Here is a 72,089-nt window from a genome sequence, read left to right on the forward strand (position 1 = left end):
TATTTTAAATATTTTATATTTGTATAAGTGATTTACATAGTTATGTGCTCTAGAAAATCAATACCTATTTTTAATACAAAATTATTGTTTTATAATTTCAATACAAAATAAAAAAATTAAATTTGTGATATGGTTCACTAACTATGCATATATATATATATATATATATATATATATATATATATATATATATATATATATATATAATACCATAAACCTTTTCGTGTATTCATGAAATGTTTAATTCAAATTGTCATGTAAATGTTAATTGATTTCTTTTAAACTTTTCATTCTTATATTATACTATCTATTACATATGTTAACTTCTAGATATTTTGGTTATATCAGAATTTCTAATTCCATTCACTTTATTTATGTTATTATTTCAAATAACTAATATTCCAATAAATAAAACAAAATATTGTCAGGGAAGAGTTTTTTATTTGACCATCAATTTTAAAATTCAACATAACATCAATGAGTTATTCTTCTTCGTGTAGTATTTTGTCTAAATATGTGTTTGTTATAAAATTAAACTATAATTCACAAGTCATTAAATACCTTGTTATTATTTTATTACGGTGAAGAAAATTTATTTATTTGTTAAAAATAATAGTATACCACTAAAATTATAAACAATTCTTTATTATTTATTTATTAAAAAAGTTAATGTAAAAATAACATGCATTATAACATATTCATATTTTTATATTTTGATGGATGGTGATATATGTATTCTTTGTTTAGGATTCTCAAATTTTCATTTTCTAGCAAAATCTAAGAATAATTATTTTCAACAAGCCATGTTCTTAGTAAACTCGGTTCATGGCCTTCGTGTCCTCAAGATGCAAGTGGGGTGCAAACTTCACCTCATAAATCGATTTTGTAAAGAGTTGAATTAGGCTTAAAGCTCACTTCTAACCTGATATCAAAACCAAATTAGAGATTATTCTAGCAAACTTTCTTAGACATTTTGTTTTACCGGTATCAGGTCGCTAACATAAGAGGTCACCGTTAAATATCATGAAAATAAATAATTAATATGGTCGTTCAGATTACTAACTTTTAATTTTAATTGCAGTCATATCAACATAATAATAAAAATAATAAATTGAATAATAGCAGAAACCAAGGACTATACACCCTAATCAAGGAAACCTACTTATAATCTTTAAGAGAAATAATTAATTATAAATAAAGAGTTCTCAACCAAACATAAAATACTAATAACGGATATTCTAATACGAGAAGTATCCTAACACACAATCATAAGTTTGTATAACTAGCAACAAGTTGGTAACCAATATTCATCAATGGAGAAATAAAAAATGTAAATATGTTGATAAGAAAATAAGATAGTTAATTATTGAATTGTTAACGGTATTTGTTAATGATATAGTTTCCTACATAAAAGACGAAAAGTTTAAATTAATAAAAACAATTATAAAAAGCTATAAGAAAAATTGTGGACATAAACAATGTCAAAGGATTGAGTAGAGTCAGGTACAGAGAAATATGAAGTTATAAGTGAGGAAATTAATGAAACCAATTGCAATATTCTTATTCTGTGTGCTCATGGTTGGAAAAATCTCTTTAGTTCTTTTAATTTTTCGTAATGGTAAGAAAGTACCATGCATTCCCATTGTCCAAGATACACGATTCCACGTGATTTCTAATCACCTTGAATTTTCTTCAACTAAAAGATAGCCCCCAAAATTCCTCTTTTTTCTTTCCTTCTTCTAATTGATGTTATATGTATATTTTTAATTTTTTTATATATTAAAAAAATATATACACATACAATATAAAGTTAGTGCAGTCTATGAAAATTTAATTATTATATAAAGCAGTGAAAGCTATTAACCAAGAAATTATTCTGAAAGAAAAAGTTATTTCCACCTCAATTAATTCATAAACTTCTAAAAATTAAGGATCAAAGGAGTGTTATATTTTTTTTCAGTACTTTATAGAATCACAGAAATTGTTTGGTTGTAAATAGTTATTATATGGACCGAAAAGCACGGGTCAAATAAATGCCATAAGCATAACCCATTACCAAAATGGGTTACTATTCATTTCTTGCCCATTTAATTCTGGGCTTCTGCAAATTGGCCCACTAAACTTTCCACTTAAATCAGTTTGGTCCATCGGTGTGCAGACAAACAAATTTGTTTACTTATATACCTTAATGAAAATATTTCAAAAAATAACTTTAAAGAGGTAAATCTATGCAATAGTAATAATAATAATAATATTTAAAGAAATTAATAATAATAAATAAATAATGGTCCACAAAGCAACTCCTTCATAAATAAATTTACAAACATCTATATCTTTTTCCGACCAAACAACTTTAATTTTCATTTCTTTATTATACATTCATACTCTATCAAATTATTTTAATTCATTCTATTTTTTATTTATTATTTTTTTGAAATACATTGTATCGTTTGGTACAGGGCAAGGTCCTTTTCCAATTTCCCTTCTCAATAATTCATTTCACCAACGTCCTTTACTTCCTTCTTCAGGCAACACAGTGGGGGCACACATTCCAGTGTTGAGCGCCACGTGGACGACGGAGAGAGGACCCTAAATTTTTCCGACCAAGCGAAACCGTAACGCATATCGGTTCGCACGTGTCGGGATAACAACGTTTGGAGCATCAAAGTCATGAGAAAAAGAAAGACAAAGAAACGAAGGGTTCACCAAAATACACAAGTGTCGTTGCTCCTTGTTTTTGAGAAATTCTATGATAATGGAAACCTCTGAATGTGCAATGCAATGTATGGAGACAAATATGACACAACGATGTCTGTGTTTGTTACAGGACAAATGTGTGAATTGGCCATGGATTGATGACATCACCAACTGTTACCAGTTTGCAGGTTCTGCTATATTATTTATTACAAGAATCCAAGATAAAGTTCCTTCTTTTTTATTTCACTTTTTATCTTTTATGAACCATTTTAGGGCAACCAGAAGGTGGTGGAAAGAAAGTTACTTTTCTCTATTTAAACATTTTCATTGCCATTCTGGTTCATCCTGCCATTTCTATAAAATCTAATCATTATTCCTTCGGGGGCAAGTGCAAATTATGTAAGAAAATTTACGTGATCATCAAGTCTTATGCCTTTAAATTTAGTCATTAAAAATAGTTTAGGTCAGAGATATCGTATTGATTAAAGACAAGATTATTTTTATCTTACATAAATAAATGTAATTTTTTTATAAATTAATTTTATAGTATTAAATTAGACTTAAATTAATTTTTTTAACATATATCAAAGTCATGTATTTGTTAAAAAATATATATTAAAAAAATATTGTATATTATTCAATATTGTTTGTTAAATTTATTTTTCTATCCATCGAACCACTATCAAAATCTCTTATTAATATTTAGTTTCACTTAAAATTTATATTTTAACAGCTTTATAGAAAAATAAATTATATTTTGCTGGTTTCTTTCTGGCACTATCAAAACAAACAAATTATCTATGATATAAAATAATAAAAATGATATTTTGACAGTATAATTCTTTTAAAATATGTTTTAAAGGATAACTATAAAAACATAAAAGGATAAAACTAAAATAATAGATATATTGTATACATTAGGAGATCACTATATCATTGTCCATCAAATAACTTGAAAAATTGAAAACTTTTTTGAAACTGAATCTTCTCACAAATTTTCTAGGTTTAAACCTACATTAGTTAAGCAACAATTTTTATGGTTTTTTCAACTCTCTTGAGCAAAAGAGTTGCATGAGTTGATATTACACTTAGATCTAGGAAGTTAATTTGGAAACCACGAAGTAAGAACCTTAATTATATAAAATTTAGTTTTTAACATTACAATAACATTTAGGTATAATTAGTTGCAACGTACCCAGTTTCGTCCCAACGTGTCTAAATGGTACTTGTTTTTAATTTTGCATCTATTTAGTACCTAAATTAGTTAATTTGCATCAATGTGGTTCCTTTTCGTTAACTCCCTTAAATGAGAAAAAATGTAATGACGTGGCACGAGAGTAGTGTGTGATGTGGAACAGTGCAGCGTAAGAGGAAATTGAAAAGAAAAAAAAGGCACGAATTGGGAACAGAATAAAATAGGGGTTTTCTGGAGTTAGGGTTTACGAAATTTGGGCCATTTCATGCATTGTGGACAAAATGAAGGTGTAATTGACATCAAATTGACAGCTATTTGGGATTGCAGGTGCACAAACCATTTGTTTTTGTCGTTGATTGCATTATTTGTTGTTGGGATGGTGGGGTTTAGGGTTAGTGGTTGAATGTTGTACGTGGTTTAATTTAATGGTGTTTTAGGTATTCTGAAGGAGATGAGTTATGCCAATGTGAAGGAGATGTGGTATTCCACCCACGACCCAGATACAGAACCAGAAGAAGAAACGTTGTGGTTATGTGACCCACACGAACAAGACGACCACGAATGACTAAAACCATGCGACATTTCTCACTTCACTCGCCACCTTACCCCTGCAACAAATCAGCTTCCCGGCGAAAAAATGAAGAAGAAGATGAAGATAGGAATAGGAAATTAGGATTTTTTGAATGGGGACAATCAATTCAATTAGGGCATGACATGTTATCCACAAATTGCCATTGTACAATGATTTTCATTGACACATATCTGTTCTGCAATGCCACATCACTGATTTGTTAACGACCTTTCTGAAAACTTAACGGGATGGACCACGTTAATGCAATTTAACTAATTTGGGTACTAAGTAAATGCAAAGTTAAAAGTAAGTATCATTTAAACACATTGGGACAAAACTGGGTACGTTATGACTAATTATACCTAACATTTATTAACAGTAAGTATAAAGTTCCAAATGAATATAATAATTTTGTAGTCAGTGCTGCTTCAATTTTTCCACTGAAATCCAAATTTAAACTATGCTTGAGATGTAAATAATAGTGAATGCCCCTGGATTTCTTTAATTCAATTATATATGCATAATTACTTTCATTTAAAAATTTAAGTATATATTATTTATCCTAAAACATATTATAGTTTTTATGTTATACAAAATAAATATATTTTTTTAATTTTCTAGATTAAAATTATCATGATGTTTTTTTTTTATAATGATACTATTATTTTTTAAAATTATAATAACTTTAATTTATACTCAACTGACTTTATCAATTAGTAAAAAAAAAAAGACTCGTTACCATTTTTCTATTAAATTGAAAATTAAAGATTGTTGATTAAGTATATGTTAATGGATTAAAATTACAAATACGAAATATATAAATGATAATTTAAATTTTGTTAATAATTATTTTATCTTTCCAAAATATTTTTGATATTATTTTTTGTTTTTTCAATCATATTTGTTCTCATACCTGTACGTTTATCATATTTCTTAACAGAATTTGATGTCGGATTTATGATATTTGTTAATATTTCAAAACAAATTATTCTTTCTTCGTTACTATTGTCTTAAAGAATGTAATAAGAATATATATATATATATATATATATATATATATATATATATATATATATATATATATATATATATATATATAATGAACTATAATTTAATTATTTTTAGAGTATATATGGTTAATAAAAAATTATATCTTATATAATAAATTAATGAGAGACATGTAAAATCTCTTACCTTTATTTAAAATTTTGGATAAAAATATTCATATCTTTTATAAAAGTATTATGTGATTATTTTATATTATAGAAATACTTTATACGAATTTCGATACTACATGCTTATTGAATTTCGGTGTATTTGGTTTTGTCCATCATTTAATGTGAAATGATAGATTCACTAAAGATGAGTTTAGAGCGAAAGAGATTTACGATGAAATATGTTCTTAAAACTTTGTTTACATCTTTTGAAGAAGGAAAGTTCTCAGAATTCCCTTGAAGAAGATCCAAACTTAGAAATTCCATGAAACTAAAGAAAAAATTAAATAAATATGATATTAATTTTAAAATTTTCACATAAAATTAAAATTTGATCTTATCTTAATTTTTGATAATATCTTTAAACTCTAAAAATCAATTAATATAGTTTTCTTAACCTAATTATATTATATCTTTTAAGTATATTAAATGATATTTTAAATTAACGTCTGCGTTATTTATACTCATATTTGACATCTTTCAGTTAAATATATCTAAAATATTGATGAACACGTAAAAAAATGTTATTAAATTTTAAAAAAAGTATATTTATTAATTTTTAAAATTTAAAATAAAAAATGTACCAAAATTTAAAAAATACCAACATATTTAACACAACATTATTCATTATTCCTATCTATCTCTTAGGTTCCATAGAGTCTCACATCACATGGGTTTTACTGTTGAAGAGTCTATACATAGTTTGTTTTCACTTTCACAACCTCATAACTCCTAACATTGTGAAATAAAAGAATGTCATTTAACATATAAGGAAGATAAATGCTCCTCTTTCTGTTTCTGTAAAATGCTTGCATAACATTTTCATACAAATATGAACAAAATGCATCATTTCACATCATCTTATCACAGATTCAACTTGTCTACATTTTATACAGTAAGTTGGGCCACACAGAATATTGGCACCATTGAACCAATAATATATGATATCAAATTTTAAATAATTATATATATTTGCATTTATATTATATTAAACAAAACCTAAGTAGTAAGGAACTCTTCCAATGACTCCATACAATTTCATTTTGGTACGTCTTTGTGTTTCATGTTTGCACTATTTTTAAATTGTTTATCGGATGAAATAACTTGGCAACTCATCAATATCCTATTTCATCTAATAATATCTATAAAATGGGTGACAAACACTATATGTAAACATCTGTTAATAGCCTTTCAGTAATTGTCGTGGAAAAAACATATTTTCAAAGCAAAATTTTAAAATGAGAGAGAAAAAGAGATTAACCCATTGAAGATATATAATGGATATAGTTATATATCTTTTAATTTTAATTATTTTTTTAAAATTAATTATTTTATATTTATACTTAATTGTACGGGTCTTTATTTTTCAATGTCTCTCTAACAATAATTTTTTAATATGTTTTTTCTTGACACAAAAAAGACCTTTTACATAAGTTATTTTAGATTTCTTCATGTAGAGAGATAGGTAGGTGTGATGTTATTATGGGGAACGTCACATGTAAAAAATACAATATAAATAAACGGTTCGATATAAATACATCAATTTTTGTTAAAGTAAAAAAAATTTGTCACCAATAAAAAAGGCTATAACAAAATAAGTATTTTTAAATTTGTTTCAATTTAGAGTATTAAACGAAATACTTTTATAAAATTGAAGATGAGTTAGTGAATATGAAAGTCAAAGTTAAGAAAGAACTTATAATTGTACTAGTTCAAGAATATTTAGTATACTTAAAATTTGGATACCCTTAAATATTTACCAAATAATAATAACCACAATATTAATAAAACGGTAAAATAACAAAAATAACAGGAAGAAAAATAGGAGCAAGAAAAATTATAATAATAACACTTCTAATAATTGTACTTTATTCACTTTTTATTATAGTAATTCTACATATTACAAAATGCCCTCAATTCAACGAGACGTTAATTGACAAGACTTCAGACCTAAAGTGCAACCTATTACTCCTCATTTGTTAACATGATTGATACCTATATTATTTTTTGTATACATAATTATGGATATGCTTTAAATATTACGATAAAGAATAACGTGTGTGTTGGGTTGGTGTAATTATAGGAATTGTTCTGATGTATAACCAAAAATCCATTTATAATCAAACAAATTTATTTGTTCATCGTTACTAGGAGCTAATTACAAAAATAGATATGGAAACAGATTACATTATTCCAATTGAAATAACTTAGTCTAAAAAATAATCAAATTAAAGTAAAAATAAAATAAACCAAATTTTGATGGACAATTATGAGGAAAATTCCAAAATCAGACAATATATAAGAATATTTAAGGAGTATCCACATCTTATTACTAGAAAAGTTGGTAAAAGGAATATTGCGTTTTGGGAAAACATCTTTTTCTCCTCTAAATATATACTATTTTATGAATAAGAAAACTCACTCTTTTCCCTCGTTTTTTTTTTTTTTTACATATGAACAAAATGAATGATCTCAAATTATTTTTTATCAAATTTATCCAAACAAAAACTGGATTTTAATGTAATTAATTTCAACAAGAACCAATATCGAAAAATGACATAACGCTAAACTATATATATATAGATAATCCAACTCAGATTCACACACCAAACATCATAAGCTAACATTATAAAGACCACATCACATGCATTCCTTGAGAAAACATGTGTGCACGGGTAACCTAACCCACGCATGGTTCTTTCAATTACATTATTATATGCACATAACCTAATTTATCAAGTGGTGTTCGACATAGTTTCATAGTATTTTCATCTTTATACGGGGAAAATATATAATCTATTTGTTTACGATAGATAAAAGTGAACTTTTAAGTTTAATTTAATTTTATAAAACTTAATCTTATAATAAATTATTTGAAAATTTGGATATGTTGAAAAGAACTTGCAAGAGAGAAAAAAAATGATATTTGATTGAGAGTGAAGGTAATAATAATAAGTGATGAAGTTTGGATTATTATAAGAAGTTATGAACCTAAAATGGCGAAATGAAAAGCGGAGATTGAGGAACAACCTATTCCAAAGATGGGAGGGAGTGTAAATAAAGATGTGAGACGTGTCGAGAAACGATTGAAGCAATGATTTGAACCAGCGATTAAAATTCAGAGCACCGAAGGATTGTTCACACTCTTTAACCTCATTCGCTCTCTCACATTTTCTCTTCCCAACCAATAATCAATCAAAGTCTTCGTTCAAATTTTAGTTTCCTCTTTCCTTCTCTCTCTTCTCCCCTCTCCATTTCCCTGTAGCAGTTCAAGTCGCGCCTTTTATCTGCTCCACGGTGAATGAAAAACAATACACACGTTACAGAAGGAGAGAGGATTGCCAATTATTAACTTAATTAATTAATCAATTAATTCATTAGTTGATTAATTCATATATATATACATATATATTTAGGGTTGGTTATGTTTGGTGAAAGCTTTCCCCGAACACAGTACATGCATTCGGAGCCCAGAATGTCGAATTCGGAGGCTTTAACCGACGACGAGTACACAATGCGGAGTAGCAGTTCGGCGTCGCCGATGAGTCCTTATTTCTACGACCAGGGTAGGCTTAGCGGCGAGGGTTCCCCGATGATGATGTCGCCGTGGAACAATAACGCCGGTTCGCCGTTTCAGAAGGTGGAGTGGGTTCCGGGCGAGGACGGGAGCTTGCCGCAGAACGCGCTCGTGGGTTCTCTTGTCCGAGAGGAGGGACACATATACTCGCTGGCGGCTTCCGGTGACCTCTTGTACACGGGGTCCGACAGCAAGAACATTCGTGTGTGGAAGAACCTGCAGGAGTATTCTGGGTTCAAATCCAACAGCGGATTGGTCAAAACCATAATCCTGTCGGGACAGAAAATCTTCACGGGGCACCAGGACGGCAAAATCCGCGTCTGGAAGGTCTCGCCCAAGAACCCGAGCGTGCACAAACGCGCCGGCACGTTGCCCACGCTTAAAGACATCTTCAAGAGCTCCATTAAACCCAGCAACTACGTTGAGGTTCTTTTCGCTTCCACATTCTTTTCACTCTTGTTGCTCATGCAACATTTCGTCACACCATTACACTAAAATAAAAAAAAGATACATTTTTTAATGAATACTTTTTGTTTTGAATTGGTTCTAAGTTTGATTCGAATAAAACAAAATTTTGAATTTTTAATGGAGACATTGGAATCGAGTTATATTAACAGTTTTTTATGATAGAAACCATGCACAAAATGAAACAAAGAGATGATGTTTTGGGTTTTCAGGTTCGGCGACACAAAACGGCGTTATGGATAAAACATTCGGACGCCGTTTCGTGCTTGAGTCTCTCCGATAACAAGTTGTATCTATACTCTGCGTCTTGGGACAGAACGATCAAGGTGTGGAGGATCGCCGACTCCAAATGCCTGGAGTCAATCCACGCGCACGACGACGCCGTCAACGCGGTGGTGTGCGGCGAAGAAGGGATGGTGTTTTCGGGGTCGGCGGACGGCACGGTGAAGGTGTGGCGGCGGGAGCCGCGAGGGAAGGGGCTGAAACACACGGCGGTGAAAACGCTGCTGAAGCAGGAGTGCGCGGTGACGGCGCTGGCGGTGGACGCGGATGCTTCCATGGTGTACTGCGGCGCCTCTGATGGGCTGGTGAACTTCTGGGAGCGCGAGAAGGGTTACGCGCACGGCGGCGTCCTGAAGGGCCACAAGCTCGCCGTGCTGTGCCTCACTTCGGCGGGGACGTTAGTGTTCAGCGGGTCCGCAGATAAGACGATATGCGTGTGGAGAAGAGAAGGTGTGATCCACACGTGCGTGTCGGTTCTCACGGGTCACGACGGTCCCGTGAAGTGCCTGGCCGTGGAGGAGGACCGCGAAAACGCCGGCGGCAGAGACAAGCGTTGGGTTTTGTATAGTGGGAGTTTGGACAAATCGGTTAAGGTTTGGAGCGTGTCGGAATCGATGAACAATTATCAGTCGCAGCATCAGCGCATGGTTTCCGATGCGGAGTCGCTGCCGTCCGTCTCCGAGAGTAGCCTCTCATCTTCGGGCTGGGCCAGTGGGAGAAACTGATGGGCCTGGCCCGGACCTGCTGGGCTTCGGTTTTATTATGGCCACGTGTTTTGATGGGATGATTGTGCCTTTTGTTTTTCTTCCTCTTTGTCTCGTATTTTTTGCTCGTTGACTTTGATTGATTGATTGATTCTACGAGATTGGGAGTGTCGCTTGGTCAAAGATCTGTATTATTAATTAACATGTATTAATGTAATGTAATTTATGTAAGAATGAATTGTTGAGGTAGTTTAAACAAGTTTCTGTTACTGCTGCCTGCTCGATTGCTGCGGTTTTCTTTATTTGAAAATCATGTTTTGTGAATAATGCCAACGATTATCACTCATTAAGATTACCTCCCTTTCAATGTATTTCTTGTTGGTATAACGAAAAAAAAAATTAATATATTTTCCTACTATTATTTATTCAACTGAAAACTTATTATTTTGTGTTGTGAATTTTATTATTAATTTTTAACTGCTATAATTTATAGGAGAGTGAGTCCCATTTCTATAGGAGAGTCTCCTTTTAGAAGTTTATTGACTAATCCTAAATACTAGAAAACAGATTTGAGAAATAAGAAATTCGGGATACTAGAAAACAAACATTTGTCGATGAAAAGTTTAATATTATTTTATAAGTTCTCAGCTCTTATTAACATAATGTTATTTGAACATTATTTTGTTCCCTTTCTTTAAAACTTGTATGAGTGCCTTTTATATATGGATCAAGAAAAGACATGACACATCTAAGAGTGTTGGAAATAGAAGGTTAGTTTGGTAGTAAAGTTGAAAGGGAGGATGAAAGAGATTTTGAGTTCAACTTCTCTATTAAAAAATACTAATAAATAACTTATCGATAAAAAAAATTGTAAGGATGTTAAATCTAAAAGTTTGATACATAGTTAAATACTATGATCAATTTAAAATATTTACAGGTACACATCGTGAGTGGGTTATTTTGGCTCATCATGAACCACCCCACCAGGGTCGAAAAGATCCTCACTGAACTTGCAACGATGCTCACTTCCACGTGAGGCAAGTCTTCCTTGGTTGTTCATGATGAGCTAGAAGAATTAGTTCCGCTAACAATGTTCCTGTGGTCATTTTTTGTTGGTATTTAATTTTACACACTTAACACACTCACACATGTAATGTCTTCACTTTATCCACGTAGGACGACACTTTAACCAACTTTAAACAAATAACATTGAAGTAATACTCATGTTATTTTCCATACTTTTGTTAAATTCGTTGGTGAGATTGTCCCAAACCTGTCAACTTAATCGCTTAAGGGCGATCCCTTTCAACCCGCATGATAAACTCTTAGTTATTCAATACATACTCCCTTTCTTCTTGCACATTAATCGGTTGTTGGGCCACATTCTAACTCATCCTAAATCTTCTTGAAACATGTTATGATGTTTATTATTATGATTATTGAAGTTTGTCATATTATTGTTGACATGATTATTGAGTATCATCAGGATTAGTATCTAAACAATTATTGAAGATCACCATAATTATTATTGACAAACTTATTGAAAATCACCTGAGTCTTATCGACAAAATTACTAAATATTGTCACAACTATAATTATTACAAATATTAGAACTCATCACAATTATATTTGTGACGAGTTGTACAGATCGTCATAAATGTCAAAATTCGACCAAAGAATATATTATGAAAAATTGCTATAAGCAAAGTAAAAACAAAATCCCAAAAATAAGTAGTTTAGTATATTGTGCAAAGACTTGAGATTAAAACAGAAAAAGATATGCTTGAGGGCTAATCAGACCCCTCTAATGTTTCTGATATTTATATAAATGATAAAGGAGATACAAGGGAAGTTAAAACATTAAAGGCTAGAACTAGGTGCTAGGTGTAGAGGTTATCTAACACTCAACCTCCTAACTTACACATAATGATTGCTTAGATATGCTAAGTATTTCTACACAAAGCATGAAGTTTCTGAACAACCGAATAAGAAGAGATTTAAGATCACTTTTTTTTAGTTAAAAGGCTTAAGTTTACAAAGATAACGCTTGTAGTGTTGGAAATCAAATGTCTCCTTCAAGTCGTCATGCAAGCTTAGACTTATAGAACATTTAAGTTCATATAATAAGTTATCCTAGTAATATCAAGTCATCTTAATAATATCGCTAAAAAATTTAAATCATTTTAATTAAATAACATACAAATCATAATATTAAAAGAGTATATATGTGAATAAATACAATTAATAAGTATAATAAAGAGAAATTATACATATAAAAAAAGAACTATATATTAAATTAAATAGAAATGACAATGGAATAATAATATTTTAATAATATGCGATTCACACACAAAAACTGTATTTTTTATAAATTTTAAACAATAGAAAGTTACGTTAATTTGAGTAGGTTTAAAAAGAGTGCACTTTTAGCATTTATTTTTAATAAACAAGTTATAACATGCGGCAAAATTTAACGAATTCGAGTGTATAATATAATTGGTAACATTCTAACATGTCTCTATTTTTTAGCCTTATAAGTATGATACCATATGATTTCATTCTTCTCCAAGGAGTTGTTAGATGATTAATTAATGGTGCGTTGGTAACGTGGGTGTATAATATATATGTTAGACTGTATTAAGATATGGAGATATATGGTTCGAATTTTTATTTGGTTGCATGGAGATGATGAAAAATATTTTTAAGGGTAGAAAAGAAGGTCTTTAATTTAATCAGAAATTGTTGGAATAAAGTGGGAAGTACATATTTTAATCGTCGTAATTAATTTCTTCATATGAAACGCTAGTTAAAAAAGCGTTTAATGCTTTAACCACCTATTAACTTCAAAACTTTGAATTTTCTCACATTCTGATCAGATATTGGTCGTGGGCTTTTACCAAAGGCCTTCATTTCCCCCATTTGATCCTAAAAGTCAATATCCAACTAAAAAAAATGCAACTTTCAAACTGTTTGGGCTGATTTGCATAATATTCGGCTATCGTATCCACACTCTCCAAACAAAAATGAAAATGGTGAAAGGCATACAAGATTTTTTTTTTTCCCACGAAATGCAGGTCAGTGAAGATTTTTTAGAATTTGCGTTTCTAGAATATGATGATATTAACTAATTACAACTTAACATATCAATGAATGATTATGTTCTAGTAAAGAGAGATGATAATGCTGTTTGTTAGAGTATTTAGTATGTTGTCCTTTTTTTCATGATCTTATCAATCTTATTTATAGTCAAATATTGGAATTATAACTCTTACGTTAAAATTAATGTTTATATATTATCATTTATTTTCTTATTTCATGATTATTTTAATCATACTTATTCCTAACACACACGCACACACACATGAAAGGCTGAAAACCCAATTAGGTTGAGGTTCAACCAGTTTTGATATGAAAGATACACCTTGAGTGTTGGTTAAAGTTTCTTATTCTTCTGGATCCTTATGAAGTACTTCTTAAGTCATCAAAGGTCATTCATGGCACTTACATACATAAATTGTAATGTAACTCGTCAAAAATAGTTGAGTTCTAGAATTAGGCTTCAGGTGTACTTAGGAGAAGAAATCCTAATTTTATTCTTAGTTTCACTGTGATGATAACTGGAGATATACATTGAATGTTTTTAGCTAGAGGAGTAAACTGTCAAGGTATTACAAGAAAATAGATGATGTAACGGAAAAAATATAGAAATAAACTAATTTTAAAGGAATGGAATATTTGGTTCAAATTTAATATATTTTCTCCTGAAAAAGAAATGGGAAAAAATATGGTGAATAACACACATATGCACACTGCTGGTCCTGCATATTGAAACTGACACTTGTTATTAAGAGCCTCAGGTTGTACAAACAATTTGGAGAAAATAGAAGAACGAGAAACATCCCCTTTCAAATGAATTTTTTGCTATTAAACACATGGCGAATTAGAACTACAGGGCTCCAGAAACACCCACCAAATTACAAATGGCGAATTAGAACTTGAAGGAAGATAATGATTTCTTTCCTAGTTCTTACCTAAAAGTGCTTTGCATATCTGAAAGTTTCAATAAGCGTACGAAAGGTCCACGCTTCAAACGGATAATTGATCCTATGCAGCTCACAAATAGAACTATATTGCCAACAATAGATCTTGTAGCTAGCCCAAGAGCGGAGGGAATGATCAATGAGATAGTGTACGAGAATGAGTTATTGTACCTTCTGGTGGAGTGAGTGACTTCAAACCGCTTAAATGCCCACTTGTGTTACCAATTGAATTGATGTCTAAACCCATAGGATGAACTGGATCGCCCCCTTCCAGCACTCTCAGGATCTACATTCACGTTACAAAGAAGGGCCTTTTTAATAAAAAAAAAAGAAAAAAAGTAAAAGGAGTTTCTAAGTAACAAGTTGAACCCATGCAAATCATACCTTTGACATTGGGGGTCTGGCATCGGGATCCACACGGAGACACAACGAAGCAGCTCGAGCCATAGCTTGCAATTGAAGATTAAATTCCAACGACTCCTCAGAGTTGAAGCATGGTTTGAGAGAACGAACGTTTTGTAAGATTTGACTGGGCTCTAACAAGCGTAGAGGGTGAATCCATTCAGGAAGATACGAGAATCCATTGAAGTGTTCCAACTCGCTAATTCTTCTACCTGTTATTAACTCTAATAATACAATTCCAAATGCATATACATCTACTTTATATGTAAGATTTCCAGCGTCAAGATACTCCGGTGCAAGATACCTAGTTTATGTAAGGTAGCCTCGATTAGAATCAAAACCGTGATCCCTTATCTTGGTGATAAGAACATATACATGCTTAAAGAATATTTATTACCCTGAAGTTCCTAGAACCCGATCTTCTGTATCTATATTCCATTCTGAGTGCCACCTAGCAAGCCCAAAATCCGCCACCTATATCAAAGTTACATTATTAGATTTAAAATGCAGTTATTTTATTTATTTATTTGATGTGTGAAGCATTGTCGTTTATAATTACCAGAGGCAAAAACATTTGAACGTCAACTACTTTTGGCCAAAAAAAAAAGCGGAAGGTGAGTATATTACCAGAGGTTCAAAGTCATGGGTTAAGAGGATATTTTTGGGTCGAAGGTCTCTGTGCACTATACAACCAACTCTACAGTCTTCGTGAAGGTAGCGCAAGCCTCGTGCAGTTCCAATTGCTATCTTTAAGCGTGAGTTCCAATCGAGAGGCATACTCTCATCTCCTGTTAATCAAGTGCTATACTGTTTGATCTCTCTTTGGGTGGATGTCAAGAACATTCAAAAACAAATTACAGAGACAGAAGGAAACGACAACAAAGAAGTGTTTGAAATAATGTTAGTAAATACCATATAAGTAGAGGTCTAAGGATCCGTTGCATATGTACTCATAAACTAATATCCTCAAATTGCTCTGTGTACAAAATCCTATCAACAGCACAACATTTCTGTGTTGTGCACAGCTCAAAACCCGAACTTCCCTGCAGAAGTCAAGATCTGCTTGAGAACCCCCAAATTTTAACTGTTTCACCGCAACAACCTGGCCATCTTTGAGTATTCCCTTGTGGACCACACCGAATCCACCTTCAGCCAAAAAATTCACATCTGAGAACATATCAGTAGCTTCTTCTAGCTCTTTGTAAGAAAACCGTTTTGGAGGCTTTCCAAATACTGGTGCTTTATTCTGACACTGTGAGCACAAGGGAGGAGGTATTGAGGTAGTTCTGCCCAAAGGTATGGAACTATCTCTGTTGCCCGAGTCGTAACTTCTACTTTGAGCTTGTTCAAACCCGTATTCATTTCTTCTCATCTCTTGATCACAACGTATAAAATTCTCAAGTAAAGTTTTCGACGATGGAGATTTAGTTCTTTGGATGATACTGTTGTTTTTAGTTTTCCGAAACTTCTCGTCCACAATGTGGTTTTGAGGAATCCAAAATACAGTCTTGTTTTGACTAGACAAGGATGGTGTTGGACGCGGCCATAGCGGGGGAGGGCGATCTCTTTCAATGTCAAAATATAATGGTGGCTGGACATTGAAATCTATTGGTTCGTTGATTTCTTTGTGTATGTTTTTTCTTGGGCCCTGACCCTCGTACAGAGGGTTTTGTTCATAGACAAGGAAAGGAGAAGTCAACGACTCCGAACTTGACCCTGAATTTACTCCGATATCTCTTATAACAGAAGTACCTGCTTCTTCAGGGCTACCCACTGGGGTAGAATGCATCAATCTTCCGCCTTTTAGCTTTGCAATTTCTATGCCTGGTGAAGAAGTAGCCGAGAAAAAAGGAGTTTGGAGTTCATCGGAACACCCTAAGTTAAGTCTGAGGATTTTTGCCTGTGACCCATTCATCACCACAATGCTACAGTTGAGTTCATCCATGCAATGATTTACCTCTTGCTTTAATTTCCTGTTTCAACAACGTAGGCATTCATCAACAAATTTCTCGTATATTTATCATTCGGCAATGCAGGTCCGAAAAATTCTACCTATCAGCAGTTGTTCAATCAAATCCTGGAAAGGCAATGCCTCTTTTGAATCTCAAATAACGTCTCAACATTTAAAAATATTACCTACTTTATTAATTAAAATGTTCACTGGACCTAGCAAAGAATTAGGTGGGAAAAAATGTAATAGGTTGCTTTCTCTGTTTACCGGCAGGTAATAATCGGATAGACAATAGTTTAGGCTATTCAATGCATAGATCAATTGAACCATTAACCTGATGCAGTTGGTTAAAATAAGGTCCTCTAGTATGGCTTATCAGCTGCTCCTAATAAAAAAACAGCCAATGTGGTACATATGAATTGCAGAAGAGGGTCTCATCCATGATGAATTATTTGGTGGTCCGGAAAATATCAATTATCCCCATATAATATATGGTTAAGTGTTAATTAATTTTTCATAAACTGGAAATTTTAAAAAACATGTTTAGATTTTTCTGAACCATGAATAAAAAATGTGGTTCTCTTCCACCCAACAATTTCTCATCACCAATCCATCAACGTTTCAAATATGCAAAGCCAAATGTCCTCATTGCGGCGTGCATGGAACAAGTGAGAAACATATTTGCAATCAACAAAATAAACTAATAGCTCAGAAAAAAAGAAATACTTTTTCATGTTTAATTACTTGTCCAGTATGACCCAATGGGAACCGCTCCATCTAGCCTCAGCCGCCACAGCACCACTGGGAGTACCCGTGACCACCTTAATCTTTACCCTCACCTGCATAATGAGAAATAGAATGTCATTTCAGCAAATACAAACTGTCATACCTTGATATACAGTAACCATTTTATGGAAAATGCATTCTTAAACAAATTAGGAATGAGAGAACGCGTATTCATATATCATTTTAGAAAAAGAATTTGGACTACAAGTATCCATATAGTGTGTTGTATTTATTATTGTACCCTCATGGATGTATCATATCAGTATATGGCAGAATTGTGTATCTTAAGACTGTATTCTCGAGAGTTCAGTCTAGTTATTGTGAATACGTCGTAAGATGCTATTTGATTAGCTTGGTATAATAAGGGGCTGATTTCCATGGCCTAGGGCCCCTCCGGATTCGGGAGTTGGACACTCTCCCCTCGTCTTTGACCATCTTCCCACAAAATAAGTAACCATTTTTCATAATTGATTAAGGTAAATTGGAGACCTCGAATATCCAGGACAGAGACTTGGCCTGAATACAATCCTGCATGTACTTGATAATGGACTAGATATAATTAGGAGGAAAAGGGGGGAAATAATTCTATAATTACAGAGAGGAGGAGGACGATTAGGGGATTTGTAAGAGAGGGGGAGAGAAAAAAAAAGTAAATGCGCTCTAGCTTGGAGTAAATAATTTCAGTTTACAATAATTATATACGGTACAATTTGATTTAATAATATTGAAATGTGTTTTCTTCGTGACCTAGAAAATGGAATTTTGTGTCGTGAATGTTTATGGAGATAGATGACCTAGAAAATTGAAGTCTAGAAGTCATGGTGAGCTTTATAGCGTAATACCAGTAGATATAATGCATGAGGAAACGTAAAAATAAAAAAAAGGAAATTTGAAAGCAAATATTTTATCCCAAAAAACAATCTTCGTCTATTTGTGCTCGCAAAAATGTATAGGGACTATACTCATGAGGGTAGTCTGACTCAGTAAAACTATCTGGGATTAACTCTTCACTGTCAAATAACGGTCAAATATTTTCCATTAACGCGTATGTAAGAATATATAAACAGAAAAAATAAATTTCTTTTCCATTTTTCTCTACCATGCATGGACAGTTGTTTATAATATTTTTGTATAGTTTGTCCTACGAAGCTTTCTGCATGTGCAATTATTGATAAATCATAAAGTCCATTATAAGACAAGATTTTAAAAGCATATACGAATCCAAAGAATTAAGTCAAGCTGGTACAACTTTGAAGAGATCAGAAACTTCCTCAACTCTGACATGTTACTGAAAAGCAAAGTTGAGGGCGTAGTGGTTTATACATTGTCTTTTATGGTGAAAAAAAAAAAGACAACATATACAGACACACATTTTAAATGATTGATATAAAAAAGACAAATTATTAGCAAAAATTATTGATACAGATTTGACAGAAAATATATAATATATAAAATCTCAGGCATAATAATTTGCCATGCTTCTCTTCTAAATTTGTTTTTTGAGTTTAAACAGATAAGAGGACATAAAGATAATAATGATTAAATCAAAATATACAATTTTTAACTCATTGATTGAGGGAAGAAGTAAAATGGAAGAAAATTTAAAATAATATAATTTTTTATAACAAAAATAATAAATATTTTCGTATTAACAAAATAATAAAAAATAGTAAAATGTTAAATTGTTTTAGTTAAATTTAATTTTCGTAATTAGTATAAAAATAATACAATTTATTTATTTTCATTCTTTATTCTACTTTTTTTTTCGGATCAGCATTCTTTATTCTACTTATCTAAATCAACAGAAAATTCACCTTCTTCTATTCTATTTTCTTTTAATATACGCAACACATATTTTTATTTATATAAATTTTAATTATATTTATCTTATGTGTTTCAATAATTTCTTATAAAGTCGTAATGCAAACATCGCATTAATGATTGAAAAATACATCTCCCTCCCCGTAAGAAAGGGAATGAGACAAAAACGACAGCGAGAATATGGTCATAAAGTCACAACGTTTTTAAAAACCGGAAAAAAAAATTTGATAAACAGTGAGTCGCATCATGTTAAAAAAACCAGGTGGAAAACTAAGTCCTTTTCGTCGCACTAAACGTTAAGGGCCGAGGCAACAACTTGAGAGAGAAAGGTGGTGGAAGCGATACCGGTGACAGCAGGTACAGGTTTTCCGTATACTCGAGTGCATAATAATTCCTCAATTTTAATATTCAAATCACAGTTTCCTTTAAAATCGTGAATCGTTCAGGTAAATTAAATTTCAAGGTTACCTCAACTTGATTGTGCAACTGAAGCACCATCTGCGCACAAGACTCGGAGATATCTGAAATTCGCTCCGGCAATTTCGCCGCCGGTCCGGTAGTACAGTCTCCAGCAATTCTCGAAAAATGCCAGAATCTTCTGCCTGCAACAGTCCACATCAGGACAAAGTTAGTTCAAACTCTAAGCCAGTTGAACCGGCATATAGAACAACTTAAACACAATTTCATACATATATGATTTCAGTGTTCTTCTCAAATCAGCGTGTGAAATTCCAGTATTCATACAAAATCACTACAGAAATTCTATTCAAAGTACAACACCATAAGCATGTGAAAAAAAAAAAAAAACATCGAAGTTTTGTTGCGAGTATTAACTCTTCAATTTTGCGATTGCAGTTCAATACGATTCAAATTGAGATTTATCGAAAGGTTTAGAGAAAAATAGGTACCGGTTTTTTGAGCAGAGTAAACGGCGAGGAGCGTGATGGAGTCGCTGGAGTGAACGACATGAGTGAGCGCCCAGGCTAATGCGGTGTTTGAGATCACCTTCTCCGCCTTGACGGCGACGAGAACCTTGTTGGAGACGGTGGCGGAGGCGGCGGTGTGCCTGGCGCTTCTGGAACCCACCGTTTCGTCTCTTAGCATTGGTGCGTGGAAGATGGATGAGCAAAGGTTTGGGTTTGGATCGGGTGCGTGCGTTGCCTCGTCTGGTCCTCACGTATGCATTGCGTTGCGTGTGTGTGTGATTGAGTGACCTTGATCGTTGCATTATTTTGCGGACTTAACTTGAAGCCCATGTCTCCAACTGGCATGTCCCAACCCTGGTTCGGTTAACCTAACCAGAGTTACGAGAACAGGGTAGTTGTTTGTTAGTTGTTACTTGGGCGGGGCCCGGTGCTGAGGCTGGTTGTGTTCTGTTCTGTCTGTGTCTCTGAAACGGCACAAAGGAAATTTTAGGCATTAGCATAAATAAATGTCAAAAATTATGGGTTAAATATATTTTTTCTTTAATTTTAAGTAAATTTTGAAATTAATTTATTTTAAAATTTTAAAACAATTTAGTCTTTTATTTTTAGAGATATGTAGATTTAGTCATTTTAATAGAATTTTGTTAAGTTTATTGAATTTTTCAAGCGTGTTTCACAATAATATTTGACTTAACATTAAAGCAAAAATATGTCAAACAGTATAAACGTATAAACAACTCAAATACAATCCTAAAATACGTACAAAATATCAAATAAATCTAACAAAATTTGATTCAAAGGACTAAATCTACATATTTCAAAAGATGAAAGACTGAATTGATTCAAAGTTTCGAAATGAACTAATTGCAAAATTCACTTAAAATTAAAATATTAAAAACATATTTAAACCAAAAATTATTTACCACAAACATCATCATATTTCAAAGTAGTACGATTTAATTCAACATTTTCACCCCAATTGAGTACTTTTAGCATTTTTGTTTACAATACATATAACAAAATTTAAGATAATTCAATTCAATCAAGTTGTATTTTTGAACTAGTTTTATTCTGTTTTCATACATCTTGATTACTGTGTAGTTACATGCATGAAGTTTGTGTCTATACATAATATATGAATTAAAAAGATTATTTTTTGTTAATATATGTTTGTAGCAATATATTTTGCTAATATGTAATATTCCTGGTAATAAGTTCAAATTTTTTTAGTTTTGCATAATTTGGACAATTTTTTATATAAGTATAAAACGTGAGGTTATGCGAGATGATTAATTATTGTATGTAATAATTTAAATTGATTAGATATATTAAATTGATTTGATATAGATGATTTGGAATAGACTTGATCGAGTGAAAATTTGACAAAATTATGAGATTTCTCGATTTATATGTTAAATTAAACAAATTATGTATAAAATGATGTGAGATATATTGTTTGTTACAAATCATTAAGTGTGATTCACAAAATGTTGTGATTAATGAAGTGTGACCGATGAATTTACAAGTGAGAATTGTGTGAAATGTAATTGTATGAAATGTAACTGTCCATAAATTAGATTCTTAAACTCAATTGATAAAATCGATCCATAAACTGAATCCGTAAACTCAACTAAAAAAAAATGACCAGCAAACTTGGCCCATATACTTGATCTATAAACTCAATTCAAAAACTAAACTTGACCACCTATACAATAAACTCAATCCATAAAAACAACACGTACAATCGACTCGCAAATTCAAATATAAACACGAACCAAGAACACGACCCGTAAACTTGACTCGTGCAACCGATTATGATGTTTATGTATGTGCCAACAACTAATAGGTATCATTGACATGTTGAGATGTGTGTAAGTATTTAATTAAGGGTTACAAAAGAGATATTTAGGATATGCAACTATATTCAAGCATCTAGTTATATTTTATACCTGGACTACTTGTGAAACTTGGAGATGCAAACAAAAATTTAAATGGGCGAAAATATGAGATAAAGGAGGTGAATTCACACTTTTTTATTTTAGTCAACAAAGCTAAGATTGTGGAGAATTTGAATGATGGAAATAAAGTAATCAAATAATGTCATTTTAAATGTGGTCAGTTACATTATGCTTATGGATTTTACCTTACATTATTCGTATCAAAACATCTTACAAAAAATCATCCCACAAATAATTATTATAAGGTCTTTTATTGTGTAGGTTTAAAATAAAATAAAATAAAATAAAAATTTTGTTATGACATAATGACATAGGAATAAATCGGTTTTAATGTTGCTCTTGTTTCCTTTTTTAGTTTAAACAAACTCATCCATTAACAATTTTAACATTCAATCTAATTTTTAATATAACTAATATATTTTTCTATTTGTGTTTTTGAAATTTATTTAGAGATAAAAATAAATAAATGATCAGGAAGATTAATTATAAGAAAAGCTGGTAATTAAAATGATCGAAACATGTTTTTTAGTTAGTTGTGAGAATTATATTTAAAATAAAATAAATAAAAATTTTAATTAACATAATTTTTTAAAATATTTTACTTTCATTTACATTTAAATATATTTTTGGTCGTATAAATTTTACCTCCATTTTAGTTTTAAATTACAAAATGTAGTCTTTAAATTAAAAAAAGTGAGAATATGAATTAAAGAATAGGTATAGAAAAGAAGCACTGGGCTAGTATTGTTGGGCTTTAAGAATAAAAAAAAAATATAGGCGATGTTATCATAAGCATGGGGTGCGACCAGCAAGTTTTAATAACTTATAAATTGCTCAACAATGAACCTCTTCCTTCATCTTTCTAATTCATTTTTTCTCTCCTCCTCGAACACTTCCTTCCATGATTACACTCTCATCACTTGTTATAAAAGCCATCATATTTTATTTGAAAAATAAAAACTTAAATAAAAATTTCATGCATGACAATGTGTCAAATAACATAAAAGATAAAAATAAAAACTGTAACGAAAATCTATGCTTAATGAGAGGATACTATAAAGAGACAACTAAACAAGGAATTTCAACCATAATCAAAATTATTTTTCTCAAATAAAATACGGGTTAGTTGTGTAACAAATTTTTAACATCAAATTTAAAAGTCAAAATTGAGAATTTACTTTTAAATTTAGGAAGTAAGATATAATTTTTAATTTCTTAGACTAAAAAAAGATTTTTAAATTCAAAGAGATGTAAAATATCAATGTTACATGTGAATGACTAAATATAATGCAATTGAATTGAAAGACTAAAATAAAATAAAGTGTAACTGTAAGAGTATATTTTTTAATAATATATATAGGGATGGTAATGTGGGTTTGGCCCGACAGGCAAGCCCATAGGCTCACAAAAAAAAATGTGGAACATGTTATGATATTAAGTTCGTTGACCTGCAAAAACTCGAGTTGCATAACCCATAGCCTACGCGGACCAAAGGCGGGATGGGACAGACTGGTTCGTAGTCCACATAAGAAAGATTGCAATTGTGTATATCGGTTTTTTTCCTTTTGCACGTCTGTCTGAATATTCCAAATTCTTTTATGAGTGAAAAGACAAGTATTATATATTTCTGAATGTACTAAATTTATCAATTATCATGTGAACAAGAAAGATAGTAATATAGTTATGATGAAAATGTTGAATTATCCGGTTGTCATTCAATTTCTCACCGTCTATATTTAATTTTTGTGAATTTATTAAAGTTTTTAATTTGGTTAACAATAAAATCTTTATTATGATTTATTTTTTATTTTTAAATGAGTTATCATATATGCTGGACAAACTAGACTTTTAAATTTGAATTTTCAAAACGGAACAAACCATTTGGTAAATATAGCTTTCCTATTTATTGATTTCTAAATATATATATATATATATATATATATATATATATATATATATATATATATATATATATATATATAAATAAGATTAAATGAATCCGTGTAACACATGTTTATTTAAATAGTATTAAGACTTTATATTACTATTTGGATAAGATTTAATGCATTTTTTTTATCACAGTATTACTCATACAATATTGATTTGTGTATTATTAATTTTTTGCCAATATTTATCTATAATTTATATTTAAAATGTGATAACCCATTGAAATAAAGAAATATTATTTTAATAAATGAAATACTCACGTTTAAATAATTAAAAATAACATTAAAAATATTCAAATATAAGAAAAACACATTTAAACATATCAGAAACAAACCGTGACAACAAACATGTATTCAGATGCAGCAGAGAAAATGGACGAGGCATTGTGACAATCCTTTTCGGGCGTCATCGCTGTTACCATGTGGTCGCACTTATTATGACAATGAATCATTATCATCGATCAAGGACCACCTTTGTCTTGTCACCACTTCCTGTTCCTTCTATGGACCATGTCACACAAAACCATATTATTCTAATTTGTAATTTATCTATTAAACTTTATGGTAATTTTTAATATAACTCTTAATTTTTTATTTATTTATGAAATATAATTATAAAAATAAATATAGATTTCACATCTATAAAGGTATAGCTTGGACCTAACAAGCTATATCCCTCGGCCCATTTAGATTTGGTAGATCCCTCGGCCCACACACATTTCATCATTTAAATAAGTAAAATATAAATAACAACACTAAAAAAATCACACAAAAATAAAATGAAAGAAGAGAACATTACAGTAGAAGAACACTTTAGGCACAACACACGATCTGAAACTGGGGGGATTTGTTTAAGTTAGTGATTAATAGTTAAGGGTAATTAGTGATTTTGATTTTATAAAATATATTTTAATTAAAATTAATTTTCATGTTATAAATTAGATTTATAAAATATTTTTTTAATTCCTAGGAATCCTAAAAAAAAATCATAAATCACAGATTCATGTCAGAACTAGGACAATATGGTGGGCCTTTTACTTTTTCATTTTTCGTACTTAACACAAGATGATTGAAAAAATGGATCACAGCAAAAGGGATTTCGGCCCACAACAATAGTGTTCAATTGGGCTGGGGAATACAGAGGGACACTGCAACACTTTTTATATACCTACAGAAAGTGACTTTCTAACAAATGAAAAAGGAAAAGTTGAACACCTTTATCATCTATCAATGTTTTTGTAATCTTTAAAAAATATTTTTATGCCATTTAAATTTACAACTTACCATATATTTCATCACATCTAATGTAATTTCTCTTTAAATAATTTTTGAATATTATTTTTTATATTTAGTATTATCTTTTTATCATTTTTTCCTTCCAGTTATATATATAATTCAGTGAAAATTCATATAGATCAAAAGTCATAACAGAGGTAGTAGGACCAAATGGGTGGGCCTTCTACTTTTTCATTTTTTTTCCTACAAACGTATGGGATTGTTCTTACAATATGAAATCATTTAAAGTTTATGGAAATCAGAAATCTGAATTTCGGCCCACAAGAAAAGTGTTCTAATGGGCCATAATAAACAGAGCTACACCTTTCCGCAAAGCGCACTGCGGACAAGGAAAAGGCAACACGCAGTGCCAGTTTGTTTATTGACCTTTTGTTTTCTAATAAAAAAAATATGCCTTTTGTTAAGATTTTTCGTATTTCAGAAAAAAAAAAAAACTTTGAACATGCACTCAGGTATATAGCAACATAAACTTTGTGGATAAACACAAAAGATAACCTTTTCTGGTTCTCTTTTCGGGTAGTCGTAAGAGTCTTTATTAGAAATCTCGTATTGATTATATATAAAATTAATTTACGATATATAATATATATACATAAATATAAACTTTTTTTTAAGTTAATTTTATAAAGTTGAGTTGAAGTTAAAGATTAGTCTTTAACATAGTATTAGAGTAGAGTCCATTTGATTGAAGTTTATTAGATCCATTATTTCACTTGTTATTTGTACATTTCTGAATGATTAACTTCTCATACGAGATATACATACCTTAATATGATGAGATGTGTTAAAAGCTATAAGATTAATTTAATATATATATATATATATAAATAAATAAATAAATAAATAAATGTAAATTTTACTTTACAAATTAATTTTGTAAAATTAAATTAGACTTAAAGTTAATTTATTAATAGTTTAAATTCTCTATTGAGGTTTTGATATTTGCCCTCCATTAAACTTTCAAAGTACTTTGTTTTTTTTATCTTAACAAAATTTATAACATATTTTAAAACATCAAAATCAATGTCTAATAAAAATTTGGATTTTGTCCTAAACTTTTCTTATACCATCCTCTAACGTGTCTTAGATTAAATGTACACTCATTTTAGTATTTTATAATATATTAAAAATCTTTTTGATATTATCAAAAAATAGTGTATTTCGAAGCCATGTCAGAGGACGACACAGAAAAATAAGTACAGGAAATTGGACTTGTCTTTTAGCATATTTTGAAGACTTAATAAATAAGAACAACATAAAAAAGTTTAGCTTTAAAAATATTTATGACAGTTAAAGAAATATTTCTCTATTAGTTGATAGGGTAAAGTTTGTGATTGTCTATATGAATATTAAACTCTTAAAAATCCTTCTTAAAAGAATTAATCAGTGAGATATTCGATAGTGTCAAGAGTGAAGAAGCATCGTAGTGGTCTGCTCAAATTTTATATTTTATGAAGTATATATGAATCCTATATTGATGGTTGGAAATAGCAAATCCAAGAAACAAAACTTCTATTCATTCATATACACTCATTTTAATCAGAAAATTAAGTTTAGACGAAAAAAAATTATCAGTAACTTTTATATTTATGTTTTAATTTATCAGTTAATATATATATTATGAGTTTGAATGATACTGAATTGGGATGAGTCCAAATTTTTGGGTGAAAATTTTACGAGTCCTCATAATATATGAATAAAAGATTAATATGAGAAACTGAGAAACCCAACAAAGATATATAAAGATATATAGATATAAGAAAAGAAAAAAGTTTGCAATATTAATTTGTAAAAGTGAATTAATGTAGGTGATAGATAACATGTATGTGTATGTGGTACACATGTGATGATGGTGTGGCAGAAAAGTTGACCCACCTGTCTCATATCAGCATTCCCAAATGGGTCCTATGTTGCCTAACTATAACCCATGCATGGTCCAAACCATTCCATTTTTATTTTTCATCATGTTCTATTCTATAGCTTCCACAGAAAATGACATCAAAGACAATGCCTGAAAATTTTCTTTGGACTCAAGCATATGTTCTCTAGCAAAATCCCTTTATCCCATTCCTCATCTCTCTCCCAAACACACACAATCAAAATCATTCATTCACATACATCATCATCATCATCATCATCATGATCAATCTCCTCCACACATGTCAAAGGTTGGTTATTTAAATTTAACCTAATTTTTTATAACCTTAACTTTCTTTACTTCTTTTAACGTTGTTTTAGCAGTTTAAAAGAGTTAACTCTCTCGACGATTCTGCGTGGTCTTTTTGCCAAATGGGTCTTCCAAGGCTGAATTCTAGGTCAAGCATTCCCTCGGAACGTGACAAACTGGTACAATCCAAGCCATTCATCACCTGTTTATTTATATATACACACATACATACATAAATTATTATTATTACCCTTGTGAGTGACATAAGCCATTTCGAGAATATTCATAAATGCATGCAACAAAACTACAAGCCAGAAGCTACATCCATTTGTGTCACAACTTACCATGCTTTCACTACTTCCCTTCTTCACCTCGCAATACGTCAAACCCATCTCTGCTTCTTGTCTACTGTTCTTTGTTTTTGTCTCTATTGATGATTGTTGCCACGTTGTCCTGAAAAGTGGAACAACAAAATTAATGTTGAAAGTGAACATCTTCCACTTCCTTAATTAATCCAATGGTGTCTTTTATTACAGTGTGTGTAACAAAACTCCAAACTCCATTGCTATATATACGACTTCATGTGTTTGCTTTTTCAATGAGGTGAAGTGCCATGTGATGCACTAACGGTCAACATCCAAAAGTTTCAAAGGAATTAATTGAGATGTTGAAACTTTATGTATGTGATCTTTTTTCGGAAATGGAAACAAGTGAGATTTTAACATACGAGATAAAGAGAGGAACAGTTTTTGTTTGCAATCTCAATTTTGGTAGTGAAACATCATATATATGACCAAATAATGAAACTGAATTCATGTGTGTGATAAAAAAACATCCATTCTACTTAAAAATAAATGATTAGGTTAGTTGTTTCCACGATCAATTAAGGAACTCATAAGGTTATTACTATACCATTTGAAGTTTATTGTTTCTTTAAAAAATATGGCTTATGTAATACATTGAGATTTGAACCACAGGCTAGAACTTTTGCCATGCATTGGGATCAAGAATGTGAAAGCATTATTAAGAATCCACGTAGAAAATTAATTATATCACCCTCATACCTACCTATAGAAACCCTAGGTTTTACTCGTCAAAATCTATGTACAGGTTATAAAGCTGTCGTTATAGAAGGTTGTAATAAAAATAAGATAAGCAAAAAGCCAATGACACACGTGAATTAAAAAAAAAGGATTTGGTAAACAAAGTCTTACCGACGCCAAACGTTAAACTTTTAATTATAGGAGATGTATAGAAGTTAGAAAAATATTAACTTTACACTCAGTTTATCTCTTTTGTGGCAAACATTAACTTAATTATTTTTTCCATTTCTTATTTATATATCAGTTTTTTTTTCCTCTATTTTTTACTTTCATGAATACACCTTAAAATGAGGTATATGAGTATCGTTATTGTAAAAAGTTTGGAAGAAAAAGAAAATAAACAGAAGGGTCAAACAAAGGGATTTTTGAAAAACCGTGCATATACATTGTACTCCGACATTGGCATAGGTTGCTTTTAATGGTCCAGCAGTTGAATCAGCATTATTCAATAAGTCAACATTAAGTTCACATTAATTTGCACAGAGAAAAAACCTGATGGTGTGTGAATGAAATCTGAAAAAGCACAGAAAATTAAAAGACGGAATCTTAGGGAAACTAATGCAAAAGATGAATGAATAATAACCTTTGAATAATGGGGTCTGGTAAATTGGGCGAAGGTGCATGCAGATGAACCATGTTAATCCCTGGCCTTGGATTCAATACTGAAATATCTGTCTGCCCATGACCTGCAAAATTCATCAACAATGGAGCCATTGCTCTTCCTTTATCAGACACCAGAGGCTAATAATTCACTTGGGGACTTTGAAACAAGTCCTATAAGCCAAAGAGACTTTTGTTTTTAACGGGGAACAGTACTAGGCAAATCATGGGGTTTTCTGCCACACTCGAATCATCAAAGATATCTCTCAAACAAAGAGAATAATAATGATGATGATAATGGAAGAAGAAACGAAAAAAAGGGTCCTTGAGAAGGAACACAACACTCCGATATTCAATTACCTGTGGTGCCTTTGTCAGTGCTCTTCACTGTTCTATACATCTGCATGAACACCCCAAATAAAAGATGAAATGAGAAGAAAAAAAAATGTTCACAAGGTTAAGATTGCATTACATAATCTAGATACCCCTTTTGTCCCTAGTCCTTGGTTCTACCTTCCCCACTACTAGAGGCAACCTATTCTAACGACTAACAATAGTCCTTTTTTCTTCCCTTTCTTTTCTTCTGTCTCGTCAGAAACTCATTCAAAGAGGAAGAATAGGAACTTCACTCATTAAGCTCAAAGACTATGGAGAAATATAATGGGGGAGAGAATAGAAACTACCCCACCTGCAAGTGACTCTTGACGTGTGCTAGGGTTAGATCCTTAACGTTCATTAACTCTAACACAGACTTCGGAGTTGCTCCTGCAAGTGTGACAAGACAAACTCAAGATTAGACATAACCTAGAATATGTTTCTCTATATATATATACATATATTTATACATCTGTTTTATCTCACGACCTTCACCTTTTGCATTCCAACAATAACAAGCCCTCAAACAATACTCACACGTATAATGTAATTATCCCATGGCTCATAGAACATCATAGTTCAATGGTTTTTGAAGTAATTAAAGAAAAAATGGTTTTTTTTCCATTGATTTTGGAATCTGCTAAATTTTAGAGATGGGTTTTGAAAGACTTACTCTCATGGCCGCCAAGGAGTTGAACCGCGTGAACAAAATGGGCATGGAGGGTGGTGGTCCATCTCATTCGAGGAGCCCGGACGCTTCTTTTGACGCCATTGACGACTCTTGCAGTTCGTTTGAAATCGCGGCCATAGATGTGAGGCTGAAGGTGGTGGTGGTGGTGGTGGTTGAAGCTTCTGGTGTCACCTTGAGCCTGATGACGGCGAGGATTGAAATCCGTTGTTCCGAAGCCTAACTTCAAGGTGGGTTCACGAGGGTGAGCAAGGTTGTGGAACTCATGGCTCAAATCGCTTCCTCCACTGCTTCCCGAATCAGAAGTCGAACACATGTCGCTGTAAATGAGTTTGCCGAAAGGCGCCACTTCCTTGACCTCGGAAATAGAGGGAGGGCTTATGTTGAGGGAGAGGTCTGGCTCCGGCAAAGGTGGCAACAGGGTTTGCATTAGCGTGTGTGAATTAGTGAACATGGAGATTGGTAGAAAGAGAGATAAAAAGTAAAGAATGGAGAAGATCTGTGTTTATATATAAGGGAATGGAATGATGAAGAGTTTAATTGAAGGTGTGAAGTGGAAAAGCAAATTAATATAGTAAGAGATGATGGAATTGAAGAGGTTGAAGATAGAATGAATTGAAAGGGTTTAAGGGTGTGATTATATCATGAGTGACTTATGATTTGTGATGATGGTGTGGTGATAGGCTTTTAGTATAGGATCCCACTAGGGTTGAAGGAAGACCACCATAGGGAAAATTTTTAAAGCTGAAAGAGAGATAAAGAGAGAAAGAGAGAGAGAGTAATTAATTTCCAGGGACTACTTGTCACAACTAGTCAGATAAAAAAATAAATAAAAAAAAAGAAAAAAGAGAAAGGATCAGAGTTTTTTGGGGATGGTGGTTTGAACCAAAAGTTAGTGAAAAGGGGTAGCAGTTATTTATGGAAGCTGAGAGATATATCAGTCATCAAAGTACTAAACACTGTAGATAGATAGATATAGATAGATACAGATAGATATAGAGAGAGAGAGAGGAAGTAAGTGAAGGGAAGAGTGTGGTCTCTGGTTTGGTTTCCCTTATCTGCAGGTAATTAAATTAAATAAAAAAAAGAGAGAAGTTTGAAGAAAGAAAGAAGTGTTAATGGTGGTTCTTGACAGGAATATGGTTGGATTTGGAGAAAAACAAAAGGGGTACTATTGAATGGAATATTGGAATGGAAAATGAGTGTGTAGTTTAAGATGATGGATGGTGACCCGTTAAAATTCTCTGCTCTTTTTGTTTGTAGCAGGGTTTAGTTTATCTCTTTTAAATATTGCATTTTTTCTTGAATTGGAATATTCCTCTTTTATTATGAACGAGGATTCACTGCCACCCCAAAATATCCCCTTCAAACTCACCCTCATTTCTCTTTCTCTCACTCTCTGTTACTGTTACGTGCAGACGAACACATATGTGCCATTAAAAACCTCATCGTTTTCTACCTATCACCATAGCTTTGGGACACCCTCACAGGAAAATGACTATTTCTGTATCTGTGTTTTCCGAACCCATCAAACAAACCATGACAATTAATTAACACTTACGAACAACCCTAACCCACCTCTTGGATTCTCGTACATGTTTTTTAACTCCTTTATCAACAAGATCTCATTTTCATGTATACATTTCTTAAGGTCGTGCTGTACACGTGCGAAGGTGCACGATATGGAAGAGAAGAAATTTTGAAAGGTTGAAAGATTTAAGAAAGAGGAACTATATATATATATATTATGAGTGTGTGTGAGTATGAGTAGAGAGTGTGTAGGTGAGAGCAGGTTGCAGACCCACAACCACATGCAGAAGCAAAAAACATGCTGATGAGGCCCTCAACTATGTTCTTGTCATATCTCTCACCGTGTTACTCTAACGCGCTTTTTCACAATTTTCAATGAATTTTAACAATGGCAAAATTATATGTTTTTTTATTCAAAATACATTTTCTAAATTATCCCTTTATGTGTATTAATTGGGATGATACATAAAATAAGGATATTTTAGTTAAACTAAATTTATACTTAAAAAGGATTGTTAGATTAATCGATATGTTTTCGAGGTATTGTCTGTTTTATAGTATTTGAATTCTGTTACGGTTTTATCTTTAAAAATGTTTCAGAGGGTAAAAAAAAAATAAAAGTATTTAAACTTTGCTTAACCTTTACTCTTAAACGATGTAAAACTTATTGAATGTAAGCTGGAACAGTATGAACTATATATTAATAGGAACATTTAGTCCTATTATTACATATTCTTACCGTAATTTTTCATATATGCTTTTACTTGTGGTTATTAGTCTGTGTCCTGATAGATAGAAAAAAATAAATTTTTAAAAGGAGAAAATTGAAAATAATTTTTCTTTTCTTGATTTTTCCCTTGTTTTCTGTTGTTCTATCAAATTAACAGTAGATTTTTTTTTTCAAATTTTAAATGTTTTCTTTCGTTCTTACTTCTTTCGCTCTCTGTACAAATAATTATTAGGTTACATTTATTATCATCTATATAGTAACATCCCTTGCATAAGAATGACTAGGTTGAATGAAACTAAAGTTAAGACATCCACTTCTATTCATTTTAAAAATCTATTTTAAGGCCGAGAAGACACCCTTCATTTTATTCGAGTAGACTGTCAATAAACATTACATTTAAATTAATAAAGATTTTCTCATAAAAATTATGACATAAATCGTATGCATTTTTACCTAATCATGACTAATAATTTAATTCATAGATATCAAGGGGTTTCTTTATTTGCCTCGTGATATCTTATTGATTTTAAAAAACCCATAATCCTCGTGATATTTTATTGATTCTAGTTAAAAAAAAATAAATGTTAAATATGTTCTTTTAGTTTCTAAACTTTAATGCAAAATTATAATTTGTCTATGTCTTAAACTTTGATAGAATTCATAAGGATTAAATACCTTTTTCGTCTTCATTTTCGTAGTGTTTGTTGCGGATAATCCTCATTTTGACATAATGTTTAAAATGGTCATCATTTAAACATAATGTTTAAAATGGTCCTCATTTTAACCGAATATTTAAAATGATCGTCATTTTTGCAATTCGTATTTTATTTGGTCATTTTCTGTGACGCCGTTTAAATCAGTAACGGAACCATATGTACAGTACACATAACACACCACAATGCAACGTAATACAAATAGTGTCACTTGTACAGTATTTCTTTACTGACTTAAACGACGTCACAAAAAATGACCAAATAAAATACGAATCGAAAATGATGATCATTTTAAACATTCGGTAAAAAAATGAGGACCATTTTAAACATTCTGTCAAAATGAGGATCATCCGCAATAAACACTATGAAAATGAGGATGAAAAAAATATTTAAGCCAATTCATAAACTTTAAAAATGAACGATATAATCATTATAACTTATTGCATTATATTTGTTTGGCATGTCAAGTGGTGTTTCAGTCAATGTTTGAATTATTTATATTATATTCATTTATTTTTAAAATTCCGAATAAAAATGAATTGCAATTTCGCGTTTAAATCGAAGATATATATGATTTGTGATTATAAATAAAGGGGGAAGTGAGTGTGTGAATGGAGCGTGGGAGGAAGTGCAAGTAGGAATAGTATAAAGAAGTGCATCCGTTCCAACGTTAACGTTAAGAATTTCAACGCTAGCATTTGTCTAATTATGTAGCATATAATCCTCCTCTCCAATATTCCCTCTCCGTGTTCAAATATTCCATGTCTTATGTCCAACACTACCTTTACCTTAAGCAACTCAACTCACCTGTCTTCTTTCTATTTCCAAGACAACTAAAAAAAATATACCACATCATCAACATCATGTTTTTTTTTTCTTTTTTTATCACAAATACAATTTTTTTCACAAATCAAATATAATTTCTCGTCGACAATACAAATAAGAATATATAATAAACGAAGAAAGAGTAAACCTGAGTTGAATTTTTTATTAAAATATTTTAATAGAAATAGTCGGTTCAGCATGACCAGTTATTGAATATTTTATTTTTAACATAAAGAAATAACTTTTTTTTTTAAATTTTATTAACTTTATTTAAAGAGTTAAATATGTTTTTTATCCCTTAATTTTCAGTTAATTTTGAAATTTTTGATCAATTTAGTCTTTCATATTTCGGAATACGTGAATTTAGTCATTTTAATCAAATTTTGTTAAGTTTATTTGACATTTCAAACGTGTTTTATAATAGTATTTGACTTAACATTAAAGCAAATATGTGTCGTATACTATTATGAAACACGCTTGAAATGTGAAATAAACTTAACAAAATTTGATTAAAAATACTAAATTCACATATTTTGAAAGATGAAGAACTAAATTGGTCCAAAATTTCGAAATAGATTAATTCTAAAATTTACTTAAAAGATTAAAAACATATTTAACCTTTATTTAAACTTTGATCAAGGGAAAATAGCAATAGTAATAGCATATTGATCGGCGTCAAGAAGGGTAGGGTCACGTGAGTTATGGGCGTGAGTTTGTGTAGGCAATAGGGTGTTGTTGGTTTGTTGTGTTGTTTTGGTGTTATGTTATGTTATTCCCCTGTTCTTATATGACTCCAAAACTTTAACATTTATGGCGTATTGTAAGCAACAATTATGCTCGGAACCCCATGCTTTTTGTTTATTCCTTTCTTCTCTTCCTAATCAAACCATTTTCTTAATCCATTTCTTAATAGATTCCGAAGCCACGGTCAGCGCCTGATGCGCTCTAGATTCTCCGGGAAATTAAAACTTTCCCTTTTCTTTATCATTTTCTATGCCTTCTCTTTTCATTCCAATTATTCAACTATAAGCTTGTGATCTGGGAATATCCGGTCAAAATGTCCTTCTATCACCCCGTTGCCTCTGTCCAATTAATATTCCATGTGTTTGTCTATTATAACAAATTCATCAACTTTGTCCACCCTACTCCATTAAACTATTCCTATTTACACTTAACTCAATTTCTCAATTTCACTATATCAGTCCAGTAAGGTGAGATTTGGTTTGAACTTTAAATTTAACTCAATTCTATAAAATCAGCTTGTAAGATTATATTTGCACCTACTTATTACAGAGTAAATGGCATTAAATCTAACTTAATCCTACAAAATTGATGTGTAAAGTGATGTTTGCATTTATCTCTAATGTATAAAGTGATGTATAGTCAATGTAGAACTTAAACTCACACTTAGATTTCTAACGATCTCTTCCTCAAGTGTGAGTCCCATCAACCACATTGGTATACTTCCCCTCCAACGGAAGCATTTCCAACCACGAGTACTTTTTTTTTCTGTCTTTTTTGTACTGTCGTTCTTCTTAATGAGACATACTTACCTGAAACCCTTGGCAGGAAGACTTTCGATACAAGGACTATACTGCACTAGTTTGAATCGGTTTTAACTATCGGCTCTTATACTACTTGTTAGGTTTATAGAGGTAATTCATTAAAACAAGATGTATTGTTTAGAAAAATAATAAATAAAGAGTTAAACGAACTAATTATCTATATATAATATTAAAATATCTAAAAATTAAATAAATGATTATAATATTTGCGATGATATTTCTCTCTGAGTTTTCTACTTGGACAAATATTTTATGACGAGTGGTGTGCATATGTTAAATTCTGAAGATTGTGTGTTGGGGTCATTGTTTTTTCTTTAATTGTGATTTGTAGAAGTGGAGGTGTATGATTGGGAAGTAAATTTAGTGCATCCGAAGCAAGAACAGACATGATGTTACACATTGTGTAGGTTGTGAGTAGTAAATGAAAATTAAATGCTATATATGTTTCTCGTGATTTACTTCTAATAAGATGCTTGCGTTTTACTATTTTTTGCCAACCTAACTCATGTGGAATGCTATATCACTATTTCATTCATTCATTCATTCATGCAAAGACATGTGCACTGCTACACCACTTGATTAGATGTGTCATAAAAACTATAAAAAAGAACAAGGTTGTCAAAGGGAACAAAAAAGAATGAGAAGAACTTTGTGCACTTATATATTCAATTCTAGGGTTTAAGGTAACCCAGCCTTAAAATTCAAATTTATTGACAACTTGAGGTCATGTTAAGATTTGTGCTCATATTAGATTATTTTTTTTCTGAAATTGATACAATTAGGTTGAAGTAAACTATTTAATGAATTACGAATATTTCCATAAAAGTAGTCAATTGACATAATTAATTTGAACATGATCAACGCGTTCATAGTTAATGAAATATATATATATATATATATATATATATATATATATATATATATATATATATATATATATATATACCCTTTTGCAATGAATCAAAGAAATTGTATAAAATATGTTTAAATAACATGAAATGTAGCACTAAATTAAACATGTAAACCATTTAAATTTTACGTATTAACGTTACATTAAGAAAAAATAGTATGATTTATAGTGTTATTGTTGGAGATTTCATATTCCGCATAGATATTTAATTTTACATTTGAGAGATATATGTCTCGACGTAAAGAGAGTGCATTAGAAATTGTAAGTCGTTTGAAAATAAAGTCAAATTATAATATGTAAAGATGAAAACAATACTTTATTAATTGATTTTTTTTAGAATTAAATTAACTTAAAATTTATATCTTAACCAATATTAGAAAGTAGACTTTAAATTTGATTCAATTTTACCAAACCAATTTATAAAATAAGGTTTACACATCACTTATATATTTTGAATTTGTCTTGTCTCTCGTCAATGTAGATTTTCATCAACGAATACATCCATATTTTATAAATAGAATTTAACTATTATGATTTGGACATTATTAATTACCACTTTGTCTTGAGAAAAGAATAATAGAATATTATTAAAGAAAAGACGAGTAAAACTCGAGATTTGAGCATTGATTTGATGGTAATTAATCCTAATAGGAATTGTGAATTAGTGGATGAGAAGAATATTAGGTTCGTGGTGGTTATTCGTGAGATCGGAATACAGCCATACAAGCATGTGTTGCTTCGAAAATAGAGTTTCATCTTCCCCTAGTTCATCTACTTTGAGTATCAAAGAAACGACAAAAAAGAAAGCAAGGAATCACCGAAATCAACGCCGTTTAGGCTCATGTGCTCCACGACATTACATGGTCCATCACTCCATATACTCACATAACATTTATTATTCACACTTCACTTCTTACATAATCATAATTAATCAACATTAAACTACTACTAATTATATAAATATATAGGAGTTTGGTTTGCTAGTTCAACCAAAACCTTCAACAAATTCTTTGTGCTTTTTTGTAAAGTGTATGACAGCTTTTAGGGCACACTAGGGCTGCCAAATGCCAAATCCTCCATCAAGATTAATCAATCAATCATGGGATAATAATTCACTAATTATAGTGAACACTTAGGTCAAAAAGTCCCTTCCTTTTCAAAACTACAACAAACCCTATTTGGCTTTATGTGTCATTTTCATATTTTTTTAAATTCATTATTATATATTCACTTTTTTTTTTCTTTTCAATGTAATAATTATAATATATTTAATATTATCCCAAATAAGCCACACTAATATAAATCTTTTCGTTTTTAATGGTAAATTGATTATGTCGGATACAGTATTGATCGATAATTATACATTATATGATTCGATTAGAAATAAAACAATTTCATAATATATAAGTGAGGTGCAAATCTCAATTTACAAATTGATTTTATAGAATTGAATTAAGCTTAAAAACTTATTTTTAATATCAGAAGTATGTAAATTAGTTGGGTGGAAAGTAATCTTAGACATTCATTAAAATATGTAGGGTTAGGTGTATTTGTAGAAAAATATAATTATTCAAACATGTACTGAATATAAACAATGAAATAAAGAGAAGTGTAAGGACATTTCAGTGAGAAAAAAATATTCATTATTTTTAAAAATGAGTATGCGAAAATCTTAATTGAGATATAAAATTAAATGAAAAATGCAAATAACTCACAGTCTTAAAAAATAAACTTCGTTTCTATTTAGAAGTATACGCTCTTATCTATATTATAAAAATGCATTGATGGAATCAGAATTTTGTCAAACTTTGTGCAATAAAAATTCCTTTATCTAAGTGGTGCATCTATTTAAACGTCTCGATTTTCTCAGTGTGTGTCACAGTGTTGAACTCTATTTTTTTTTTTTTTGGTTTTGAAAGACATTTGAAACTTAATTAATAAATTGGTTTACTTATAATATAATAAAGCATAAGAGAATTATAAGACGTTAAATTGAATACTATGGATGATGCAACGGGTGATATCAATTATCATGTTTGTTTGAATTTCTTGTAAGAAGATAGTATTTTTTTTTAAATATTATGTTGATGATTAAATAATTATGAAATTTATTTGCTTTTCTCAAAAATGATTTTAAAACAGCCTATTTTATTTAGATATGGTCTTAAAGAAGTAAAAAGAAAACATGAAGTTGGAATTGAGTTAGCATTTAAAAAATAATTATTTTAGATGAAATGGGAAAGCAAATTAGTTTATTAGTTTGAAATTAATTTGGTAACTTTTAATTTTTATTAAATTCCTCCTTATGTTGAATAAGATTTTCATAATAAAAATAGTTCCATTACTTTATCGAAAATTATTATTTAAATAATTGCCTTCCAAATATTTAAAAACAAACACCAAATAATGATATAGCAAACCTAATCAACCCTTTATTCGTTTGGCACGAGCGAGGATTTACTCTTAAACGAGTTGTAAAATTAAACACTAAGTTAAATGCCGAGACACATCTTACTTTAATATAATCTATCATTTTCCTTTTACTTTTCTTATTATTAGATGCAAAACTGTTTATCAAAATTTGTAATTAAATATTTTTGTCATTTTACTCTTAATATATAAAATAAAAAATTCCATTTAATATAAATAAATATAACATGTAATTTGAATATATTTCAATTTGAATTTTCCAAACAATATATCATAAGAAAAAAAAATGTTTTGGTCATTAAATTAAAGTTTAGTAATTTTAAATACTCAAACACAAATTTCAATATATAAAGAGTGCTGACATGATGAATAAAATCATTCACTAAGAAAGTCCTAACATCATGAATAAAATTCAAACTCTCACAAAATTTTTCACATCAATAGAAAATCATCAAGAAAACCAGAAAGGGAAAAATAGAATAAGTGAAAATCATCTTAGAACTGAAAAAGAGGAAAAAAAAAATGAATACAATTTCTTCCACTAATAATACCAAGCAGCTTTACACATCAGATCCTTAGAAATTTGAAGAGGAGTACTTCATCATCATGCTCTGCAACATATCACCTGCTGCTGACTGACATAGATCATTGTGTATCTTCACGCTAAAATTCACCACCCTTTTGTTTTCTTTTTCTAGCCAAATGTTATTTATTTTCAGTTACCTATTATGATGTGGTGTGGTGGAAGCATGAAAAGTTGAAAACTTTGGGATAAAAACAAAAGAAAACAAGTGTTTGTAATATACTTGGTACTCAAAAACTGCAAATGGGGCAGCGTATGTAAAGGAAAAAAGGGTGAAGAGAGGAAACTGAAAACCAGTTTAGGTAGCAGAGTGGAGAAAAAGGTGTATGCACTTGATGCCAATATAGCAGAGAAGCTTATAATATATATGCAATGTTGTGTTGTGTTGTGCTTGTAATATGTTTGTAATAAGTTGTGGCTGAAGCACTGAATAATGTACTGGTGTAATGGGACCACTGAGAAGCAGAAAATCATGTGCCTGAGATCAGATTGTGTGGGCATTGCAGAGTGGCCACTGAAAACTGGTCTCGGCCAGAGAAAGAGAAAGATAACTCTTCTCTTGGTTGCTATATGCTTGTAGTGTATCTCAATGTGTGTGTTTATGTGTAAGTGTTTGTGTGCTTTTCTACCCCACTAAAACTATATTTCCCTGTTTCCTTCAGGCCCCTCCACCACTCAAAATCAAAGACCACACAAAAATGATTCAACTTCACTCACTGTAAGGGTCCTCAAATTCATCACAATATTCTTCTCTCTGTCATTTCAAGTTTACACAAATTCGGTCTCCAATTTTGCATAGAAATACAACAAATTTCAAGTTTCATGATTGTGAACGTACACAGAGAGAGACACTGCACATTTGCAGATTATCAATCACAAACAACCATTTCTTTCATTCCTAACTCCTCACAAAATACAAAACTTAATTGAGAGCTCACGTAATATATTCAGTAAATCTCAAACAAATTATGAGTCCTCTGTTGTTATGAACAGTTGTAGTAGCTTTGAATGTAACTAATGATATACCAAACATGCAAAAAACTAATGATGAATGTTAATTGTTAAAATCGAGCGTTTACTAGGTGAAAAGCTATAGTCGTTGATCAGAACACGATTTTTTTTAACTTCTTGTTATAATGGAACGTTTGTCACTAGACTAAAAACTACGGTTATTAGTTAGGGTGTAACTCTTTTTACTTAAGAGTGTAACAATCTAAGTGTCAAGATTCGAGTGTGATTCGGTCCACTTGACTTCTACCACATGACAATTGATGTCATCTGCAACAATCTCTCATTCAATAACTATCCTACTGGAAATCCCATTTTAGGATTACGACTTAGCCCACCTCACTTCTACCGCAGAATAATTATACATTTCTCAACATTAATAATATGGTTGAGTATAAGCTTATGCTTACTACAGTAGCAGAAAATAGTGAACCCATATTAAGAACAGAACGTAGAGACTATTCTTTCCACCTGCCATTTTTCTGTCTGGTTTTGATTCTTGAATTTTCTGTGTATCTTCTTGTATTATTCAAGTTCAATAAGAAGATTGAGATTTTAGAACGTTGGATCTCAGCATTTGACAGAAATTTCACTGTCAAAAGCAAAAACTAAAGTTCTTTTTATATTAGTAGTAAGTCTTTAGGTTTGTGAAAGTGAATGTGTAACTCAATTTTTCTCTCTGGTTAAAAAGTTTCGATCGCTATCTGTGATTTTTACTGACATCAATTAACGTTGTTTCCATTTCCATCTCTGCATGCATCAATGGTCTTGCTGTATATTATCCCGTCACATTTTTTCTTAATTTGTATATATTTTTTTAATTATAAATACTTATAATATTTCGTATCTGTTTTATAAACTTTTTTTAACTAATTCGCACCCTTTGGAAAAAAATTATTAATTTATAAGTAATTAAGGGTATTTTAGAAAAGCAAAATATAATTAGAGATGGCAAATAAACCCGTCCCCGTGGGTATTGTCCGAACCCGTCCCCGTTTTGACGGGGAATCCCTCATTGACTGGGTATGGGTATGGGTATGGGGAATCCCCGACTTTTTCAGTTGGGTATGGGGATGGGTATGGGGATGTACATATACCCGCCATAATACCCGTCCCCGCCATATCTCCATTCTCGTTTAAATTATTAAAATATTCACAATTAATCAAGTAACACATATATATATATATATATATATATATATATATATATATATATATATATATATATATATTTCTATTTTTTTTTCTTTTAATTATTTCATTTGTCATAAACTCATTCTCATCTCCAATATATTTTTTATCTTATCATAACCTTTATGTAATTATGTTAAAATGATGTATGTTAATAAAAAAAAATCATGTCTCACATTTGAATATTTATATTATTTTTTAATATTTTTATTTATTATAAATTTTCCTTTCACATGAGAATGTTTATACTCTCAATTTAAGGTAATATAAAAAAAATTCTTTACTTATTATTATTATTATTAATTTTTGTTTAATTTGAAGAACTCTTTTGTTTCATTAAAATAACTTTCGTTATTTTTCAACCATTAAGTATATATATTGATATTTGAAAAGTTTTCTTAGTTCTCTAAGATATTTTTCGTCTTATCATACCTTAGTTAAACATTTAATTTCCTTTGTGTGATTTTTTTCGATAGTCTCTCAAATTATTTCTAAAACACACATTTGTTAATTTTTTAATATTTTTATTTATTATTTTTATTTTCATCATGTAGAATAATATTTCGATATATTCTATCTAATTATTTTTTATTTTATAACTCATTATTAATCATAATGTAATTTTTTCACTTTAAATTCTGTTTGAAGTGGTTAAAATTATATATATATATATATATATATATATATAATGATATTTAGGAATAGTATATGATAATTCACTACAAGAAAAACATGAAATGGTGACTGATTTAGTCAGTAACCCATATCAGTCACTATTTTTCGTCATTGGTGGTAGTAGTTGATTTATTGTCTGAATCAATGACTAAATTAGTGACTGATTCAATGATCGAATCGGTACTTGATTTAGTGACCAATTTAATTACTAATTTATTTGTAATTTAATGACAAATTTTTTTGTCACTAATGATATTTCTATTTATTTTTAACCACTTCAAACATAATTTAATAATTAGTTCTCTAAGGTTTTTTTCATTTTATCATACCTTAATTATACATTTAATTTCCTTTGTGCGATTTCTTTCGATAGTCTCTCAAATTATTTCTAAAACACACATTTGTTAGTTTTTTAATATTTTTATTTATTGTTTATTTTCATCATGTAGAATAATATTTCGATATATTCTATCTAATTATTTGTTATTTTATAACTCACTATTAATCATACTGTAATTTTTTTCACTTTAATTGTATAAATAACTTTTATTTACTACAATATAAAAATTTAATGTAATTTCTATGAATATTTTTTTGTCACTATCCAATATATATTGAAGTTCAAAAGATACAAAATCTATGTCAAAATTTTATTATTATGTTTATTATTTGTTCTTTGTGTCATTTTGATCAAGTGATGTATTATAACTTTTATTAGTGTATAAAAAAGAGATTCATTGTAATTTAAAAAATTGAAGTAAACAAACATTTAAAATATATTTTAATTTGAATATTTGTTTTCCTTTTATTATTTGTTCTTTGTGTCATTTTGATCAAGTGATATATTATAACTTTTATTAGTGTATAAAAAAGAGATTCATTAGAATTTAAAAAATTGAAGTAAATAAACATTTAAAATATATTTTAATTTGAATATTTGTTTTCCTTTTATATTTTTTTAAAATATTTTTTAATTTTATCAACTAAGTTCATCAATGTTGTAGTTTGCAAATTTAATAAATGTTTTGGTTCACATGAAATTTTATTTGGTATTCTAATATAAAATGTAAACAATTATAATTTATTTTAAGGTATTTGGCATCGAAGAAAATCCTCCTAATATTGAATATTTCATAATATTATGTTTTTTTCACCGTAATTTTTTTTCTTTTATAAAAATTAATATTGAAGTAGTTAGAACACGGGTACGGGTATGAGATTATACCCGTTACCCGATGGGGATGGGGATGAGAAAAAAGTTTGATACCCGTTGAATTTGGGTATGGGGATGGGGATAAATTTTTTATGCGGGGATGGGTATGGGATAGCGAAACTCGTCCCCGCCCCGCCCCGTTGCCATCCCTAAATATAATACACCAAACGATAATAAATGATCATTATTTATTGTGTTTATTAATTATCACAGTCTTACGTGACTAAGTATTCAATTAATTAATTAATTAAACAACAAAATGGCGACATAGAAAGAAAACAAAAACGGGGTCCCTTTCACCAAGAATAAGCCAAGCCTGTTTCCCATGACGTGTGAAATTACTATTTTTAACGTTTTTAATTATTTTTGTGTTCCAAACGCGTCATATTCCTTTTTCCTTTATGATAACTAAATATGAAGATAAATCCAGCAAGAGTACCGAGAAAACAACAAATCCATGACAACTTTGTTTGGCTTTGCACCACCATTACTACATTACTTCCATTTGTAGCTTCATAAATTTTTATGCCAATGTTTAATACAAACTTAATTAATTGCTATACAAATGACCGTTTTAAGAAATCAATTAATTAGGAGACTAATTTCTAGAATATTTTATAACTGTAAAAAAAATGACAATTTGTGTAGTTAGTAATAATAGTTTAATTTAAAATAAGTTATATATCAATGGGTAAATAGTTAGTTTAGTATAGTATGTATTAATATATTTTGTTTTTAGTATAATAATCAATAAATTATATTTTCATTTTAATTTTAACTCGGTTAATTTTATTTGAACTCTAATAATAATTAATGTAGTTGAACATATATTTAGTCCTTAGCAATTGGCATATGTGTTTGTTTCTTTATAGTTAATTTACATTTATGTTATTTTTTTAAAAGAACCAAATTAATAAAGTTAAAAATTTAATATTAAAATTGAAATTTTTTTGTTGTATTAAAAAAAATATTTATTATATTAAATCGATTTTTTTTCATTAATTTATTAGTTTATTATTAAGAAATAATAGTTGTGTTGTCATTAGGTAGGTTAAAATATAATTAATTCCATTACTAGTAAAAATATAACTTATATTATCATTAATTTAATTGTGGTTCAAATGTGTATTTTTGAAAAAGTAACCTTTATATATAGTTAAATCATTTTCCGTCATATATTATTTATATGAAATACTACCGTTTCCAAGGGAAATACGTGTTTCTACTGTTTTTGTTATGTATTACGAAGTCATAGATTATATATAAAAAAAAACTAACCAAAAATTGGGCTTAGCATTTGAGAATAACACGGACCATAAGTTGGGCTTTGTTCGTTGACTTTTTTTAGTGGACCGGGTGGATAAAAGAGGGCGCCTTCTCCCTGCACCTCCCAGTCTTCTTCAGTACCTCCCAAATTTACCATGTTACCCCTAACTAATTTGTACTTGGCAATGGATGAAAAATGGTGGAAAAGCAGTAAATATTATTTACTGTGACAACGTATTTTGTCTGAGCTGCACCCCCAATTATTTTCACAGATTTTTTCTCCTCTTCGTTTCTTCTCCAAGCGAAATGGATTTCAAAATTCGTTTGTTATTTTTTATTTTTTTTTCCAGAAACAAAATTTGTGATCCGTTTCAAAAACGTATGAAACTGATCTCGAAATCCGTTTCAAAAGTTTCCATGTTTTTTTATGAAACGGCTTTTGGGATCCGTTTCATACTTTTCTGAAACGGATCACGAATTTCGTTTCACAAATTTTAAACTTTTTTTCCAGAAATGGAATTCGTAATCCGTTTCAGAAAAGTATGAAACGAATTTCGAAAACCGTTTCATAAATTTTCATGTTTTTTTATGAAACGGATTTCGGGATCCGGTTCATACTTTTCTGAAACGGATCACGAATCCCGTTTTTGAAATTTAAAAAACATATACTTTAAATAAATTAAAAATAGTTATAATACAATGAATAATTTTTTAATTTACAACTTAAGTATTTTTTAATTTAATTTATTTTACAATTTTTCTTTTATATAATTAATGAAGAAATAAATTAAATAAAAATTTAAAATGAGTTCAACTTTAAATTAAAAAAATTATATATATATATATATATATATATATATATATATATATATATATATATATATATATATATATATATATATATATATATTATATATATATATATATATATATATATATATATATATATATATATATATATATATATCATTCTGTTAACCATGAAATCAAGAAACTAAATATTAAAAATGAAATAAAATAAAATAGAATATTAAAAAAAAACACAAAACAAATAGCAAAACAAATCTTAAAATCCGTTTCTGGAAATTGTGAAACAGATTGTATAATCCGTTTCATATAAAAAAACGCAATATTCAGAAAACAACTTTCCAAATTTGTTTGTAGAAATCATGAAACGGATTTTGTAATCCGTTTCATATAAAAACGTGAAACGTAGTGCAATTAAATTTTTTTTACTGTTATTTTTCTTTCTTCATTTAACTTTAACTGTGGGTAAAATTAGAAATAAAAAAGTTTTGGGTACAAGAAAAATGATTTGAGGTGCAGGGAGAAGCCCAATAAAAGAGTGCCAGCCCCATAAAAGAGTGCCAGCCCAAAATATGTTGAAATAAGAGAAAAAAAAAGCTACAAACTAAATCAGTTAAAGTCAAACTGGTTTAGTCATTTACTTTTGAGGTATTCTACAAATTGCATACACAAAATTAAAAGTTAAATATAAAATTAAAGTTTCCTTATTACTTTGACATTTAGTTTAAGCACCTAGTCTTTTAAATCTTTAGATAGAAAATACAGCATTTCAGAAAAATGTTAAATACAGCAAAACAATAAAATAGTAATAATAAATAATAGAAGGGTTTTATTTATATAACAAAATTGACCGCTTAACACCCTGGTTTTTAGTGTCTTCTAAGATTTCTATACAGAAATTAGAAAAATAACAATTTCTCTCATTTATTGTGAAATAGTCGTGAAGTTACTATTCTCTTTAACTTTCATCGTTTTATTTTCACAATAAATGCATTTTCTTTGTTGTTTCTTTCCACTGGCATGATAAAAGTATAAATTAATTACAAATTAAGTATAATAAAGTATAATTAATTAAAAAATATTAATGTTAGCTTGAAATTTAAAAATAGATAAAAAGAAAATTACTTTCCTTGAAATATTAATTTAAAAAATATACAGGATGTGAAAAACGGTTTCATTCAGGATGTTACTCTAAAAAGACTTGGAAAACTTTGACACTTCATCTTTTTTCTTATATCAAATTGCATTGAAATGCCACATAACAATTCAAAGACAAACTTGTTATGTATTTGATTTTCAATTTGAGAGCTCATATCCAAAATTTACTTTACATTGAAAGTTACAAACGATATTTGACAAATTTTTATTTTATTTCATTGAACTCTAATTATGCGTTGCTTTTAAAGCAAAACCATAAAATTTTTTGTTGAATGAGATCTTCAGTTTCATTCAAATTCAAACTTAATTTTTCCAACTACAATTTAAACACACCCTTAATGATGCACAACAAACCAAAAACAAATTTAGTGTCAACTCAAATTTCCATTTTAAGTACACATATCAGCAGGAAACACAAAAGGCACTTCATAAACACAAGCAAAACAAATTAGGCATTTCATGTCAGTTAAAATGAACATATTCATTTAAATTTGGTGAAATTTCTCTGGTGAGAGTTCTCCACTTTTCAAGTTTTAATAAACTTTATCTTCTCTTCATAAATGTCCTCAGATAATCAAAACCAACATCTTGAATACATATTACTTTGAGGCACTGATAAAAAAGACTAAAATTCCATCACACTAGATTTGTTCAACTCAAACTCAACACCTAAAAACTCTGCAGATATCAGTTCATATTTAAACCAGCAAGGTCTAACAGCACCAATAAGAAGTACATACATAGATATTTATATATAACTACACTACACCCCCTTAGAAGACTGATAATAAGGCTAAACGATATAACTCAATATCCACAATACACACAACTAGAGAACTTGGTCTGAGCTCCTAAGATAATTATCAACTTACACTGCAATGCTTTCATTCACCCTCATGATGATGCAGACTATGGTTCAGTGAGATTAACATTCTGTGCTGGTTTTCTTCCTCTTTTTCCTGTTGGAGACATGGCAGAAAGAGGAACAATCTCCTCAACAACTCTGAAAATGGTCATACCAAGGACCAAGCTCTCGTTCATTTGGCCAGCTGGTTTAAACACACAAACATCGTACTCTTCCAGGTTGTTGTCCAACACAAAGTGTTTCCACCCACCTGTGAGTCCACCAGTATGACGAATATTATGGTAGCTGTATCTAGCAACCCATTCACCCTTTTCCGTGCGCAAGATCACATCTTGAGACATTGGAGCGATGTGTTCTCCAATCCACTTGTTGGGCATTGACTACTCACACAAAAGGATTACTACAATCAATAACAAACACTTGGAATGGAAGGAAAGACAACATGGTAAAATGCATTGAGTTTCTGCATAGCTTATGTATGCACAAATCAAATAGTGAAACATTGTGTGAGGCACAAATCAAATGTTTACCACAAAGAATCTCTTGTAGACGTGAGAAGGTCGCATGACTACAACCAAACTGTCATCAGTGCGTGATGCCTGAGCCAATGCTAAGGCATTTTTAATCTCATCATCTGTGACAGGCCTTCTATTTGAAATATATACCTCTTGTGCCGCACTTCTAACCGCAGAAACAGGTTCAGCAGCTTCTAGTCCTGGTATTGATTCAAACAGAAACAGCAGTGTTATAAGGTCAATGTAAAAACAGACCATTTTTACTTTTAATCAATTTTGCAAACTGAGAACCCTCTGCTAGTCTAACTGATTTTCAAGAAAGAATCACTTGAATTTTTGAACTCCCTGAGATTTTGAATATAAAACAAGTGATTATTTCTCCATAATCAATCATGTTTTGTACATGCAAATCATCAACAAGTTGTGTCAAAATAATCACACAACATTTGAGTTTAAAACACGCACACAAGAAGCCTACACAAGCAATAACAGCAAACTATGATCAAATCAATTAGTTGATATCTGTTGTAGGCTTCAGGGCACAAATATGCAAAAGCGAGTCTTGCCTTATGCTATTACTTATATAACTTGTTTTCAAACAAAGTTTCAGAAAGAAATGTTGGATTTACCCTTAATTTGAATTAAGACATTTCACAAACGTAACTTGCTTTCAATCATAGGTTTGACCAACCATACTGTCTCATATGCTCCCATTATTTCATATCAAGTTCAAAGCCTAAGAAAAATATTGTGGTTTTGAAGAATAAAAAACTGGTCAGTAAATAAAAAATTCTCAAATTTAATCTTCATAAGACAAAAACAAAAGTCCATTAAACAGTAGTAATATCATTTCCTTTCACTTCTTCACAAGTAAACATGTTACCAGAAACCCAGTCAAGTGCTCTGTCTACAACATGAGACACTTTAGCTGGTCTGCCCCTGCCCCTCCGTTTGGTCTGCACATGCTTAACAACTGAAGCAAGCTTTCTGATCCTTTTCCCATTAGCAGTTTCGCTGGGAACAGCTGAAAGAGGGACTCCAACAGATGTAACTTGCTCAGCACCAGCAGATTCAACATCAGCATTGAAAGCCTCTTCACTAGGAGTAGGAGTTTCAAAAGGGACATTAATTGGTTCCTTGGTACCATTAGCATGCACCGATTTCCCAGGTGAAGCACATTCCACACCAGCTTTTAAAGGGATGTGACCTTCTTTCATAGGATCTTCTGTAGTGTCCCTTTTCTTGTTGAGACTTCCACCCACATGTTCTGCTTCTTTGTGCCCACATTTGCGAACAAAATAAGAACATGCCTTCTCACACAAGCTCCCCCCATCAAACACTAAAACATCAAACTGAGATTCACCATTGTACTTAAAGACCAGGAAATCATTCTCCTTCAAACAGTGGTCTTTCACAAACTGCTCCCAACCACATGCAAGGTACAAGGTATCTCCTCTAGTAACCATTGCCACGTTCCACGTAACACCACTAGGACCCTTTAGGGCCACATTTGCAGGGGGCTTCTTCTTTAAGTTATCTGAAAATGTCTTCGGAAGTGCCTGCAAACAAACTTCAAATTTCATCATTGAGAACGAGATACAATAACCTGTAAAAACATGCAGGTAGAATAGGATACACATCAAAGACTAATCACAACAACTTGATTGATAACCAACCATTTCCATATCAAGCATGCAAAGTAGATAGTGTCTGCAAACAAGGAACACAAGAACAGGGACAACAACAACAACCACATCACATGTTCTTTCTTTTCATGTTTGCCCTTCATCCATGCAGACATAGCTACACACACGACCACAATCATATCAGGGTGCATGCAATTTTTTTTACCAAAAAATCGAAACAAAAGAGATGATAGAACGAACCAACCAAAGGGTTACCCCCAAAAAAATGTGGACATAGAATGAAGTTCATGAACTCAAATGAAGCCCCATGTTCCACTACTTGCCAGATTTATCATGATTCACAGCAGAAAAGTAAGAGGTGGGGTGGAATACTAACAAGGTGTTGATCATAACCCGTTCGGAGAAACTGCACGAAATGTTGGAATTGAAAATGAGACCAGTAAATGTCCTCCTCCCAGGATCTGCAACCATTACAATTCTGAACCCCCATTTGAGAAACAACAGACAAAGATGAAAAAGTTGCAATCTTTAGTGGTTTGAGTCCAAGAGATGGTGCAAGGGTATGAGTTGAGAGCAAAGGCACACAGCCCAAAGAGTATGAACTGGAATGACAAAACACAGTCCAAACCCACTAATAGTTAGAAGCACTTGTTACAATGTAACAAAAGTAAGGAAAAAAAAAAAACAAAATAAGTTTCAAGGGTGTCCATCAAATTCAATAACACTTGTTTCCAACACAAGAATCCTATCTCTCTAACCCCTAGGTCCAATTTCTTATATTGTTTTTCTTAAATTTTACTTCAGTATATAATTTTTTTAAAATTACTTTTCACAATTTAAAAATAATTTTCATCATCACATTAGTTTCACAGATATTTATCTATTTTCAAAACCTAAAGTTTTATTTAGAATATAAATATTTCTGCTTTATTAGATTAATTTTAAGACTTTTTTTAATGTTGTTTTAATATACATATTTTGTAAGACTTATCATTTATAATTTTTAATATATTTAATATTTTCTATATTCAAAAAATTAATTTCACTATTATATTAATTTTTTGTTATCCTTAGAGTCTTATTTATAATTTTCCTGTATAGTATTAACATGTTTCAAAATTTCTAATATAAATTAATTCTTAAATTTATAATTGTAACCTCTTTAATTCGAGATGTAATTAATGATAAATGGTAGAGTGATTAGTTACTGAAACATAGTTACTGAAACGGACGGAGATGATGTTACTGTTACCATTTTATATGTTTAAATGTATTTAAATTATTAAAGGATTGTTGTTTCATAGTTTTTTTTTTTTTTAATTTCAAATTTGAAAGTTTAACAGTATATTTTTAATATAAAAAAGGTGTAGGTTGAAAGTTTAGTAGAAAAATAACATAAAAAACTCAACAGAAATCTGAACAAATCTGAACTTTAATAAGATGATTTTAAAATCTTTAGTTGAGTATAATTGTTTACAACCTTTAAGTTAGTATACAAAATTTTCATCGAATCTTGACTCAAATAGTATATTTATTTACATTTATCTATATTACTTGATGTATCCCTTAATTTGAGTATCTTATCTAACTACTTAATAAGTAATACTTACATCACACTTTAACATACTTTCTTAGTAACTTTTGATATGTACAAAATATCACACTAACACCACACATATCACATGCACAACATATCAATCACACTAGATATTCACAGCTTATCACCACATTCAATGATCCACAACCTATTATCATTAAACCATAGATATTCACAGCTTATCACCACATTCAATGATCCACAACCTATTATCATTAAACCATAATATCTCGCATCATTAATCAAAAGGTTAAATATATTTTTATTCCTTAACTTTTAGTAAAAATTAGAATTAGTCCCTCTTTAAAACTTTGATCCAATTTAGTTCTCCAACTTTACAAATGTTTGGTTTTAGTCTTTTTAACAAAATTTTGTTAAGTTTATTTGACGTTTCAAACGTGTTTCAAGACAATTTCTTAGCTAATATTGAAGCGGGAATGTGTCAAACGGGGTAAACAACTCAAATGCACTCATGAAACATGTTTAAAACGTTAAATAAACTTAAAAGATATTGATTAAAAGAACTAAATCCAAACATTTCTAAAATTGAATAACTAAATTAGGCCAAAGTTTCAAAGAAAGATTAATTTCAATTTTCACTAAAAGTTAAGGGACCAAAAACATATTTAATCATTAATCAAATAACATTTTTCTCTGCTTGTATACACAAACATAATATTTATCAACTTCAAATATATAAAATTTATCATACAAAAGTCACTTAAGCAACACTGATTAAGCCAAATAAAAAAAAAATGCTTTCTACCATATTATAGTTCAAGTGACATTTTCTAGTTTAAGAAAAAAATATATATTGAGTAAGAAAACATAAAAGAAAATAACATATATCTTTGTCTTATTTTCATTACGGGTGGGAAAAAAATCCAATTTTTCTCTGATCCAATTCATTTAAAATCCATTTTATTAAAAATTCAATCCATTTAAAATCCATTTTATTAGATATGAATTTCAATCTGATATACATTTTATATATTTTATGGATTGGATATTCATTCTCTAAATCTACATTTTCAAAATGGATAATCTAAAATATCTAATCCAAATTTTCAATTTATATTTTTAGTTGAGATAGGTTAAAGATCGAGATGGACTAGCCTAAATTTAGTCGTATTTGACTGAGACGGCATGGCCCTATACGAAATTTAGTAGTATTCAATCGAATTCAGTCAAGTCGACCTCGATTGAAATTTGGACCAGCCGGTCCTGGACCAAATTTGGAAATATTCGGTCGAGTTGACCCCGACCCAAATTTGACTACATTGGGTTGAGTTAGCCCCACACAAAATTTGGTCATATTCGGCTGAGACGGTCTTGACCAAAATTTGGCTGTATTCAGCCTAGTTGGCTCCGGTCAAAATTGGGTTGAATTTAGTCGAGTTGGTCTCGATCGAAATTTGGTCGTGAATACCATGCAAATATTTATCTATATTTATTAGAGCCAAAAACAATATTTATAACCTTAAAGGTAAATATATCCATAAATAATGTAATATCCCGTTTTAGTAGTATAAAACTAATAAAATAAAACATTTCATAATAATATTCAAAAGGTAGATGAACGAAATAAAAAGTATACTAATAAAGTCTTTTAAGAATTCAAACTATAAGTATATCATTTATACAACAACACCAACCCTTTAAATGTATCCATATGTTAAAAGTACTAACCACTCATACCTTCGTCCCAATCTCACAACTCTAACTACGGAGTCATCATCCATCAGAGGTGTCTCTAAACCTACATCTTCATCCTGCTTCCACTAGAACGATGATCATTGCAAAAAAAGAACACATCACAAGACCATAAAGTGCAAGGGTAAACTAGTATACAAAATAGTTGTCATAAGACCATTTAAATCATATCAATTATAAGTCATACATGGGCAGCAACAAATAATTCACATAACTGCACACAAACAATTGACAGTAAACTCAATTATCTGGATACATGCATTTGGAATCGAAATCACTGAAGACTTGTACTTGTGGTAACCTCCATTGCTTTGTAGAGCTATTGCCAATGGGTTTAACCCTACCACACACAAGGTTAATCCATGATCATCTAAGGTCACTATCTTGTCTTAAACTAGAATCTTATGTTACTCTTATCACATGAATCATTATGTTCTATTTAAGTATGAATGATTATTAGAGTTTCAGGATGTCACCTTACTTGAATCCATAGTCCAATAAATACACTAAAATAACACCACCATAAAATCCCCTATGAGATTCATGGAATTATGTCAAACATATGCAATGCTCGTATATACCAACAAACTCATTATCATCACAATTTCACAATAATACTTTTGATGAGTAGATAATATATAGGTATATTCATGCATTAGTTTAGGGCATTTTTATTCATTTGTGTATTATTGGACTAATTTCATCATGTATTATCTAGTTTCGGATCATACATTTGGATTGGTGCATTGCTTGTGTAAACAAGTCTGAAGGGAGAAGTTAGACACAAAACAACATGTTCCACAAGTACCTGGTGGAGTCTTCCACAACTTGACTTCAAGAATACGAGTTTCAAAACAGCTTGATCCAAAAAGTGCCTGGTGGATTTTTTCATAACCTGTGGTTTTTGCTTCAAATGGGAGGATACACAACAGTGTGTTCCACATGTGCCTGGTGGGTCTTTCCACGACATGTGGAGTTTGGTTCAGAAGATCATGTGCAAAACGTGTTCCACATGTGGCCCTGTGGATTTTTTCACAACCTGTGGATTTTCTAGCGATAAATTTAAAGATTACGTGGACTGAGAAAGATTTAAAAGGAATAGAAAATATAAAGAGAAGAGATAAGGGAAACGGTTAGAGGATAGAGAAAATTACCTCAGCAAAGGAGGCGTGTTCACGGAAAAAATCTTATTCTTCCTGTCTATTTTCGGCAGTTGTTTTGCCTACAGTTTGGAATTTTTCTTTTCATTATGTAGAACTAATTTCCTTTTGTTGGAGGATTGATGTAAGACTTTGGATTATAGGTTCTACTATTTACATTTGATGTTTTGTTAATGTTCTCCATCTCAGTGCTCTGTTTATGGTTTTATCGTTTATTTATAAGCAATTTCACAATTGAAAAATTGGGGATGGTTTACGATTATAAAAAAGACAGGTTAGATTATGTCACAATTGGGAAATTTGGCATATCTAATTAGTTTGCAATAAAGATGATTATTAATTTTTCATGATTTTATTGAATTTTGTTATGCTAACCTAAGGAATTAGGGGTTCAAATTGAATGAATAGATTTTACCTATTAGGGGATTAAGGGTAAAATAGCTCTCAGTAAACTCAAGTGGATGATTACATTGCTTGCATCAATTGAAAATGAGTAGAATCCTATAGGAAAAAGTACGAAATCAATCCTTTAACAGTTTTTCTACTGATTAAAGTTTTTATTATAAATTTTATGCTTGCAATTCTATTGATTCGTATTTGCTCAAAATTACGTACATTAGTAATCTAGTATTCAACAAGTCAATCCTAGAGGACGATATTTTATTACTACGTTAACGATTGGTTCACTTGTCAAACATTCATCAAGTTTCACAATCATATACATCCTTAATCATATTTTCATATTCATATATCAATAATTCCATCTCAAATTCTAAATATCAAACAATCACATATTTTACAACAACATATCAAGTCAAGTCTCAAAATACCAACATTCTACATGCATAGCTTCATACATCATATTTTTAAAATTAAGTCAGTCAATCACAAGTTAAAAATAAGGAATTAAAATTCTAAAGCATTCTCACTTGAGCTATAAATTCTCAAATTCTCGTTTAAGCGACAGGGGCTCTCCCTTGAGCAACAAGGACTCTCACTTAAGTTAAAAATTATCACTTAAGCTAAAATAGTACATTTTCACCTGTTCTTAACATGCAAAATCAGAAAATACAAACCACCACAATTCGCATACACTCATCAATTCAACACCTAAAAAATAATTAATGATCACGATAAGCAATTCATTTCGTAATTTCAACAAAATATAGTTTTTCTTACTTCGAATGTAGACCAAGATTGAAACAATAAGACTTCAAAGATGATCCTGAACACCAAAACTCCAAATCAATCTCTAGAAACCAAAACCAAGGAATCACAAGGAGGAACGAGACTCTAATAAGAATTCAAACAAAAACAAAACCCTCAAACTCTCAAACTAAGAAAAAAGAATGTTGGATTTTTAACTTACACGCAGAGAAAAATTGTTCGGATAGATTTAATTTGAAAAGGATTCTGCAGTGATCTCAAATCTGACTTTTGTTTCAAGAAACGATATCAGAAAAGAATAGGAAGAATTAAAGTTAAGTTGAAGGAAGGTCGAAGATGATGTTACTTGAATTTTCTCTGAGGCAGCTGAGTTTAACTTTGAAGAAAACAAGGTTTTTTACAGATAATATTTTTAAAACTGAATTTTGAGAATTTGATACTAAATACCTTTTCTGTCATGCAAACAACGACAAAAGAAAACATATAAAACGAGAGGGAAAAAACCGGGAAACTCCTTTCCATCTAATTTCCTGTCTGGGGAAGAAAACATTGAGATCATAAAAAAAAAATTAAGAGCAATCGATTGGGAATTTAAACAAATATTTTTGACATACATTTTCTGTAAATGTTAAAAGATTACGTAGGAATGTTACAAAATAGAATGATGATTTCGATCTTATAGTTTAAATCGTTATGAATTCATGTCGTACAAATTTTATATATATATATATATATATATATATATATATATATATATATATATGAGATTTAATTTTTTTTGTTGATTAAAAATTTTCTTATAGTATGTGTGCATGAAAACAATTAAAAGGGTCTACTTTTTGTAGAAAGTCTGTTTTTTTTTTCAATGATAAAATATATTTTTAAGTATAAAAAATTGATAAACTAAAATTCAAAAATTAAATAATTTTAAATGTTTTAAACTTTTTATTTATTTTTTCAACTCTGCTTACTTCCATCATGTATTATAAGGACTCCTTTTTGAGGTGACCTCCCCGATGTGGGACTCATTACATTACCACCCTCTTCGAAAGCCGACGTCCCAGCGGCTCTCACCACCACGACGGGCCTCTATCCCCGGCGGGTCTACAACCACCGGTTGGCCGGCTCTCAATGAAAGCACCATTTGTAATGAGTATAAGTCCTTAGGAGAACCACACCCCCAAAATTAGCTATTAGAGTGGGAGAGCCCCAGTCCTTATAAGGCCTCCTTTTTGAGTTGACCTCCCCGATGTGGGACTCATTACAAAATGACCGTCATAAAAAATTCCATATAAATTTGTGTTAATTTTCAATCGGTCTTAGTTAATTATTTTTCTCTTAATACAATCAATAGTGCTTCTTAACTTGTGTTAAACATGGTTATTTTCAGCTAATTTTAACTATAATTATTTTTGGTTGATGCTAAATGAAATTTTTTTCAACAAAATGATATTTAGAACTTTAGTTCGATAGAAGTTAAGTTAAGGATCTTTCAAAAATGACAAAAAATAGAAATAACTGTAAGACTGTTAGTTATTCAACCTTTTCTTCTTCTTTTTTTATTTTGTTAGGATTAGGTCAATGAATATTTTCATGTTAATTTTTATTGGAATTATTTTAATAAACATTGATTATTAAATTTGCATTATTTTTTGTTGTATCATTTCTAGAGCTCATCACTTTTGTCTTTGAATGAAAATGGCAGAAGCTAAACACAGGTCCGATTTCCCAGAAACTGTATCTGAAGAAGTCACAGACAGCACAGTGCATTCAATAAGTAAGCGATTGATGCTACAATTCAAAACACATTATTATTCCTGCAATTTTCAAAACCTAATTCTTTTTCTTTTCTTTTTTCTGCATGAACAGGTTGAAGTGTAAAACACACCCCTTTCAAATACAAAAAAGATAGGGAAAATTTTTCGTAACTTTAAATATATTTTTGAATAAATGAAAAATTTAGTTAATAAAATTGAAAGCACAGAGTAAAAGATTTTCTGTTGCAAACGATTTAGACCTATCAATAAATGTTGTTTTATGGTAAAAAAAGAAGAGTATCCTAAAAAGAAGTGTAATTTGGTGTTGGGGTGTGTTAATTCAACGAGCAATTATGGTTGTGAAGAATTTTGAAAGTAACGAATTACGAAGACTTATCCACGAATATTGATTACTCTGTTTGGCAGAAGAAGATAAAATAAAGTTCATAATTTTAAAAATAAAAATAAGTAAGTTTGGTCTTTAATTTGTTTTAACTTGTGAAATATCTTCTCTCTCTTTTTTTTCTTAAAATTGCTTTTGATGAAAATTGTAAAAAAGTTCAAAATATCATTTAATAAGCTATCGTAATGTACAATTTCACAAACAAAACTAGAATGATGGTCATAAGTTACAAAATTAGAAAAAAGAATAAGATGAAAAAAAAATCACAGAATAAATTATTATTATTTGTTTTTTTATTATTATTATTTTCTCGTTACTTCACATTTCATGAATGATTGTAATTTCTATTGATAACAAGAATAAATACAATGATACAGTTCATAATCATAAATAGAATGATAAATGAATATGTCCAAACTCATTACGATTTTGATAGACAAATATTTTGACACAGAAATTTTGATTATGAGTAATACTTAATTTTTTAAACTGTGTATATTCTTCTAGTTCTTCTATACTCGTCTCATAATTTTGGTTTCAAATTATAAAATAATTTTAATTATTTAAAACTTAATATAAAAATTAATATTATATTTTCTTTGAAACTTATTTTTCGTAACTTATTTATAAGACATTTGATCATTTGTAATGTTCTGTATAATTATTTTACTCTTGTCTAATTGTTATTCGGTATCATATTTAATAATTATGTAATTATAACATTTTATATTTTACTAAAAAAATATTGAATGTTAATGGTATCATATTTTATTTGTCGTGACTTTTATTTGTGTAAAATATTATTTAATTAATAGTTGATATAGTCAAGAAAAAGTACAAAGAGATATAAGGGTATCCAAATAAGGATATACCTATTTTTAAATGATATTTTTTTCTTGTAAAGTATCAGTCGTTAGTTTTTGAAAAAGAAAATATATCATTTAAATATTAGTTTTAAATATTAGTTTAAAGATGAAAATAAACTTTCAAGGATGAATTTTCATTTTAAAGAATGAGATGAAATAGTCGACACACATTGTATTCCTATTTCGTTGCCATAATTAATTATAAGCAGTTCGTTAATGATTAGTAAAAGGGAGTGATAGATCTTAATCGAAAATTTTGAAAGAATCAAAAATAATATATTTAAATTGTATATATTTAATTATTTTTATTAATATAATAAATATATATATAATTTAGTATCGAAATCTTTTTATATTTTTTTTTAAAGAAATGATAGTGATGAAGTTATATTTGATATATAATTTATTTTAAATAAGTTTTTTTAATTTAATCTTTTTTGTTGGATATCCTCATATTTGACAATGAAACTTCTCATGATTTCAATGAATTGATATCAAATTTTACACTTATAATTATTTGAATATTAAAAAAGTTTCTCTAGTTTAACAATTAAATTCTTAATATCCTGTTTTGAAAATAGACAAAAAAATTGTATTGTTTTCATCTTCACCGTTATCTTTCCTTTTATCACAAAAAAAAATATTATTTTATTTTTTATTAATATACCTATTTAAAAAAATTCAGGCTAAAAATTAATTTATCAAAATCTAATAAAAAATTAAAAAACATTTCTACTAAAATAATTCTAAGATAATCAAGTCACATTTAAAAAATGGTTATTAAAAAACATATAGTACATAACTTTTCTTTTTATATTCATAAAAAAATAAATATACAAAAAACTCATAAGATTCTTAAGATGAAAAAACAAAATTAAATATCAAGCTAATATTTTTATATTACGTGATTGAAGAGAATTATCTTTTTATTTTAAAAAAGAATGAATGAAAGCGAGAAAAATGAATTTGTGTCTGACTTTTTATTTCTTTTTAAAATAAAAAACAAAAAATAAAAAAGATATGCAAAAGTAATAAATAATTATAATAGATAAAAAACTTAAGATGAAAGAGAAAAAAAATCTCAATAAATTTTATTATTTTTTATTATATTTAATTTTTTATTTTATTATTATAAAAAAATAAAAATTAATCTAAAAAATAAAATAAAATATTTTAAAAATATTTTGAAAAAAATTTAAAACATTTTGGGGGCCATAGCCCCTGGGAGGAGCTTCTAAGCTCCGCCATTGGCAAAAGGGGTTGATTTAACATCTTTTGGTTTCTTTGAACAATTAAATAGAAATGAATTATATAAATATATTTAGAAAAAAACCATTAAGAGCGGGAATAATCCAATGCTTTAATGTAAAATAAATTATAGCATTTATTATCTTATTCAAACTCATAAGAAGTAAACAGTGAATAAATTACAAAGATTGATCCATTAAATGCTTTTATTCAAGTTTTAAAAATACATGGTATTATACATTTACCTTTTTAATTTTCTTTAAAAATATCAATAAAAAAGGTTAAATATAATATATATATATATATATATATATATATATATATATATATATATATAATTACCAAAAAGAAAAGGTCTCAGTCACATGGCAAACACGGATCTAGTGGTAATCATACATTAAAAGACTATTTGTGTGGGAAATGAGACTTCAACCATGGTGAAGAAAAAGTGAGGGAAAAAAAAGAAATTTAAATAGAATAAAAAAAATAAAATAAAATTTTGGTTAATGTTTATAGAAAATTTTGGTTTCTTTAAGCAAACCAACAAATATATATTATTATGTGTAAAGGTGGGAAAAAAATTCAATTTTTATGATTTAATCTATTTTTTCATGATCTAATCCATTTAATATTCATTCTACTAAAAATCCAATCCATTTAAAATCCATTTTATTGGATCTGGATATCAATCTAATCTACGTTTTATATATTTTATGGATTGGATATCCATTCTTGAAATCTAGATTTTTAAAATGGATAATTCAAAATATTCAATCCAAATTTTCACTTTCTATTTTTTGTTAGGTTAGGCTAAAGGTTGACACGGACTAGCCCAAATTTAGTCGTATTTGATTGAGTTGGCGTGACCCTGTACAAAATTTGGCCGAATTAAGCCAAATTTTGTCAAGTCGGTCCCGATCGAGATTTGACCCAGTTGGTCCTGGACAAAATTTGGAAGTATTCGGCCAAATTTGTCAAATTCTTTGGTGTCAGTCCTATGGACACAAATTTGGATCCACATCCATTATTTGGATCCAAAATGGATGTGAATTATATTTTCGATAGGGCTGACACCATAGAATTTGACAGATTTTTTGTCGATGCCAACGAGGCCAAATTTCATCATGGGATGAACATGGATGACTGTTGAACGAATTTCAATCAAGGACGACGTGACCAAATTTGGGCTAAGGTCGACTCGACAAAATTTCAGTCGAGATCAACTTGACTAAATTCGACTGAATTTCGGCCAGGGCCGATTTTGCCTAATATGACCAAATTTTGGCCAAAGTCGACTTGGCCAAATATGGCCACATTTGGGTCAGGTCCTGATCAGGCAAATTTCGGTCAGGGTTGACTCCACTAAATTCGTCGGTCGGGACCGACTTGACTGAATATGGCAATTTTTGATCACAGCCGACTAAGTTGAATATAGTCAAATTTCGTTCGGGACTTAGTCGACCGAATACGGCTAAATTTGGGCAAGTGCTGACTTGACCAAATTTGGTCATGATCAACTCGACTGAATTTGGCCAAATTTAGGTTAGGACCGACTCGCCTAAATATGACCAAATTTTGGTCGCGATCGACTCTACCGAATACAACCAAATTCAGGTCAGGACCAACTCGGTCAAATTTCGGTCGAGGCCAACACGACCGAATTTTGACCAGAGCCGACTCGACTAAATTTGGCCAAATTTTGATCGTGGCCGACTCAATTGAATACAGCCAAATTTCGATCGTGACTGACTCATTTGAATACGACCAAATTTCACCCTAGGCCGTCTCAGCCAAATACGACCAAATTTGGGTCAGGGCTGACTCGGCCAAATCTCAATCGGGGCCAACTCGATTGAATTCGACCAAATTTTGACTGGAGCCAACTAGGCTGAATACAACCAAATTTTGGTCGCGGTTGTCTCGGCCGAATACGGTCAAATTTTGTCTAGGTCGACTCACGCCAATGCAGTCAAATTTGGGTCGGGGTGAACTCAACTGAATACTTCCAAATTAATTCCAGGATCAACTAGGCCAAATTTCGATTGAGACCAACTTGACAAAATTTAGCCAAATTTTGTATAGGGTTACGCCAACTCAATCAAATATGACTAAATTTGGACTAGTCAGTCTTAACTTTTAGCCTGACCTAACAAAAAATATAAACTGAAAATTTGGATTGGATATTTTGGATTATTCATTTTGAAAATCTAGATTTAGAGAACGGATATCCAATTCATAAAATATATAAAATATATATCAGATTCATATCCATATCCAATAAAATGGATTTTAAATGGATTGAATTTTTAATAAAATAGATATTAAATGGATTAGATCATAGAAAAAATAGATTGGATTATAAAAATTGATTTTTTTGCCCATCCTTGATTAGAATTTTGTGACACATCTCTTCGCATATTGAATGTTAGAACAGAAAACCAATAAAAAAATATTGTTTGTCAACATCTAAACACTTTTCTAAAATCATCCATGTAATGATAGCAAACATTTGCAAAAGCTTCAAATTATTGTTGTTGCATAAGGTTAGTTTTACAATTTTCGGTAAAATAATGTTCTTTCTCTTCTTTCGATCAATAAGAAACTTGAAGAAGGATAAACAACAAAGAAGTACCTTAGATATACTGCAACAAGTAAACCAAAGCACCATTATTTTATGAAAGAATTAAGTATTTCAGTGCAATAATGTGAGACGTGTGACGTGGGACGTAAGACGTGTTATGTGGGATGTGTTACGTGGGACGTGGGACATGCGACATGAGACGTGAGACGTAGGACATGGGATGTGAGACATAGGACGTTGGACGTAAGAAATGGGACGTGAAACGACGTGGAACGTGAGACATGAAACGTGAGATGTAAGACGTGAGACATGGGACAATGGACATGGGACGTGAGACGTAGAACGTGGGACGTGGAACGTGGGACATGGAACGTGAAACGTGGAACGTGGGACGTAGGACATGAGAAATGAGACGTGACACGTGACACGTGGGACATGGGACGTGAGATGTAAGACGACGTGACACGTGGGACGTGGAACGTGGAACGTGAAACGTAGGACGTGAGACATGAGACGTAACACGTGACACGTGGAACGTGGGACGTGGGACGTGAGACATGCGATGTGCGACGTGAGACGTGCGACGTGTGACGTGCGACGTGAGACGTGCGATGTGAAACGTGCGACGTGCGACATGAGACGTGCGACGTGCGACATGAGACGTGGGACGTGAGTTGTGAGACGTGTGAGGTGAGACGTGCGACGTGTGACGTGCGACGTGTGACGTGCGACGTGAGTCGTGAGACGTGAGTCGTGAGACGTGAGTCGTGAGACGTGAGTCGTGAGACGTGAGTCGTGAGACGTGCGATGTGAGACGTGAGTCGTGAGATGTCCGTAAACACTAAACCTTGAAATTTATATTCATAAGCTTTAAAACTTACAATTTAATTGAAAATTTTAGAAGTTTAATAAAAGAATAGTTAATGTATCCATAAATTTGTACTAACAAATTTAAATTATACTCTTGTAAAAAAATTTATTAATAAAAAAAGATTAAATACATATAAAGTTGAAAGAATAAAAATATGAAGGTAAAAATAATAATTAATGTTTATTTAACTTATAAAAATAAAAATTATGAGGATAACAACAATAATTTATATTTATTGAACTCTTAAATGAGCGGAAGGAAGCAGAGGATGATCTGAAAAGTTAAACTAAGGATGGACAAAAAATCTAATTTTCATAATCCAATCATTTTTTATATGATCCAGTCTATTTAATATTCATTTTATTAAAAATTCAATCCATTTTATTAGATTTGGATATCAATCTGATCTACATTTTATATATTTTATGGATTGTATATTCATACTCTAAATCTAGATTTTCAAAATGGATAATCCAAAATACCGAATCCAAATTTTTAGTTTATATTTTTGGTTAGGTTAGGCTAAAGGTTGAGATGGACTAGCCCAAATTTAGTCGTATTTGATTGAGTTGGCTGAATTAGGCCAAATTCTGTCAAGTCGGTCCCGATCGAAATTTGGCCCAGCTGGTCATGGACAAAATTTGGAAGTATTCGGTTGAGTTCACTCCGACCCAAATTTGACTGCATTGGGCTGAGTTGACCTAGACAAAATTTGACTGTATTCGGCCGAGACAACCGCGACCAAAATTTGGCTGTATTTAGCCTAGTTGGCTCCAGTTAAAATTCAGTCAAATTCAATCGAGTTGGTCCCGATTGAGATTTGGCCGAGTCGGCCCTGGTCCAAATTTGGTCGTATTCGACTGAGACGGCCTGTGATGAAATTTGGCCATATTCAAATGAGTCAGTCACGATCGAAACTTGGCCGTATTCAATTGAGTCGGCCACGATCGAAATTCGGCCGAATTCAGTCGAGTCGGCTCCGGTCAAAATTCAGTCATGTTGGCCTCGACCAAAATTTGATCGATTTGGTCCTGACCTAAATTTGGTCGTATTCGGTAGAGTCGATCGCGACCGAAATTTGGTCATATTTAGGTGAGTCAGTCCTTACCTAAATTTGGCCAAATTCAGTCGAGTTGGTCATGACCAAAATTTGGTCGAGTCGGCACTAGCTCAAATTTAGCCGTATTCGGTCGAGTAATTCCTGAACGAAATTTGACTATATTCAACTTAGTCAGTTGTGATCGAAAATTGGCCATGTTCAGTCAAGTCGGTCTCGACCAACGAATTTAGTTGAGTCAACCCTGACCGAAATTTGACTGTATTAGGTAAAATCGGCCCTGGCCGAAATTCAGTCGAATCCAATCAAGTCGATCTCGACTGAAATTTTGTCAAGTCGACCTTGGCCTAAATTTGGTCATGTCGTCCCCGACCGAAATTCGTTCGAAGTTCATCACATGCTAAAATTTGGCCTCGTTGGCCCCGATAAAAAATCTGTCAAATTCTATGATGTCAGCCCTATGAATACAAGTTTTAAAAAATTTAATTTGAATTTATTTTATGAAAAATGGAGTTTGGATTTTGAACTTGATCCAAATATTTAGATTTGGATTTAAACTTGATCTAAATATTTGGATCTAGATTTTTAAAAAATCCAATCTATTTTTTTGAAAAAATGGATTTGAATCGAAAATCTAATCTAATTATTTAGATCCAAAATGTATGTGAATTAGATCATTAAAAATTCAATCCATGATCACCCCTAATTATGTGTCTTCTCTAGTTTATTTGCTAGCATCAAACATTCTTCGAGATTAACATTACACATGATTTCAACATTCATGTATAAAAATAAGGTATAAATACACATTTGGTACCCAAACTTTTTCGAAAAGTTCAATGTGGTACCCGAACTTTAGGAATGTTCAATTTGGTACCCCAATTTTCTAAAGAGGTTCAATTTGGTCCTCTCCGTTAAGTTGGAGTTAACACCGTGTCCGTACAGGACACGTGTCAAGCCATGAAATTTTTATTTTTTTTTAATTTTTTTCAAAAAATTAATTTTTTTTTCAAAAAATTTAAAAAACTGCCACGTGTCAGTTTATCATCGTGCCACGTGGCAGCTTACAAGCATGACACGTGGCAGTGTAATAGTTGTTTTCAATTTAGTACCCCAATTTAAATTTTTGGTTCAATTTAGTACCCAAATTTTTTAAAATGATCCAATTTCGTCCTTTCCTATTTGAGACCAAATTAGTAAATAAGCTTAATTATAATTTATATAAACATGTTAAAATAATTGTTTTGAATTTATACATCAAATCACTACACCTAAATATTCAAATTATTTTATTTTTTACAAGTGTAAAAAATTTCATGTATAAAAAATTACAAAGGTTAAAATGAAAAAAATAAAATAATTTAAGTATTTAGGTGAAATGATTTGATGTATATATATTATAAAAAGTTATTGTAACATGTATATATAGGTTGTAATTAAGCTTATTTACTAATTTGGTCTCAAATGGAAGATGACGAAATTGAATGATTTTAAAAAAGGCTTAAATGGTCTTTTGGTCCTAGTTTAGGACGACTTTTTTCACTTTGGTTCTACTTTTGAAAATGTTTTCAGTTTGGTCCTACTTTTGGTAATTTGTTTTCAATCAACTCCTTTTCGTTAACTCCGTCAAAATCGTTAACGGAACAGTGCCAGCGTGGTAATTTTGTGTGACGTGGATACTGTTCATTGACATGTCCGTTTGCACTGTCATTGCCCAGATTTTAATTTGAATTTTAGGGTTTGTGTGTTCATTGTAGTTTAGGGTTCCATTTCAACTGAAAACCAATGTCTCGTGGGGCATCTTCATCTTCTTGCAACAGTTGGGTTAATCGGACTTGCAATTCCTGCCATGGTGGTTCTAGGGTTTCAGGGTCACCCCCAATTTGCGATTGCGGAGACATTGTAGTGGTGCGCACAGCTAGAACTACAAAGAATTTGGGTAAACAATTTTGGGGCTGTGCGAACTTTAAGGTTTGTTTTCCACTGTTCGAGGGTTTGGGTGTTTCTATCACTTTCAGTCTTTCAGTTTCATGTTCATGGTTTTTTTGTGTTGCAGAGATGTGGTGAAGATGTGTTGGGATGCAACTTTTTCAAGTGGTGTTACGAAGAGGGTGCTGATGAGCGAGATGCCATTATCGCTAGGCAAAGGCAGAAGATTGCTTATATTGAAAATGCATTGACTGTTTGGAAAAAACGGATGCAAATGTCATTAGCTGTGATAGGTGTTCTTATTGTAATGATTGTAGTTGGTTTTATGGGTTGTAATTGTCGTTGACTATGTTGAATAATTACTTCAATGAATGAATGATATTCCTTTATCTTTAATTACATATTCTGAGCTGTTTAAAATAGTTTAATTTGAATGAACTGATGAACGAACAATTCTGAAAAGTGGAAATGAAGAAGGCAGATAAAATTCTGAAAAGTGTAAATGATAATGCATTACTAATTAAGGCTTTTAAGCATTCCATCAAAATATCAGTGATTAAAATCCAGAAATTGTTAAAGTACATCATGATTTCCAATTGACAATACATAACAAAATATTCCCTCCCCCAAAATACATAACAAAATATTCCCTCCCCCAAAATACATTCATTAATCTGCTGATGGATGTGGTGGCCTTCTTATTTGCATTTTTGGCCTCATCTTTCTAATTCCATAAGATGGTTGGCTTGGCTGTTGTACTGCAGTATTGGGTGGTGGTCCTGGTGCTGGTGGGGTTGGTGCTGCAACTGGTGGGGTTGGTGCTGCAGGTGGAGTGGGTGTTGCAGGTGGTTGACTTGGTGGTGGTTCACTTTGTGTGGGTTGAGTTGTTTGTGGTTCACTTTGTGTGGGTTGAGTTGGTTGTGTTGCTGCAGCTTCAGTGGGACGTTCTGCACAGCCATGGACAGGAAGTGCTGGACAATTGTTCCTCTTGTGCCCAAGTGCGCGACAAATTGAACATCTCTTTCTATGACCACCTGGCCTCATTTGGTTGTTATCTTTTGTAAGTTCCCAAGCTTCCAGCCTTCTCTTCTTCTTTGGTCTCCCTGGCAGCCTTCTTTTAAGTGGTGGTAGAACATCAGGAAAGGCAGTTGTTTCCCAGAAAAGTTGGCCATTGGCAGGAAGAACTATGGAGTTGTATATCTCTTCATATGTTGTACGTCTGAACCAATGTGGAATGTAATCTTCTGCCTTCAAGTTGAGGAAGTTCAGTGCAGCAATTGCATGGCAGCATGGGATCCCACTAATGAGCCATTTCCTGCAGCTGCATTCCTGGCTTTCTATGTTGACAGTGAACTTGTCTCCAATTAATGAGACATGCCTAACTTCAAACAACTTCTGACCTGACCAACTGCAGGAGGATCAAAGTGAAATATTTTAAACCTAAAGTAGGACTATATTGAAAAGAACTTAACCCTAAACTAGGACCAAATTGAAATTTTTTAAACCTAAAGTAGGACCATATTGAAAAGAACTTAACCCTAAACTAGGACCAAATTGAAATTTTTTAAACCTAAAGTAGGACCAGATTCGAAAGTACCTTGGTATCCAATACTTAGTTTGGTCAGACTCTTTTGACAATCTGGCGCGAATCTTAGGGCATATATCTCCCTCGTACTTCTGCACCTTGGATCTATTCTTGGACCACCTTTTCATAATATACAAACGGATGTCTTCCAGCATTGAGATGATTGGCTTGGATCTTGCATCCACAATTACGCTATTGAAGGCTTCACTCATGTTGTTTACCAACGTGTCACATTTGGCTTGCATGGTAAACCTAGACCTGGACCAATATCTGCCAATACAAATTTGTTAATCCATTGTTAATCTGGAGAATCATTAATATTGATAACTAACCTTGGTGGTATTGCTATTAGGTATTTGAAGGCGTCCTCGTTCACTTCTTTAATGTTATGCATTTCTCTTTCCCATGCTCTTGGGTGCGTGCAGGTTGCAGCCTTCCACATCAAGCTTTTTAGTTGCTTGCTTCCAAACTTCTTTCTGAAATTGCTGTACAAATGACGCATACAAAACCTTTGCTCAGCGCCAGGCAGTAGGTCTTGTATGGCAGGAAGCAAACCCTGTGTATATACTAGTCAGTTAGTTTTCATATTACAGAAATAGAAGAACAATGAACAAAAAAAAATATGGAAACATATAACCTTTTGCTGGTCGGACATAAATGTGCAGAACCTACATACATCATCACCTCCCAGGTCCTCAATCAGCAACTCCAAAAACCAGGTCCATGTGTCTTTGTTCTCAACTTCAACTACTGCGTAGGCTATAGGAAGCATTTGGTCATTTGCGTCACAACCTACAGCAGTGAGTAGCTCACCCCCATATTGTCCTTTCAAAAAACAACCATCAAGGCCTATTATGGGTCGACAACTGACAAAGTTGTCCTTGCATGCCTTTAGACATGTGTAAATTTGCATGAAAATCTTCTCATCATTAACATCTTCCACTTTAACTTTAACTGTAGATCCGGGATTTGATCTGATTATCTCATGAGCATAATCATAAATCCTTCTATACTGATCTTTAAAAGATCCTTCAACCACCTTCGCTGCTAGTTGCTTTGCCCTATGAGCCATTGAAACTGACACCTTTGTATTCCATTTCCTTGCAGCTTTATTATGTATATCAACCAGCTTCAAATTAGGATTCTCTATTAATGTGTTGTCTAAGGTTTTACTCAACCATTTTGAATTCATCAAATTTATACTAAATTCTCTGCTGCACTTATGACGGTTTTGAACTTTCCTAAGCTGCCATGTTTGACAAGAAACCAGAAATCCACAATAAAGGGACCAGTCGCACTTTCCTTGCGCCCCTAAACATCTCACCCGCACTCTTTCCTTGTCATTTTTGTCAAACTTCAAGTTCCTACCAGCATGAACAGCATACGTTCGTACCCCATCAACAAATTGTTCCTTGTCCACAAAGGTTGTCCCCACCTCCCATTTGTAATCAGCCATGGACTTAGGCTTCTTAAATGTACCAAAATAACCACTCATCCCATCATGTTCTGTCTCACTACCACTGCCTTCAATGCTACATAACTCTTCTGACTCCCAACTATTATCAGACAGTCCTCTATCTCTACTCCTACCATCATTTTCTGATTCACTTGCACTGTCTTCACTATCATGGTTTTGTGAACTAGGACCAACTTCGCCTTGACCATAATCAACATCTATTTCTACATCAACTACGCCTTCAGTACCTCCATTACCACAACCCCATTCGTCTCCATCACTATCTCCTATACAGTCTGCATCAGAATCAATCCAACTATCAACCTCAACCCTTTCATCATCACAATCCCTTTCATTATCCAGCCCTTTATCAACTCCAACTTCTGCTTCAACTGTACCCAAATTCTCAACTCCAACTTCTGCTTCACCTGTACCCACATTCTCAACTCCAACTTCTGCTTCACCTGTACCCAGATTCTCACCTCCAACTTCTGCTTCATCTGTACGCAGATTCTCACCTCCAACTTCTGCTTCATCTGTACCCAGATTCTCACCTCCAACTTCTTCTTCACCTGTGCCCACATTCTCACCTCCAACTTCTTCTTCACCTGTGCCCACATTCTTAACTCCCATTTCTTCTTCACCACACCTCCTTAAACTGTCAACCACTTCACCTTCATCTGATCCAATTTTAGTGTCTTCGTTCCTAGCATCATCAACTGGAGCAGAAGTTACATCTTCAGGTGGAGCAGACCAGACTACAATCTCAGTTCCTAGTACCTCAAATTCACTAACAGCATGACTGTTTTCTCCACTCTCTACAGGTCTCCTATCATCTCCTTCAGGTTCCACTATATTATCATCTACCTAGGCCTCATCAACTCCATGCACAACAAACATATGCACTTCACCGTAATGTCTTGCGATATGAAGCATATTAAGTGCACCCCTGTCATCATTCAAAGGGTGCAACAACATCTCCACACAATAACATAATCCCTTTACGCTATGATACCCCATTTCCTTAAGAGACCCCAATATTTCGAAATAACTCCAGTGGTCAAGATCGCATGACCAATGAGTAGTTTCTCCACCAACATACTTACACCACTCATTTTTAGCAAATTCACCACGGTGGTGGACCACAACCTCAAACCTTTCATCAGACATTGGAAACACAAAAAAACACACAAAAAAACCTGCAAATGGTAAACAATATTTAAATAGGGGGAACAAATACGCTTTCTATAACCGATAAACCGACAAACCGACAAGTAACCATGAAACCCACCCACCACAGATAGCGACAACAGAAGCAATTAAAAATGGTGGGTCACCAGCGAAAACAATAAACAATGCAGCACCGATTATACAAAACCCTAATCATTAACACTAAACCCAATCAATTCTGACAATCAGTAATAACCTAAAGCACGACATACCTTCACGATGATCGCTTTTCCCTCCGCAGCGATTGAGCAAAGATGAGCGACGAAATTGGATGCCAGAATCCCTAATGCGAGCCCCAAATCCACAAGTTCAAAGAGCGAGGACGAAATCCCTAATTGGACCCCCAAATCCACAATTTCAAAGTGCGACGACGAAATCCCTAAACCTAAACCCAATTTAATCAGAGATTAACCCTAAACAAATCCACATTTTCAATTAAATGGTCAGCATAGTGCAAACGGACACGTCACTAAACAGTATCCACGTCACACATAATCACCACGCTGGCACTGTTCTGTTAACTATTTAGACGGAGTTAACGAAAAGGAGTTCATTGAAACAAAATTACAAAAAGTAGGACCAAATTGAAAACATTTTCAAAAGTAGGACCAAAGTGAAAAAAATCGTCCTAAACTAAGATCAAAAGACCATTTAAGCCTTTAAAAAATTGGGGTACTAAATTGAACCAAAAATTTAAATTGGGGTACTAAATTGAAAACAACTATTACACTGCCACATGTCATGCTTGTAAGCTGCCACGTGGCACGATGATAAACTGACACGTGGCAGTTTTTTAAATTTTTTGAAAAAAACATTAAAAAAAAATAAAAATTTCATGGCTTGACACGTGTCCTGTACGGACACGGTGTTAACTCCAACTTAACGGAGAGGACCAAATTGAACCTCTTTAGAAAATTGGAGTACCAAATTGAACATTCCTAAAGTTCGGGTACCACATTGAACTTTCCGAAAAAGTTTGGGTACCAAATGTGTATTTATACCTAAAAATAATTAACAGATTTTATAATTACTAATTAATTTACCTATTATAATTGTTGTGCATTTATTGATTTAA

General features: G+C 31.2%; 6 protein-coding genes and 1 long non-coding RNA gene across 10 annotated transcripts; 3 read left to right on the top strand and 4 right to left on the bottom strand.

Annotated features, from left to right (window-relative positions):
* Positions 1–8,771: 8,771 nt before the first annotated feature.
* On the top strand, positions 8,772–11,071 carry LOC114193933 (protein JINGUBANG-like). The gene is made up of 2 exons (XM_028083934.1): positions 8,772–9,680; positions 9,932–11,071. The coding sequence occupies exons 1-2, from the start codon at positions 9,102–9,104 to the stop codon at positions 10,724–10,726; spliced, it is 1,374 nt and encodes a 457-aa protein (XP_027939735.1). The 5' UTR covers positions 8,772–9,101; the 3' UTR covers positions 10,727–11,071.
* A 3,453-nt stretch (positions 11,072–14,524) lies between these two features.
* LOC114194569 (inactive protein kinase SELMODRAFT_444075-like) lies at positions 14,525–21,108 on the bottom strand. Of its 2 annotated transcripts, XM_028084895.1 has the most exons (8): positions 20,614–21,108; positions 20,174–20,307; positions 17,843–17,937; positions 16,060–17,120; positions 15,775–15,935; positions 15,545–15,621; positions 15,130–15,451; positions 14,525–15,031 (listed from the first exon to the last, which is right to left on the bottom strand). In XM_028084895.1, the coding sequence occupies exons 1-8, from the start codon at positions 20,807–20,809 to the stop codon at positions 14,882–14,884; spliced, it is 2,196 nt and encodes a 731-aa protein (XP_027940696.1). In that variant the 5' UTR covers positions 20,810–21,108; the 3' UTR covers positions 14,525–14,881. The 2 variants fall into 2 exon arrangements, with proteins under 2 accessions (XP_027940696.1, XP_027940697.1); XM_028084896.1 differs by lacking the exon at positions 20,614–21,108 and having other exon boundaries at positions 14,529–15,031; positions 17,825–17,937.
* On the top strand, positions 19,902–20,697 carry LOC114194570. The gene is made up of 3 exons (XR_003606402.1): positions 19,902–20,062; positions 20,152–20,332; positions 20,561–20,697. It is a non-coding gene; the product is annotated as an uncharacterized LOC114194570 (long non-coding RNA).
* Positions 21,109–27,594: 6,486 nt separating the features above from the next.
* Positions 27,595–31,896, bottom strand: LOC114193251 (probable transcription factor KAN4). The gene is made up of 6 exons (XM_028082977.1): positions 30,750–31,896; positions 30,390–30,466; positions 30,062–30,101; positions 29,685–29,787; positions 28,343–28,451; positions 27,595–28,200 (listed from the first exon to the last, which is right to left on the bottom strand). The coding sequence occupies exons 1-6, from the start codon at positions 31,216–31,218 to the stop codon at positions 28,066–28,068; spliced, it is 933 nt and encodes a 310-aa protein (XP_027938778.1). The 5' UTR covers positions 31,219–31,896; the 3' UTR covers positions 27,595–28,065.
* A 16,043-nt stretch (positions 31,897–47,939) lies between these two features.
* On the bottom strand, positions 47,940–51,046 carry LOC114193761 (B3 domain-containing protein REM16-like). Its single transcript, XM_028083691.1, has 4 exons — positions 50,771–51,046; positions 49,632–50,307; positions 48,764–48,948; positions 47,940–48,613 (listed from the first exon to the last, which is right to left on the bottom strand). The coding sequence occupies exons 1-4, from the start codon at positions 50,882–50,884 to the stop codon at positions 48,278–48,280; spliced, it is 1,311 nt and encodes a 436-aa protein (XP_027939492.1). The 5' UTR covers positions 50,885–51,046; the 3' UTR covers positions 47,940–48,277.
* Positions 51,047–66,599: 15,553 nt separating this feature from the next.
* On the top strand, positions 66,600–67,089 carry LOC114194214. Its single transcript, XM_028084327.1, has 2 exons — positions 66,600–66,785; positions 66,871–67,089. Exons 1-2 carry the CDS (start codon positions 66,600–66,602, stop codon positions 67,087–67,089), a joined length of 405 nt encoding a protein of 134 aa, XP_027940128.1.
* Positions 67,090–67,279: 190 nt separating this feature from the next.
* On the bottom strand, positions 67,280–71,369 carry LOC114194497. Of its 3 annotated transcripts, none has more exons than XM_028084762.1 (5): positions 71,227–71,369; positions 68,966–70,983; positions 68,661–68,884; positions 68,356–68,598; positions 67,280–68,151 (listed from the first exon to the last, which is right to left on the bottom strand). In XM_028084762.1, exons 2-5 carry the CDS (start codon positions 70,415–70,417, stop codon positions 67,413–67,415), a joined length of 2,658 nt encoding a protein of 885 aa, XP_027940563.1. In that variant the 5' UTR covers positions 70,418–70,983; positions 71,227–71,369; the 3' UTR covers positions 67,280–67,412. The 3 variants fall into 3 exon arrangements, with proteins under 3 accessions (XP_027940563.1, XP_027940562.1, XP_027940561.1); XM_028084761.1 differs by having other exon boundaries at positions 68,341–68,598; XM_028084760.1 differs by having other exon boundaries at positions 68,314–68,598.
* Between the last annotated feature and the right edge of the window lie 720 nt (positions 71,370–72,089).

The sequence above is a fragment of the Vigna unguiculata genome, chromosome 8 (genome assembly GCF_004118075.2).
Source record: "Vigna unguiculata cultivar IT97K-499-35 chromosome 8, ASM411807v1, whole genome shotgun sequence".
NCBI lineage: Eukaryota > Viridiplantae > Streptophyta > Magnoliopsida > Fabales > Fabaceae > Vigna > Vigna unguiculata.

Bases quoted from the DNA above. Each gene is read 5' to 3' on its own strand.
- LOC114193761 (XM_028083691.1), bottom strand. From the start codon at position 50,884: ATGGGGGTTCAGAATTGTAATGGTTGCAGATCCTGGGAGGAGGACATT. The intron at 50,308-50,770 runs GTTAGTATTCCA...GTTTGTTTGCAG, and splicing joins CGGGTTATGATCAACACCTT to GCACTTCCGAAGACATTTTC. The intron at 48,949-49,631 runs GTAACATGTTTA...AATCAATACCAG, and splicing joins AGCACTTGACTGGGTTTCTG to GACTAGAAGCTGCTGAACCT.
- LOC114193933 (XM_028083934.1), top strand. From the start codon at position 9,102: ATGTTTGGTGAAAGCTTTCCCCGAACACAGTACATGCATTCGGAGCCC. The intron at 9,681-9,931 runs GTTCTTTTCGCT...TTGGGTTTTCAG, and splicing joins AACCCAGCAACTACGTTGAG to GTTCGGCGACACAAAACGGC.
- LOC114194569 (XM_028084895.1), bottom strand. From the start codon at position 20,809: ATGCTAAGAGACGAAACGGTGGGTTCCAGAAGCGCCAGGCACACCGCC. The intron at 17,121-17,842 runs GTAATTAAACAT...TTGTTGAAACAG, and splicing joins CATTGGGTCATACTGGACAA to GAAATTAAAGCAAGAGGTAA. The intron at 15,452-15,544 runs GTAATAAATATT...TACATAAACTAG, and splicing joins CGGGTTCTAGGAACTTCAGG to GTATCTTGCACCGGAGTATC.
- LOC114194214 (XM_028084327.1), top strand. From the start codon at position 66,600: ATGTCTCGTGGGGCATCTTCATCTTCTTGCAACAGTTGGGTTAATCGG. The intron at 66,786-66,870 runs GTTTGTTTTCCA...TTTGTGTTGCAG, and splicing joins GGGGCTGTGCGAACTTTAAG to AGATGTGGTGAAGATGTGTT.
- LOC114193251 (XM_028082977.1), bottom strand. From the start codon at position 31,218: ATGTTCACTAATTCACACACGCTAATGCAAACCCTGTTGCCACCTTTG. The intron at 30,102-30,389 runs GTGGGGTAGTTT...GTGTTCATGCAG, and splicing joins ACGTCAAGAGTCACTTGCAG to ATGTATAGAACAGTGAAGAG. The intron at 28,452-29,684 runs GTTATTATTCAT...TCCACTTTTCAG, and splicing joins CCAGACCCCATTATTCAAAG to GACAACGTGGCAACAATCAT.
- LOC114194497 (XM_028084760.1), bottom strand. From the start codon at position 70,417: ATGGGAGTTAAGAATGTGGGCACAGGTGAAGAAGAAGTTGGAGGTGAG. The intron at 68,599-68,660 runs GTTAGTTATCAA...TTGTATTGGCAG, and splicing joins CTAATAGCAATACCACCAAG to ATATTGGTCCAGGTCTAGGT. The intron at 68,152-68,313 runs GTTTAAAAAATT...ATCCTCCTGCAG, and splicing joins CGAATCTGGTCCTACTTTAG to TTGGTCAGGTCAGAAGTTGT.